The sequence below is a fragment of the Bidens hawaiensis genome, unplaced genomic scaffold (genome assembly GCF_021521415.1).
Source record: "Bidens hawaiensis isolate Kalapana, Puna unplaced genomic scaffold, B.hawaiensis_p1.1 tig00011610_1, whole genome shotgun sequence".
Taxonomy (NCBI): domain Eukaryota; kingdom Viridiplantae; phylum Streptophyta; class Magnoliopsida; order Asterales; family Asteraceae; genus Bidens; species Bidens hawaiensis.
In genome coordinates this window covers 224666-296754 of record NW_027491906.1, presented here as the reverse complement: position 1 = coordinate 296754, position 72089 = coordinate 224666, and the positions used below count along the sequence as shown (strand labels likewise).

The 72089-nt window shown below is 35.3% G+C and overlaps 4 protein-coding genes and 1 long non-coding RNA gene across 6 annotated transcripts; 2 read left to right on the top strand and 3 right to left on the bottom strand.

The window, feature by feature from the left end:
• The first annotated feature begins 21814 nt into the window (after nucleotides 1-21814).
• On the top strand, nucleotides 21815-23098 carry LOC143538347 (palmitoyl-monogalactosyldiacylglycerol delta-7 desaturase, chloroplastic-like). Its single transcript, XM_077031925.1, has 5 exons — nucleotides 21815-22156; nucleotides 22237-22377; nucleotides 22458-22598; nucleotides 22679-22785; nucleotides 22885-23098. Exons 1-5 carry the CDS (start codon nucleotides 21815-21817, stop codon nucleotides 23096-23098), a joined length of 945 nt encoding a protein of 314 aa, XP_076888040.1.
• A 9618-nt stretch (nucleotides 23099-32716) lies between these two features.
• LOC143538358 (protein TOO MANY MOUTHS-like) lies at nucleotides 32717-34340 on the top strand. The gene has a single exon (XM_077031935.1). The coding sequence runs from the start codon at nucleotides 32880-32882 to the stop codon at nucleotides 34338-34340; it is 1461 nt and encodes a 486-aa protein (XP_076888050.1). The 5' UTR covers nucleotides 32717-32879.
• A 9422-nt stretch (nucleotides 34341-43762) lies between these two features.
• Nucleotides 43763-57343, bottom strand: LOC143538357 (delta-9 acyl-lipid desaturase 2-like). Its single transcript, XM_077031934.1, has 5 exons — nucleotides 56891-57343; nucleotides 47333-47473; nucleotides 47058-47213; nucleotides 46848-46954; nucleotides 43763-43970 (listed from the first exon to the last, which is right to left on the bottom strand). The coding sequence occupies exons 1-5, from the start codon at nucleotides 57335-57337 to the stop codon at nucleotides 43763-43765; spliced, it is 1059 nt and encodes a 352-aa protein (XP_076888049.1). The 5' UTR covers nucleotides 57338-57343.
• A 4859-nt stretch (nucleotides 57344-62202) lies between these two features.
• Nucleotides 62203-63620, bottom strand: LOC143538343 (uncharacterized). 2 transcript variants are annotated; one of them, XM_077031921.1, is made up of 6 exons: nucleotides 63512-63620; nucleotides 63247-63433; nucleotides 63051-63158; nucleotides 62948-62984; nucleotides 62728-62826; nucleotides 62203-62303 (listed from the first exon to the last, which is right to left on the bottom strand). In XM_077031921.1, exons 2-6 carry the CDS (start codon nucleotides 63408-63410, stop codon nucleotides 62211-62213), a joined length of 501 nt encoding a protein of 166 aa, XP_076888036.1. In that variant the 5' UTR covers nucleotides 63411-63433; nucleotides 63512-63620; the 3' UTR covers nucleotides 62203-62210. The 2 variants fall into 2 exon arrangements, with proteins under 2 accessions (XP_076888036.1, XP_076888035.1); XM_077031920.1 differs by having other exon boundaries at nucleotides 62921-62984; nucleotides 63512-63604.
• Nucleotides 63621-63858: 238 nt separating this feature from the next.
• LOC143538340 (uncharacterized) lies at nucleotides 63859-64610 on the bottom strand. Its single transcript, XR_013136236.1, has 3 exons — nucleotides 64532-64610; nucleotides 64284-64435; nucleotides 63859-63940 (listed from the first exon to the last, which is right to left on the bottom strand). It is a non-coding gene; the product is annotated as an uncharacterized LOC143538340 (long non-coding RNA).
• Nucleotides 64611-72089: the final 7479 nt, after the last annotated feature.

Here is a 72089-nt window from a genome sequence, read left to right as displayed (position 1 = left end):
TTTGCAAATGTAGTTAATAAATCAATATGTGCAGATACCAAACAAAAATGTTATTAACAGAAAATGTCAAACTTTAGGCAAAATTAATGCAAAAGTTTATAGAGAGGAAAGATTATGATTACCTCCAGATAAGAAACAATAACTTCTGCTTATATTAGTCCAACCAGTGATTCCAATTGTCGATTCTAAACTCTTCAAAAACACTAAGAACTTGATAGCATTGTAGACACGAAGCATGCTAAATTGAGGGAAATATACATATTCAAATAAGATAATTTGAAAATGGTGTGATTCGCTAACAATGAGTTGGAGAGAAAGGAATGAAAATTAGGGTTATGAAACGTATACGTGTCCGTAATTGATTGTCTAGGAGAAAACGCATCCAATTAAATGATTATTATAATTTTAATTTTAGATTATTTTATTAGTAACAAATTTTATGAGTGCTTATTATTTTTAAAATACAGTAAAATTGACCAATAAGAATGAGCCAAAAAGAATGTTTTTAATAGTATTTATTATATATATTAAATGATTATTATGATTTTAATTTTGAAATTATTTTATTAATAACAAATTTTATGAAGACTTATTATTTTTGAAATATAGTAAAATCAACCAATAAGAATGAGCCAAAATGTATTTCTTTAATAATATATATGTATATATATATATTAATATATATATAATACATAGAAAGAGAATGCATGATAAAAGTAAGCGGTTAAAAAAATAGAGAGTGATGATATAACAACGTGTGACAATGTTTTTGAATGTTTTTAGATTTTCTTATTAGTTAGATTTAAGTGTTTTCGAATAATAATTGTTTTAGTAATGTGTTGGTTGGTTAGGCTGGGTAGGCATGGTGGTAAGTGTTTTTAAATTTTCTTATTGTGGATGGTCATCAAATTTGGTTTATTTGACGCCTTATTTATTGGTTTGCATCTTGTCTTGCGTTCTTTTATGTTTGTGGAGTAACCGGAGGTTTTGTATTTTCTTGGGACCTATGCAGTTAATATGGTAAAAAATCGGTTAGCGATCAAGGGCCATACTATTTGAAATGTAGGTTATCGTAGTGAGATTGCGACGAGAAAGCGGTAATTTTAATATCATGCATCATATATATATATATATATATATATATATATATAGTAATATCGAAAGTAAAAAAACACAAAAGTATCAATAAAACATGATTCAATCATAAGCAATGAAATCTTCCTCTGAGTCCACATCAACCAAAGAATCATTGGTAGATGAAAGAGCGAGAACATGACTTTTCTAAAGTTTGAATAAAAAAACTGGTTATAAAAAATAAAAGGTCAAATTTGAAGTTTGAGCTATTTTGGTCTTTTATTAATTTAGAGCAAATATACGAACCTTGAAAATCGGTGCTATGACCGCTATCTAGGAATAAAAAGTCGGTCAAATAGCGGCCAATAGCACCGCTAATAGCGGTTCCGCTATTCCGGATCACTATTGGCACCACTATTTTGCAAGGTTCGCTAACCGCTATCCCAATACTAGCCCGCCGTTATTGACTGCATAGCTTGGGACTGTGTTTTTCACCATTTTCACCACACGAAAAGATTATTACATTCTCGAATTATGCTAATTATAACCAGTTTGATAAATTTGTAGTTTTGTTTAGTATACACATATGCATAAATCGAGATTTTTTGGTACAGCAATTAAAAAAAAATTATTAAGACGTTTTCTTTTTTCTTTTTTAAATCTCCGAGTGTTCTAAGTTTTGAATTTTTATTATTAGGATTTGTTTTAATGTAAGCGGGGTTGAAGTATAGCCACCTTCAACCCCTTCTGTTTTTTGCTCATTAGTGTAAATTTACTCATTTTTGTCTGAACATTTGAACACTCCCGTTTGTGAAAATTGTGCATATTAAGCCACCCTACCCTATGCTTTTATCCAAGCATTGCCACTAAATATATAATTTGAGCCGGGTTTTGTTTAATTATGAATTCACAATCTTCATATCACAAAAACTTGTCTTCTAGATCTTCAAAAATCAAAATAGATGGATAAAATTAATGTTCGGAGCGGAAAGTTTAATACGTCCTTCCCTCATACAATCAAATGTATTTTTAAATTAGTTTTGACGGGGAAAGTTAACGTACAAATGAAATTAACATTCTAATTGTGAGAATCAAGTAGAGTAATTATGTAATTACACCATAGAGTATTATGTAATTACACCATAGAGTAATTACTCTATGGTGTAATTACATAATTACTCTACTTGTATTTATAATTACTTTACTTGATTCTCACAATTAGCACATTAATTTCATTTGTATTTGATTCAAACCTTAATTTTGACTAACAATATTTTTTTCTTCAATTGGTTGTGTTGAGTTTTAAATTAGTTTTAATTTAACTAACTGTATTTTTTTTCAATTGGTTGTGTTGAGTTGTTTATTTAGTTCAAACCTAACTCTCATGAATTTCTCAATAAGCCCTTGATGCAAATGTTCTTCACCTAAAAAAGAAACGATTGTTTTTGTCTCAATAATAAGTTAATAAAATTAATATATTAGAGAACTGATAACATAAGTCAATAAGGTTTGTTCACTAACCATTAAATTAACATAAAATTAGAAATTAGAGAACTGTAAAAATGTTACTGAGCCAGAAGCTATTCACTAGACGTGATACGATGATATAATTGAGACAAGCACGATTATATCGAGATGAATGAGTATCTCGTTGATGTTTAACCGAATGATTGCAATCATACATACATCCATACATTCCTGGTTATGTTTGATCCGTCTAAATGTGCACCCCTAGGCAGCCTATCATCCTATAGAAAATCCGACATGATAACTGTATGCCAGAGAGAAAGCAGCCAGAAATCTAAGGTAGCGTTTGGTATGTGTGAATGAGAGATGGAATGGAACGGACCATTGTGAGGGAATGAAAAAAAATGTGTTTGATTGGTTAATGACATGGAATCACCCATTACCATGTCCATTTCATTCCTCCTAAAACACCCCAAATTCATTCCATACATCACCCTTGTTTTTTTTTTCATTCCATCCCTCTTTCACACTATATCACCTCCAACAACCTCCCACCACCACCACCCATTGCCCTCTCTCCACCACCACCACCCACCGCCGTTGCCGCCCGCCATCGCCGCCACCACCACCACCCATCGCCGCTGCCATTTCCACCCATCACTGCCGCCACCACCTACCCACCACCATCATCAACCCGCTATCATCACCTATCAGTTCCGCCCACCACCTACTATCACTACATCACTACCACCTATCACCCATCACCACCGCCGCTCACCACCATTTTCCGGCTTTTTCTAGCCTACAAAATAACATAAAATAATAATTCATTTCATTTTCACATGGTAACCGAACATCTCAATAAAATGCAGGGGTGGATCCAGAAAATTTTTCTCACAGGAGTAAAAAATTTTTGTCTAACTAAAATATCGTTCGTCCACTTCGGCCATTCGGGTCGGGTCAAATCGGTATATAATTTCTTTTTTGTCAGGTATAAATCAGGTTGAATTAGGTAGGGTGATATAAAAAAATGTGTAATTGAAATACCATATATTTAAAGTTGTTTCTTTACGGGTTTTTAGTTTTTTAAAATCTAACTAAAATATTATTTACTTTGATATTCCTAAACAAGTTTTTCTTAATAAAATAAACAACTATCGTATAAATTAACATACCAAAAAATTAATTTACACTTTATTGTAATAAGTTTATTTTAATAGAAGAATAACCAAAGGAGGACTTGGAGATTGCAAAATAAAAGTTTCTGGTTTAATTTTTAGGAAATTGAGGTAAAAATTTGCTTTTTCATCAATGAACATTTCGAAACTTTAAAAGAAAAAAAACAAAGGAAAAAAAACAAAAAAAGGCCCTATTAAAAAGGAAATACAACGAAAAAGACTTAACTTGTTTGCTAAAATAAACGTTTATGCTAACTCCTAACTCCTAATAGTTTTTTGGGAATATTGTTTCCATATTTTCACATGCATCCTTTGATTTAGAGTTAAAAAGGCCCAATACATCTTAACTATTATGATTAGGTATTCTTCTTCCTATTATAATTAGGTATTCTTCTTCCTCTTTTCTGCAACCTTTACCGTTCTGAGAGCGCCTCTTTGTGCCGTCGGCTAGAAAAACGTGGCAAAGTTTCACTCTGTTCTGTAAATGCTCATCACTCATCTGATTTCAAATTTTGCAGGGGTCGGTGCCAAATTTTACCGGGGTCGGTCGAGATTTTAGCACTATATTAGCATTAAAAAAAATTTCACAGGGGTCGGCCGACACCCTACCTCAAGGGTAGGTCCGTCACTGATAAAATGGTAATGATTCATTCAATTACCTCGCCCGTTTCATTCCATCATCTATTTCATTACCCCATACCAAACGGACCCTAAGCTCATAAACCTAAGATAAGCTTATTTATAGCATGTGCATACACATTCCCATGTGCATGGCTGCATGGACACTAAACTAGACATATGGGGCTCATACGCACGCATTTCATGCGTATGGGCATATATAACACTTATATTTAGTCCTAGTCTATTCGAACAGTCACGGATACAATAAATGCACTAACAAGAACATTTACAGTTGTATATATCAGTTTACTAGTTTCATCTTTATGATATAGATTCTTTGGTTCGCTATAATTCATAGGAATTCAATGAAATTAGATATTAAATATCATAATGAAATATGTTTGATTGGCTAAAAGATGAAATTAATGATGGAAAGTTCTCCATCAAATTTCATCAACCAACGATATCAACTTTCTTTTCATATTGTGAAGGATTTCTAAACGATATACAGAGCGGACCCACCTTAATCGGATCGGGGTAACGGAACACCAATCTTTTTTTAAATATATGAGAGATGATAGGCTAATTTTTTAAGGACCTCATAAAAATACTTAGGTTGAACCCATTGTAACAAAATTATCTCTGGTGTAGTGTCAAATTCTTTTTCTTCTAACCTAAAGGTCACAAGTTCAAGCATCACTAAAGTTAGTTTCAACATTTTTATTGTGTTTTTCTAATTTCTAATTAAAACTTAGTGTTTTATTTGGTTTAAAAGCAATTCTTTTTTGCGTTTTTCTACACTTTTATTGACTATTTCTAAATTCTAATTAAAACTTAGGGTTTTATTTGGTTTAAAAGCGATTCTTTTCTGTGTTTTTTTTAAATTCTAATTTTTTTAAAGCAATTCTTCAAAGATAAAGTTATAGAAATCTCATATCCAAGTAACAAACAATTTAAGGAAAACTTAGATAAGTTAGAAAGAAAGTGAGTCATATTATTTAAACAATACTCGTCTCAACCGACCAGAACGGTGACTGCCCCATAAATTCTAATGTTGAGTTGTGAAAAATGTACATCGAAAAAAGAGGACTTCATTGGATGAAACTCTAGGGTCCGCCACTAAAGATATATATACTAATCTAATTAATTTGAAGTAGAAACCTAATCAATTTAATGAAAACAGGGAAAACTGAAAACAGCACTTACAAAAACTTTGCACTGAATTAAGCCAGTGAATTATCGTATTGTCAGTGTTTGGGCCACTAAAGAGCAACAAGTCAACCAATTAGCTCTAAATTTGAGCTAATATAGTAGCTTTGTGGTTAATACATATGGGCTTTAAACTATATATTGGATCTACTAATGGTCCTTCGTGTTGCTATAATCAAGTCGCGCGGCCTATGTACTGGTTAATGGTCACAATCGTTTTTAAGAACCTAAAGATTAATTAATTACTTGATCTTCCTGCCTACGAAGATTTCCCAAAAACAGAAATGTTTTGTTTGAGTCTTTAGTTTACAGTAGGCTATTGACCCGTGTGCTACACGGGTGAAATATAAAATTCGTCAATTAAACACGTAAATAAATTCAAATGACAGTGTATTACAAGTTTTATTCGAACGGAAAAATGATATTGAAAGACATACTTAAAAAAATAGCATTACATAGTAGAATGCTTATAAACAAAATTTTTAACTTTACATTATCTTCATAAACTACTAAATATTTCTTTATAAACCATAATTGTTGTTTTGTTTCCAACTTTACCTCTATTTAAAATAAGCATTCACATCAAGATCCCTGTCAGCTCTTTAGTCTCGAATCTGTCACAAAAATTTACTAACCATACCATCAATGTTGTAGTTTATGTAAAGATAACCTATCTCATAGACGTCAAAGTTAACACAACGATTCCATTAACCAAAACTAATGCAACAATATTTATAAGTAAGCACGACATCAAGATAGAACAAAGCAGATGGTATAAACCCTTGCATGCTTAGTTGTACCAACTCAATAATGTAAAACGAAAATATATATATTTTTATAAGAATTAAATTAAGAACCATATTAATCATATAAAGGAAACTAAGTATACATGACTGGGTTTTAAGTTTGTAACATAATACATACCAAATATGATTTTTGAAGTCACAGGTCTGATCTCAAAAGTCAGAAGCCAACTTGTGCTTTCAAGAGACTGGATCGGAGAGTTTAGATTTCCGCTATCAGAAAAGAAGAAATAGAGAGCGACGATTAGTGGTTGGAGGAGATGTTAGCGTTGTTTTTATTAGGGTTACAAATAGGTTTTATGTGCATAAATGAATTATCATGGGTAATGGATAATGAAAGGTAAATTATTAATTTATTTTTGAATTATTAAATTGTAAAGAAATTAGAAGAGTGATTGTTATTTTTGAAAATTAGTAAATCAACCAATAAAAATTGATCAAAACTTATTTCTTTAATATAGATATAGATTTGTTAAGGCACTTAATAAATTTGTTTTTTTATTACTCATGCAAACTCTAAGAACATCACCAACAGCTTGGTTTTAACCGATTTTAGCCACCTAATAATGCCATATCATCTAGTGGTACTATATAATGGTTGGTTTTGATGGCCGGTTTTACATCTTTTTCTTGGCCAAGAACCACCAAAACCGAGTTAGCGGTTGGCCCAATGTCCTTCTAATATTGTATATAATATATGAAGAGAGAATGGATGGTGGACGTAAGTGGTTAAAAATAAAAAAGACAGCGATTATGTGACAATGTTTTTGGATGTTTTTATTAAAGTATATTATCACTAGGTATTATTAGTGTGAGCCTATGGGTTTGTCTTAAGTTTCCAGGGTTTGCATTCTAACCGAGCTTTTAGGCGGTCAATCGAAGCATAGGGTTTATACTTTGTGAGAAAAAACCCATTTGGAGTTCACGAGGTTAAGGACTTGATCGGAAGGAGCAACGGGTGCATGCGCTGTTTTTCATTAAGCCCACAAGATTGTAACTATTGTGTTTATTGTTAGAGTTTTCCTCTTTATAGATTAAGTATTACTCTTTGTGGGTAGTCTTGACATTCAGCTAAAGGTTTGGTTTTGGATTAGAAGAATTGGAAAAAATTTGACTTGTAATGTTGTTTTGTGGTGGTGTTTTGTTTTGTTGTAGTTGGTGGCTTTTGTTTTTCTAATGAAATTTACTTTTTTGAGAAAAAATGTTATTTACTGTAGCTCTATAATCTTTTACTATCTACCTATTTTATAAATGGTGTCTTTTTTTTAACAACCAACGAATAAAGACGACTCATATGTCCTTGATCGCAAACCACGGTAGCCCAAGCCCATTATCTCATATTATGGGGTAAACACACCACCCAAAGGCCTACTTTGGTAAAATTCAGTTAAGATCATATTCGAAATCGGCTATAAATGATGTTTAATCGTTGAAAATGATGACACAGAAAGAAAAGAAGAAAAGTGAAGCAGGATAGGAAAATTTTATTATCTCAGAATGAAAAGTTACACATGTTTGAAAACAAGAAACTATATGTATACACCACGCGCGTATGTTATACGGCATTTAAGTTGCACGTCATATAACATATATGGCGTATATGTGTTTCACAAAGCGTATAACGTATACGCTTACACCCCCCTCAAGTTGGAGGTTGAGAAAACCCCAACTTGCATAAAAGTGAGTAAAAAATGAGGCCCTGATAAGCTCTTAGTAAAGATGTCAACAAGTTGATCTTTCGTGTTTGTATGCACCAAAATGACTACGCCCTCTTGTAACTTTTCGCGAACAAAATGACAATCGATTTCAACTTACTTTATCTGCTAGACAGGATTCTTTGCAATATATATTGCAGCCTGACTATCACATTTGAGTGTGACAGGAGAATGCTAGGAACATTGAACTCCGAGAAAAGTCTTGTCAACCAGGCAAATTCGGTAGTCACACATCTACGAGATTGGTAAATGGCTTCATCTGAGCCCAAAGAAATAGTAGGCTGCTTTTTAGATTTCCAAGAAATCGGAGAGCCCTCAAGGGAAACATAAAAAAACCCACTAAACGAGCGACGAGTATTAGGACAAGCTCCAAGTCCGAATCACAGAAGGTCTGTAGAGCAAATGATGTGTGAAAAGTGTGCATTATTAACCAAGTTTTACCGAATTCACCTACACAATCGGCAAATGGACCGGTCGCAATGTAACTAGCAAGTAAGAACGGATATCGAACTAGGACACTATAGGTAAGCTCTAATTATTAAACCTAAATGATTACTATCCTAGACTTTCTTTTGACTTTTTTATATTAAATAAACAAATAATACTTAACTAATTAAAAATTAAACTAAAAATAAAACTTAATAATGCGAGAAACGACTACCTGGGTAATGGAATCCTACTAGTTAAATTAATAGCTAACAACTTGACTTGGTTGAAAAGCAATATCTAGAAATTATGACACTAAAGACCACTAAATTACGCTAGATCGCCTCCTGGCCCAACGACACCCTAGAACTCTGTGAAGCGCAATTGTTAAAGGGTTGGATCATCTTCCGGTCTCACCTTGCCTAATAATACTATGGTATCCCAAAATCCAAATCACGTCCCGGTTTCTTTAGATACAATATATATTAATATAAGTGGGTATTTTTAATTAATTTAAACACAACTTGTTTCACAATAATATAAGGGACCTAGGCTAACCTCCCATGTAATTATTACCTAAACCCGCAAAAGACAAAGATGACACAACACTAAATTGCCTTCCGGCCTCTCTAGAGATAGAATAATAAAATCTAATCCATTCTCAATAATTATTCCTACGATTATTTTGACCATAAATCGCAAACAAGTTGAAAACATAAAGTATACAACCTAATCATTCCAATGACTATCAAATACAAGTGGAATAATTATTAAAGGAAAAATCAGATTCAATTACTTATATTTATCATGAACAAACCAATTAAAAACTTTACCATAACATTAAATCAACCAACATCAAATATTATTTCGTCAAACCATTAATCTAACATAGTACTCAACCAAAATTTTGGTAGTAAAAAATATTTAGCTTCTCATAAAAAGATACGAAACAAAAATAATATATGATGTTTAGTTCATCGTAAAAGAAAATAAAAATATTTGAGTTGCTAGCCTGTCTGGTTAAATTAATTGAGCTACCTGCCTGCCTGCTTCTTATTTTTATCTTCTTTTTTCCTTGATTGGTCGTGAATTTTTTTTTTTTTTGGCATTCCTTGCTGCCGCCAACCATTTGGTTTTTTCTTTTTTTATTTCGTTGTTTTTTTAGGTTTCTTTTATAGCTTTTTTTTTCCAACACTAGGTTTTCTTTTTTTTTTTTTTGTTTTTTTTTCTTTTTAAGTTATATTAATAGGGTTTTAATAATTTTTAAAATCAACAAAACTTGCGCTATACTCCAGCACTACAGCCCAGGATCTTGGTCTGTAAATTCTTTGAAACCCATAACTAATTTAGTATGGGCCTGCTATATTTTTCGTTCATTGGCTGATATCAAACTCCTTCACCTTTCCTTGCACATTTTAATTGTTAGCCAACTAAGAAAATTCCATAGGAGCGAAGTTCAGCCCCAAACCATTCCTTTATATTTTTTGATGTCCGGCTCCAAGTCTTCATATCTATGATAAAAATAAATTAAAACTAACGTAAAATAATATTCAATGATTTCAACGTTGGTGTGGTTAAAATCCACATTATTTGATTATAAGTAGTATTATTTAGGTAATTAATTTCAACAACTAGTTATAATAAGCAGAATAAATAAGACGCGTTAAAAGTTACGTTTGTCGGTCTGAAGTTTAGTAAAAATGTATGTTTTGACTCGTTGCCTCTTCAAATCTTTAGACGTTCAATATGAACCAGAAACGTCTATAAATTAATGACCATAAATATACTCAAAAGTATAGGAGATATATATTTAATAATATGCATAATTTAGACCATATCAGCAAAGGAAGAATTATTGTTGAAGAATGATCCTTGAGACAAAGTTCCTTTGACATATAAGAGGGTATGTAGCGCTGCATTCCAATAAGACATCCTCGGATTTGCATCAATTGACTCATAAATTGAACAGCAAAAGCAATATCAGGTCTCGTGTGAGTAAGGTAATTAAATTTACCAACGTCCTTCATGAGAAGTAGGGTCATGTACATCAGAAATTGCTTGGGTGAGAGATTGACTAGAAGGAAGAAGATAAGAAGAAGAACAAGAGATAGGAAAGGAACTCAAATTAGTGATAGTGTGGAAACAATGATAAGAAGATTCAGAGTTATTACAAACATAGTGATTTAAGTTTGAGGGCGGAACAAAAATTCTTGAAGATCTTCGAATAAGTTCAATAGGATTATTAAGAAGAGAATCGGGAATAGGAATTGAAGATGGAGGATCAGGAGGAGGAGTAGACGATGAATCATCAAAAAATGATTGATGAGATCAACAGATGGGAAAATGAAACTTTCTTTGGATTTAGTTCTTGAAAGAAATAAAGCTTTAAAGAAAACAACGTCTCTTGATATGATAACCTTATTTGTGTCAAGATCATATAATCTGTAAGCCTTTTTACAAAGAGGATAACCCAGAAAACACAAGGTACAACCCTTGATTTGAATTTATCTCTTCCATGAGACAATGTAGATGCATAAGCAAGACAACAAAAAGACTTTATGTGAGCATAAGAAGGAGCCTTTCCTGTTAAAACCTCATAAAAGGTTTTATTATGAAGAATTTCAATAGAAAACCGATTGATTAAATGAGTTGCAGTTAACACACAATCACCCTAAAACTGAACCAGCAGCTTAGATTGAAACATAAGAGCTCTTGGGGTTTCAAGCAAATGTTTATGCTTTCTTTAATGCCGTTTTGTTGAGGTACAGCAACACAAGTGGTCTGATGAATAACGCCTTTACTCAATAAATATGTACTTTGAACAGATCCAGACCCCAGTTGAAAGCATTATCGTATATGATGCATTTCACAGTGGTGCCAAATTGATTGCATTGCTTTTAGTTAAAAGCAAATGTGTCCATGTGAGTCTGCTGCAATCATCCACCATGGTTAAATAATATCTAAAGCCATTATATGTAGCTGTGTGATACAGCCCCCAAACAGCAATATGGGTTAGCTCAAAAATTTACTTGTTAATGTGGTACTAGTAGGAAATAACAGTTTATGTTGTCGTGCCTTAGGACAAATATCGCAATGCTCAATAGATAAGCATTAGAAATGAAAGGCAATTGTTTCAGTTTGTAGCTTAGTGAATGACCAAGTCTATCGTGCCAAGTTTCACAACTTACAACAAAATAGAGCACATTATTAGAAACAGGAAAATGTTTAGTGGATTCGAGAAGGTAAAGACCATTTTCCATATAATCAAGAACTTGTGGCCTCCTCAGAGAAGGGGCCTGCAAAACAGAGGTAGTTTTAGAGAAAATAACAATACCATCAGTATCAATACATACTCTTGAGACAGAGTGAAGATTCCGTTTAAAATATGGCACGAAAAGAACATTCGACAAAGAAATGTCATCAGTCAAAGGAACAGTCCCATATTGATGGACTGTGATAGATGCCCTATTAGGAAGAGTGATAGGAATAAGATTTTTAAGAAAATAAATGCTTGAAAACAGATTTTGATCATGGCAAATATGATCACTTGCACAATTGTCAATGATCCATGTAAAACAATGATTTGAAGAATCGATGGACATCTTCGGAATAACAGAACTATTCGAGCCTGCCATTGAAAGGAAAGAACGAAACAAACACACGATAAAAAGAAGCGAAAAACAAACAACAGCAAGAACGCATCGTATAAGTAATGTAACATGTAAGTTATGCGCCGGTATTTATGATTCGTTTATGATTATCATACGTGAAATTATATGCAATATGTTTTCGTTTATTGTTGGTAAATCAAACATCAAAGTGGGAGGGTCGGACGGGATGCATCCGCGCGCCTATACTATGTCTCGGTTAGACTAAATGGTGGTTATCAATCCCCTAGGTTGAGGCATTATTTACATACTTGTTGTCATCTACGTATGGTTGGTATTATTACACGAGACATTTGAATCGAGAAATTTCATATTATATATATATATATAACTTTAAACTTATGAATTCTCACCAACTTAACTATTGATAAAAATATATTATTTTCAACGTGCTACAGGTTAAATCGATAGCGTGCTAAGGATTAAGATCATTAGTATACCTTAGGTTATTTAAATAAATAACTTATTTGTTATTCCATGAATTGCTCATTGTTCCTTTTACATTTACAAAAAAATTGTGTACTTACTATGCTATGAAATGAAATAAATTAAATTATTCTCGCTTTAATAGTGTTACGAGCTTATGAGTGATCTGTACGATGCACTCGGGCGTATGCCGCTTAAAGCCGGGGTGTTACATATAACATATACGATATATCTGACTTATATGGAGAAGACAAAATGATATATGGAGCAGAAAGAACAACGTATAAGAACTTATATGGAGAAGGTTATGCATCATGTAAGTATATAAGGTGAAGAACTTATACGGCGTGCAAGTGAGAATAAAGGTGAAAAGATCTGAAACTTTGGGAAATAGTTCAAAACAAAGAATGTGGCATGATGTGAACTTTTGATGAAGTTTTAACAGTTAAAACTTCTGGAATGGAAAGATGAAATAGGTAGAAAAGAGATGAAATCTCACAAGAGATTGAATGAAACGAATGAAATTGATCAAAGAACAATCAGCTCCCGAATAAAACACAAGAATGATCAAAGAGATGATCAGATGAAGAGGAGAAAACCGGAGAAACGAGAGAAACCAATTGAAACAAAGAGCAAGATTAAGAACCTTGCTCTGATACCATGTAATCGTTGAAAACGATGACACAGAAAGAAAAGAAGAAATGAATCATGGAAGGAAAAATTTATTATCTCAGAATGAAAAGTTGCATATGCATGAAAACAACAAATTATATATATACACTGCACATACATGACGCGTATGTTATACGGCGTAATGTGTCTCACAAAGCGTATAACATATACACTTACATGATGCCCCTAGTCTTGGCTGTTTGTCGTGTGTATTTTTTTGGTTATGGCTTTCTAAAGTGCGCCATACTTGACTTTACTGTTATATGATTGTGTGCTTTGTTTTGTTTCTATTAATTGGACGCAGCCTATCTTGTGGTTGATAGTCACAATCACTTTAAATTAAAGAAAATCGATCCATTTAACATAATAAGCTGAATTCTGATCATGATGGCTTTTCAGGAGACGCCTTCAATCGAAGACTAGATTTTTTCTTCAACGTCATTGTCCTATCTGAGCTCGTTTCCTTTTTCTTTCTTTTTTCTTTTTGGGTGGGCGGGTGAGGGACACAGCAGGGATAATACACAATTACTACCGAACTAGTTGTTTTAAGTCCACATGTTGCGACAGAGACGCGACGGAAACTCAATCAATATCAGTTCAGTTGTTACGATACTGTCATTCTTTATAGCAAACTACGCACATGTAACATATATAGTTTACCATTTCAATTATACTACAACTTAAATTTTGCAACTTAAAGTAAACAAGTGAATTTTTTTAACCAATTTGTAAAAGTCTAAAAAGTGATTCACCATATCCGTTTTCGAGAAGTTAAATACCTAGGACGAGCATAAAAAAACGCCCGTAAGCTTTAACGAGTAACGAAATATGTAAGATGTTTTTTTAAACGACATTAATATTATAAAAATAAAAATAGCAAAATTATAGTAATAAACTCAAATACAATAATAGCTAACGTCTAACCGATGATTCGTAAAGCTCTCCTAGCATTCTTGACAGCAAATTGTTTTATTATCTCTTCGCAGTTTATACTATCTGAGATTTTGCTCTTGATGGCTATCATCACCATTCCATTAAGTCATTCTTGAGACATTGTGGATCGTAAATAAGATTTTAATAACTTCCACTTTGAAAAGCTTCTTTCTGCGGATGCCACTGTGACTGAAATAATTAACAATATTCTATATGCAATCCTTGCATTTAGGAATTTTTTTTGGATCTCGTTCAAATGATTCAAAACTTCAATAGGGCTACTAAATTCCATGGTATATAATGTGTCTAATGAGCTTAACTCCATATAAAGCTCCTCGCCATCAATATCGATCTTCATTCAAACTTAAGTGCATTTTTATAGCAATTATTACCGAACTAGTGTTTTTAAGTCCACATGTTGCGATAGAGACGCGACGGAAACTCAGTCGATATTGATTCAGTTGTTACAATACACAATTACTACCGAACTAGTTGTTTTAAGTCCACATGTTGCGACACGGCAGGGATAACACACAATTACTACCGAACTAGTTGTTTTAAGTCCACATTTTGCGACAGAGACGCGACGGAAACTCAGTCGATATGGGTTCAGTTGTTACGATACTGTCATTCTTTATAGCAAACTACGCACATGTAACATATATAGTTTACCATTTCAATTATACTACAACTTAAATTTTGCAACTTAAAGTAAACAAGTGATTTTTTTAACCAATTTGTAAAAGTCTAAAAAGTGTTTCGCCATATCCGTTTCCGAGAATTTAAATACCTAGGACGAGCATAAAAAAAGGCCCGTGAGCTCTAACGAGTAACGAAACATATAAGATGTTTTTTTAAATGACATTAATATTATAAAAATAAAAATAGCAAAATTATAGTAATAAACTCAAATACAATAATAGCTAACGTCTAACCGATGATTCGTAAAGCTCTCCTAGCATTCTTGACAACAAATTGTTTGATCATCTCTTCGCAATTTACACTATCTGAGATTTCGCTCTCGATGGCTATCATCACCAATCCATTAAGTCATTCTTGGGACATTGTGGATCGTAAATAAGATTTTAATAACTTCCACTTTGAAAAGCTTCTTTTTGCGGATGCCACCGTGACTGAAATAATTAACAATATTCTATATACAATCCTTGCATTTAGGAAATTTTCTTGGGTCTCGTTCAAATGATTCAAAACTTCAATAGGGCTACTAAATTCCATGGTATATAATGTGTCTAATGAGCTTAACTCTATATAAATCTCCTCGCCATCAATATCCGATCTTCATTCAAACTTAAGTGCATTTTCAAGAAAATTACAAGATAACTTAATATCTTCATCTTCAATTTCCCTCAAGTTTTGTGGAAACAAAAATTCAAATAATTTTTCATAATTTTTGAATTGATCAAATCTTATCTCAAGAGAAGTAATAGCTTGATCAATAATATATAAAAATAATATACTCTAAAATTTTCTTGAGAAGTAAATAAAGCTTCTTGGCTACTTGAACACTCATCACTTTGTTTTTTCCTTTTAATTACACGTTTTTGTGCAAATATCGGGTCAATACCCATTTCAAAAGCAACCTTCTCAGCTTCATATATCGCTTTTGAAAAAAAATTATCTAAAATCCTTGAAGAAGTCAATCAATCGGTTTATTAGTTATTATCATTTTTTTTAATTTTTTTTAATTAGTTTGGGCTCAAACCACAAAATGGATTATGGTAACACAAAAATTGGGCCTAATATGTAATAACGGGATTAAAATTTATTTCTATTCTATAAAGAAATTTAATATATGTATATATATATATATATGATTAGGTTCATTTCAGAAGTGTTTCTTATTGCGAGAAGTGCGAGAAGAGATTCTAACCAATCACATAATTTCTTTCTTATTTTTTTTTATTATTTATATGAAAAGGTATATTAGTGAAATGTAAAGTATTTTATTTTGTAACTCATACTCATTAATAGTTTAATAATTAATGATAAGTTACTAGCAAATGGTAAGTTACAAACTATTATTATTATTTTTTATTTCATATAAAATTTGAACCATTGGAATCTATTTGATATAAAATCATTTTATTTTAAAAATGGCTAATTATTGTTATTATTATTATTATTATCATCATTTGATCTAATGTAACGTAGATGTAGTTACGTAATGTGGTGTAAGCACACTTTAAAATGTCGTGTTGTTATTATTAGTGTAGTGTGGACATATCTAATGTAGTGTAGGCACACTTTTAATAGTGTGTAATCATAATTAATGTAGCGTTGACATATCTAATATAGTGTAGACCAAACTAATTTTGTGCAGGTAAAACTAACATAGTGTTGGCAAAACTAATGTTGGGTAGACATAACTAATTTATTGTAGACAAAACTAATATTGTATAGGTACACTTTCAAATCGTTGTGTAGTCATAACTAGCGTAGTGTATACATATCTAATGTAGTGTAGGTAAAAAAAATGTAGTGTGTGAGCACTTTTGAATATTGTGTAGTTATAACTAATGTAGTATATAATATAGTGTAGGCAAAACTAACGTTGTGTCGGAATCATTTTGTTTATATAATAAAGTGTTGACAAAACAAATAAAAATAGGCTTACTTCAATACATTGTATGTACTATATAAACAAATCCGTAATATACAATGCAATGTTGCAAAATTTATGTGTTTTATGAACAAATTCTAAAAACAAATAAACAACTTACACAAACATAAAAAAAATATTATAATTTTAGTGAAAAAAATAAAATAGTATTAATCATCTAATGAGCATTAAATGGGCACAAAAAAAGTAACTACTTAAAAAATTAAAATATGGTTTAATGAGCCATACACCACAAAAGTCATATCTAACATTTTTATTAAATTACATGTCATAAATATGTGTTTTAATTCCGAATTTGCCATTTATAATATAGACCGCTGATCAAACACAATCAATGGTTCAGATTTATTTCTCGTACTTCTCGCTATAATATCACTTCTCGCATGATCCTTCCCCTATATATATATATATATATATATTATGAATTTGCCATTTATAATATAGACCGCTGATCAAACTCAATCAATGGTTCAAATTCATTTCTCGCACTTCTCGCTATAATATCACTTCTCGCATGATCATTCCCATATATATATATATATATATATATATATATATATATATAATTTTGTGCCCCAAAAAGTAAGCTCCCCGGCCGGTTGTCCGGGTTGCACCACCCAAGAGCCGGCATTGTGATTTACAACTTTAAAAAAAGAACAGAAATCCAGTTTTTTTAGATCTGACTGGTAAAAGACCTTTTTATCATAAACCTTTTTTTTTAGAAATTTGCCTTGGCTTTGTAGAGTGATTGCAACTTCCTATACGATCATTGCCCTTTTGTTGATCCTTGCTTTGACTTGTGACTAGGCTGCTTTGCAGATTGTACTAGGTTCTCTTTGTTAAATTAATTGCTGCCCGGCACTCATGCATTAGGAGATAGAAATGAAAAGGCTAAGGAGTAAAGAAAGAAAGTATCCAATTGCTTATTTTATGTTCTTGAAATTGCTTATTTTATGTTCTTGAAATGTATAAGTCGCATAACAATGCAATGTTAAGGATGAATATTCTCCCATTTAAAACAAACTACTATGTGAATAAGTATATATATTATAAGCAGGGGCGGACCTACTGTGTAAAGAAGGGGACGGCCACCCACCCTAAAAATTCTATCTCCTTTAAGTATATATGCGAATTTTTTCAACCGCCCCCCTGAAATTTTGATATTGCACCCCGTCAAAGAGGATCCGGGTGAAAAGCGAGGACAAGCTTATAAGTTTTAGAACTTTTACAGGCTGGCTAATATCTGCAACTAAACTTTGTAAGTGGTGTGAGAGGTGAAAGATAAAGAAGAAAGAGGTGGAAGATGAAGAATAAAGAAGAAAGAGAAAGTAGTCCGATATTACTTTTTAATTGTTTTTCATTTAATAACTATAATTTACCAGTTTACTATAGTATTTTTTTGGGGTTTTCTAGAGACACATGAGAAAAAGACAAAAAAATTAGGAGATTCCCTCTAAATCTTCTGATATCTATTTTCCTTAATTCATAATATTAATGGATCATGGGTGAAAATGGTTTAACCCATGAGTTACAACATTTTTAATATATTTCAATATATTATGCACACATTAATGATCATTTATAACAATTTAATACCTAAAGTATAATTATGCTCAATGTATACCTTAATGTTTATTAAAAAATTCAACATTTTTTAACAATAAGGGTTCCTGAATTCAATATTTTTAGAATCTTGCAATTCATGTTTCTTTTCTAAAAAATTGTAATCCAACTTGTTTGTTTTTTTGGAAACCATCAATTTCGTATTTTTTTATTTCATAAATATTTATCACATACTCAATTTCAACAAAAGAAATAGAATCATATACAAAGATAACTTTTAATGGCAACTACTTTCATATGACATGTACCAAATCATTCTATATACTTATAATTCTTTTGTTTTATTTTATCGTGAATCCGTTTGAATTTGTTTTTACTACTTCCTTGAATTCTTAGCAGTATTGAACTCATAGCAATATTTAATCATTTTCTATCTTTTCTATATGAATGTAAGTTTGAGATTACGCACTTCTTATTATTTGTATTATATATTTAATTTCCTTTTTACCTTTTATTTTGTGTCTTTATTTCAAATAATTGACTTTATTAGTTTTTTTTATTTGGCAAATATCGTGTATTACACGGGTTCAAAAGCTAGTAATAATACTAAAACAAACAAATCATGTGCGTTAATGTGAGTAATACAATTGATATAGCATATAACACTGCATTGTTGAGTTTTTTATTTAAAGGTTAGGAAAAGAAAATATAAGAAAATTTTTCTTTTTTTCATTCTTGAGTTTTTTTTTCTTTAAAGAAAGAGAATGGAAAGAAAGTTAGGGCTTTTTTCCTCCAAAATTTTCTAGTCAAATGTGGGCTGATTGTGAAGAAAAAGTTGATAGTCATGCACAATATTACTAATTTACCCTATCTTTTCCATCCTATTTAACTCAAGAAGTAGAACAAAATTGTAAAGTTACAATTTTTTTTCATATCTTTTCCTTCCTTTCTAACTCAAAAATGTAATTAACACTTTCTTTTATTTTAACTCGGGAATTTCTTTTAAGTATATAATTGTTTTTCCTTTCTTCCCCTATCCAATCTTATCATTTCTTTTCCTTGTATTTTAAACCCGAGAATACATTGTAACTGTTGTTTAGCCATGATTCATCGAACACAATCAATGGCTACTAAGACGGCATAAATAACAAACAAAGATATCGTTTGGCCATGATCCATCGAACATGATCTATGACTACTAAAACGGCGTATGATCATACTTAATGAGATAAACTATGATGGACCTCTCCGAATGCGATAAAATAAACAAATAAAGCACATTGCACGGAAGATCAAATTGCATACAACACAATAAGAAAATAATGATTCGTGATTTGAGATTTGATATGAATAAACATTTAAGTTGGGACACATAAAGCCCCCAAAAGTGAAAATGGGGATGGTGATTAACTCACCTTAATGAATAGGCGAGATAAATAATAAAATAAGAAAAATAAACAAGTCTCGAGCTTTTAGCGCGCTGACTGATCCGATATGAACAGACCTGAAACCTTGAGATAGCAAAATAGAATTAAAATCAAGAACATAGCCACTGGAATCAGGTCAGACGGATGTGTAAAACTCAAGATATGAAATGTTTAATGTCTAAGCAAGCTGGTACTGTTTAGAATCCGAACTTTGAATCTAGAGTCGGATTTTGGTTAGTACACTCAAAAATGTCAAGGCAAACATAAAAGTCTTCTGGCCCGAAAGCAAATTTTGACAAGAAGCAGTAATAATTGATTAAACACAAGAATTGACTTTTATAACTTTAAACGGGTCGGGATCAAATTGACCCACGAAACTCTCTCAATCAATGAAATTGATTGAGGGCTTCTGTTTAATGAACAAAAACATGCACAGAAGAAAACTTACCCGAATAACGGTTAGAACGAGAAGAAAAATCGAGTCAAAGGTGTTTGAAGCACCAAAATCAAACCGGGAATAAGGTCTTGAAGAAGAAACCGAGCTAGCACAAAGAGAATATCATGTACGATTAGCTGCTTGAGCTACCCATTCAGGATTTCATGGGAGGATGACAGCGACGATGATGCTGGGGATAGGCCGGCCTCAATTAATAGAATAATTGTTTTTTCTTGAATTACTAAGCTGAGTGGATGTTAAAATTTTTTCTTGAATTTCAAAATATAATAATTTTTTGCTAACAAAAATTTTCAAGGGTAATGAAAACTGTTATTGAATTTGAATAAAAAAATAGTTAAAATATGATATGATATTACAAAAAGTTATTTAAGTGAACAAAGATTTGTTTAAACAAGGAATTGAACATATATATAAGGGCATGTTCTGAATATGTAAAGTTGCAAACAATGACTTATTGGTTTTTTCAAAAAAACATTTTGAAAAATTAGGATTTATGACTTTTTGAAAACAACTTTTTAAATACTTCAAATAGTTAAAATAAGAAAGACTTTTATGTTTGCCAAACACTTTTTTTAACCTTTTAGTTTTCAAAAAGTCAATTAGTTAGTTTTCAAACTCAATCCCAAACATGCTTATTGACAACCTTATAACTAAGGTAAATACGAATTCCTCCCCCCCCCCCCCCCCCCCCCGCTTTTTTTTTGCCTATTTTATAATTGCACTTATTAAATTATTTAATTTTTATAATTAAGCTAGTTCACCATATGCTATTAGTATGCATAGGAGTTTAAAAAACTATGTTCATGTAGAGATAAATAATTATAAGAAAATGAGCTATAGAACCATTAAGTTTAAAAAGTCATCAAATTAAAAAAAAGGTGTGTGTAAATGAATCGAACGAATACAAACAAGAGCATGCTTGTGCTTGTACATTTATCTTTGAACTAACATAAACATGCCCACTTAATCGGAAAAATATCTGTGTTCATGTTCGTTCGTTTAAGAAATAAACATGTTCATGTTTGTTTGTTTATTTGAAATCTAAATGAATAGTTTACGAACATAAGTGAACATTGAACAAAGATAAACGAACATAAATGAACATATATGAACAAACACAAACATAAATGAACACAATCAAACATAAATAATTGAACATAAACGTTCACGAACACAAATGAACAAACGAAACAGGTGTTCATGTTTGTTCGTTTATTAAATAAATGAACATATACAAATTCTTATCGCACAGTTCACGAAATCGTTCGATTAATTTACATGCTTAAAAAAAGTTATAAAAAGTAGTTACAAAGTTTTAGTTGACGAGACCGTGTTGAACATAGAATTTAAAATTAGCTTCTCCCACTATCAACGTTAGAATGAAAGAATGTACTATTGCAACTTATATAAATGTAAAACTACCTAATCTATTACGGGGCCAGTGCCCGTAGGCCATGATGTGTTTGCCTCTCTCTATAAATACGTACGCTTTAAGCCTTTATCAAAACCATCAAATTACTATGCACGTTCAAAAATGAGAAATTTGATCACAGTTTCTCAAGGTGCAAAGGCCTCCGAATATGGAAAAATACTACTCTCAGATGTGATAGTTACGAGAAAGAGAAACTTCATGAGTCGAACATGGAGGACTGTGGATATCAAAATAGCTGTAGGGATGTTAGTTGTTCACTTGCTTGCACTTTTCGCGCCATTTAAGTTTACTTGGGGTGCATTCTGGGCAGGCTTCACTACCTACGTGTTGTGTGGATTATTTGGTATAACTCTATCGTATCACCGTAACCTTGCGCACCACAGTCTCAAGCTGCCCAAGTGGCTTGAGTACACCTTCGCGTATTTCGGAGTCCTAGCTTTGCAGGTTTGTTTTATATGTTTTTCTTTCATGCATGTATTTTTACTTGCAAGAATGAAAATAATTTAAATGTTACATGTATATAGAGGGATCCCATATTTTGGGTGAGCATGCATAGATATCACCATCAATATGTTGATACGGAGAAAGATCCACACTCTCCAATTTTTGGAATTTGGTTTAGTCACATGGGTTGGATTTTTGATAGCGGCTACATCTTCGAAAAGGTACTATGTAAGTTTATGTTCCAAAATGATTAAAAGTGTTTCTCTTGTGCCTTATCTTGTTTCACTTGGAATTATTTCAGTATCAAGAACGGAAGAATGTTGAGGATTTGAAAAATCAAGCTTTCTATAGATTCATTAAAAGAACCTATCTACTGCATCCATTTGCATTTGCTGTCCTTGTTTATGTTTTTGGAGGATTTACCTACTTTGTTTGGGTCATAGTACGTAAGATTTATTGGTTATTTTTCAATTTGTTGCTAACAAATGTAATGCAACTAATGTACTCAACATATGATATTAGGGAGTTGCTAGCACATGGGGATATCATGTTACTTTTCTAGTAAACTCAGCTTGTCATATATGGGGAAATCAAGTTTGGAACACGGGTGATCTCTCTAAGAATAATTGGTAATTAAGTTTATCATAAATATATCAACTTATGTTTTTAGTATGTGTTAAATTAGTATTAGCAATTTAAATTCTAATTAGCAATTATGAATGTATAAGGTGGGTAGCATTGATTACTTTTGGTGAAGGATGGCATAATAATCACCATGCATTTGAGTATTCAGCTCGACATGGGCTAGAATGGTGGCAAATTGATTTTTGTTGGTATACAATAAGGTTTCTTGAAGCATTAGGGCTAGCCAGCAATGTCAAACTACCGACAGAGGATCACAAACTTAAGAAGTCGTTCGCCTCTCTTAACAAGTGTGAGTGATCATAGCTTCTACAAGTTCAATACACCATTACATAAAATAATATACGCATGTACGTCTTATGTGCTGAAACTTTTAAGAACGTCCTATGTACCAAGAATAAATGTATAGTGTGTTATTTGCTTGTACAACTATATATATATGTGTGTGTAAGTGTTATGCATACATTAAACTTTTAAGAACCTTTGTATTATATACAAATTATTCATTGTTATTTGTTTTAATTTACTACTGTTTTTGTTATATAATTTCTAATATCTGGATTTGTCTGTGCCCATCACTCCTATGTATACAAATGCCCTTCTGTTTCTTCTTTTTAAAACTTTTAGGATGTTTGAATAAATTTAGATTTTTACTAGATTATACTTGAGTTTGTGAACCATAAGCTTAAATTGGCATCGATACCTTTATAAAGCTTGAAAAACTGTTCATATTTGCTTTCTAAAATTTAGAAGTCAGAATAATAAATTCAGATAATCGTAAGTGAATGCAAGTGGATGGAAGTTTTTTCTCTTTTCTTTTATTTATTTATTTATTTATTTTTGTTTAATTGTGTTCTAAAAGTTAGAACAATATAAAACAATAAAAACAAAGTGAAATACGAGAATTGGATAACTTCACAACTTATTTCTGAGAGGAATGATAACTCAAAATCCTCCATTATATTAAAACTCACTTCTAGCATAAACCTCGACTCGGTATGCCACTATATAGACTAACCCTACCTTTTTTATACCATAATCAAACGTTTACTAATTAGGAAGTTATCTATTTTCCTAAATTTATTGATATCATAGCCAACTTGTTGTGAAGACCAACCTAGCCCCAAACCGACTTGTTTTCTTCTTGTTTTTTTTAAGGCAAACTTAAAATAACACATCTCCTGTTAGAAAAACCTAACTTAGAGAACAAAAAGAGTCACAACAAAGCAGTGGGTTTCTAAGCCACTTTACCCAGTTCAAAAGAATTTTACAATTACGAGACGAAAGCCATAAAAAATAAACCGAAACAATCGAATCAAAAATAAATTCTCTATACTCTTCACATGAGCCAAAAATCTCTCCGTTCCGAGCTTTCCAAGTAAACCACTAAGTAGTAAAGACAATCGCCTCGACCGCATCTTTTTTCTTTTTTAACCATCTAGCAGAATCCAACCATTTCATAATACTTTCCGGGCTTTTATAGGAAGGGAATAAAACATCCAATCACCTACCAATCGTGCCCCAAATCTTCTCAGCTTGATGGCAACTTCTGAATACATGGCCCAAAGTCTACACCGACTTTGAGCAAACCAGTCATATGATAGAAGGAATGCCTATACCTCTTAGACTAAGATTTTGTGAAGTAACAACAAATGCCAAACTAGAATATTCAATTTTCTAGGCACAAATTTGTTCCATCTTGTCGGACGAGAAGCATTAGGGAGCTCTATCTGATCTAGGTACATATGAACCCCTTTCACAGAAAACGAACCATCGGACTCCCAATCCCACTCCCATTTATCCTTAGAACCGATAACACTACAGACGAAATAAGCGAATCGAGATTAATTTTTGCACGAACTTTGCACCTCTTCTCAAATTGCGTCTCCGTTCCCAAGACCATTTGAATCAACCAATCTTTCATTTATCATGCAATCTTTCTTTTATCCCCAAGTTGCATAATCTAGGAAAACGGGCCTTTAAGTTAGAATCTCCGATCCAAATATCCTTCCAAAATAAAGTACTATCACCGTTTCCAAGTGGGGGGTCAATTTTATTACTCAGGATCCTTGACTCTCTAGGATCCCTGATCTCGTCAGGATCCATGATCTCGTTGGAATCCCTGAGTACTAACGATTTATTTCGATCTTGGCTTTGACTTATTCTTGAAGGTGAGCATTGGTGACTTAACTAACCATAAGGCTCGGTAAACAAACGGAAGAAAACGTTTGGAAAGGCTAGAAGTGTTTACCAAGTTAAAGCCCCATTAGTCACGCGAGATCCTTGGAGGCAATTACCCTTGTTTCAATTAATAACGAAGGTAATATTGGAATGTGACTATTATGGAAGGATTTTATACTGAAGACCCGAGAAATAACTTAAGAAAGGCTCGTGAATAATAATGTTAATGGTCATGAATGCTTCCCAAGTTGAAGAGCGAGATTTTCGGGATGCTAGGCGAGATTCTGGGATATTAGTTATTTTTCTTTATTATATATAGAGGCTAATGCAATGGTTAGGGACATACAACACTTTTCCACTAAAAAAACTCCCACTGCTGTAACATAAATAGACCATTTGAACGGATTAGACTCCAACAAACATTAGAAAGAAAGAGATAATAAGACTTGGCTAATTTCTTCTTTTCTATTGAGAATGCAAGTACAATTTATAGGAAATAAAATGTAAGAACTCCACAACGTGGCTACTGAAATCATGGGAAACAAGCAACATAATAAACCAACAATGCAAGTGGAACTTGAACGTGGAGCAAAGGATTGCAACATAGAGATGGACCAAGTAACTGGTGTTTTGGAATATTGCACGTATCAAAAGGCATCCAGCAAAAATAGCAACATCTTCAACAAGACAAGCCACATATATGTGTGTGTGTATATATATATATGGAGGGATTTTTTTGAGAACCATGTTAAATTGTAAGAATTTAAGAACTCCATTCTAGGCCAAACAGTTAATTAAATGGATTGGAATATGTGTTGGAGATTAGATCTTGCAAAAAAATCACAGCAGGAGAGAGAATAAAGATGTAAGTGGTTACACTAACTTTTACGTCCGTTACACAAGTGTAAAAAGTCGACTCGTTGCGTAAAAAATTCTGTAATTTTTTTACGTGTACGTAAGCTACATATGTTACGCATGTGTAAAAAAAATTTGAAAAAAGAAATCTTCACACTGAGTTCTTTCAAGTTCTTAAAACTCAAAGAGGTTCTCATTTGAAATCTCTCATATATATATATATATATATATATATATATATAGGACATGTATAGTTTGTAAACCCACCCAGTCCACTTGAAAAAACCTTAAAACTCAATGAATGGCTCAAGTTAAGCCATATACCCATTTTTTACATTTTATGAAAAGTGAATAGAATGAGATTATAGTCTTTTTCACATCTCATTATTCTCTCTTAAAAGAATAATAGCTTTCACATCATCTGTTTTCTTCCTATTTATTTGTTATTATCAATTAAATTTGAATTAGTATAATACTTTTAATATTTGTTTGATTTTCTTCAATCTTTACGAACCAGGATACTTTTCAAAATAATTAATTTATAATATTTTGTCATTGTCACAATGTCACGTGGTAGAATAAGAATATAAATTGCAACCATAACTATTTTCATAACAGTTTATGTAACACTATATGGAAAAAATATATAAATATGTAAAACAAAAAAAATGTTAATATATAAAAACAATACGTTGAAAAATGTATAAATATGTAAAAACAAAAAAAAATATGTTAATAGTAAAAACAATATGTTAAAAAACATATAAATACGTAAATATGTTAAAACAAAAAAAAATCTACCTATATATTAAAGCAACATAATTTTTCATATGTCATTCAATTAGACCCTCCACATAGGATGCCAAGTGTACACGTTTCCATTTTTACAATTTCCCTTTCATGAATAATAAAATGAAAAATATGTTGTTGGTGAGAATTGAACTCACTACCTTACTTTTAAAATGTTTGTGACTTACCAACTTAACTAGGATAAATTGATGTTAGCTTTCTATTTTTCTTAATTGGTATAGACTCCTAAGCTTCCATTTTGTTTTATCACCTGTGTATTACACGAGCTATATCCTAGTATGTTAATATGTAAAAACAATATGTTAAAAAAACATAAATATGTAAAACCAAAAAAACATATGTTAATATGAAAAAACAATATATTAAAAAATATATAAATATCTAAAGAAAAGTATGTTAATATGTAAATTTAAAATTATTTAAAAAAGTAAAAACTATATGTAAATATATAAATTGGTAAAATAAATATGGAAATATATGAAAACAAAAGTCAATGATGGACACAGAGATTAAAATAGAGAGAATATAATGAATTTATTCTATCTTAAATTTTTTTTTTAATGTGAGAGAAAGAAAATTGTGATAATACATATATGAATTTTGAGTTTGATTTAATGGCTAGCTAGACTACTGAAGAGAGAGAACCAACAACTAGCATGCCTAAAATATCCTTTATTTGTCATTTAGCCATTTAAAAATTGTATTTAAAAGCCATAAACCAAACTTTTAAATAGAGTTTTCAAAGTTTCTTTAACTTGGTTTTTAATATAACCATACCCTAAATATATATATATATATATATATATATATATATATATATATATATATTTGTAAAATGTTCTTGCTCATACTATGCATAGGGTATTAGCATGTAGTAGTTAAATGTTCTGGTATGTAATTGCAGAAAAAGCCCAACTAGGTTGTAAAGGGCCCGGGTATATTAACATGTAGAAGCAAAATATATGTTTAGGATATTATCAACATCGGCCGGTGTCCCGGTGGTTGAGTGTTATGTGTCTTATGTCCAAGGCTTGATGCAAAACCACAATCGAGCCGAGGGTCTCACTGGAAGCATCCTCTCTATTCCTATGGAGTAGAGGTAAGGTTGTCTACATCTTACCCTCCTCAGACCTTACCATAATTTTGCTATTGGTGGGATATACTGAGTACGATGATGATGTATGCTGCACATATCAGCAACACTAACATGAAACGTAATGCGTTTGCACCCCCAACATCCACTCGGCAACCTAGATACACCGCAACGCAGCGGGTGAGCCAACTAATTCTTTTATATAATTGTGTTTATATATATAGGAAAATGTTAAAATGCAAAGGGAGACAAAAATAAGAAGTGAGAAGGATTTGTGGCATAAAAAACCCCTCAAATATAAATTCAAAAAAAATAATAATAAAAATATCATAACTCTAATATAAATAAAAATCGAGAAATGTAAAAAAAAAAAAAAAAACTAAAATGTTTTTCATGTCTTTTTGGTTCCCAAACCCAAACACCCCCCCCCCCCCCCGGCGAAAAATACACAATGTCGAGAAAAAAAGACACAATGAAAAAAATAAATAAAAAAACACAATGATAAATACAAAAAAGGAATAATGAATCACAAAATATAATACAATGTTAAGAACAAAAAAACACGATGTCAAATAAAAAAAATCACAATCAATGACGAAAATAAACAAAATACACAATAATAAATATAAATACACAATGATATTTTTTCCCTAAACATTGTGTCTAAACTTTTTTTTTGGGGGGGGGTGTTTAAGTTATGATTTTTTAGAGGCTTTTTTTTGTGGCCATAAATCTTTCTCATATTTGTTCCCCATTATAGAATAACTTGATCATATATATATATATACACACGCACACACATATATATACATTAAATCATTTTAATAACGAATATTGGTTTTAAAATTTAAATAATCCCAACTATGCCCTATTGTCAAATAATATACCCAACTTAACATTTGGCTGATGATAGTATCAACTAAGGTCCTGTTCATTTCAAGAATTTGAAAGGAATTCTAAGGAATGGGATTTTAATCCCATGAATTGATATGTTTTTCATTAAATGAAAGAATAGGAATGGAAACCAAATCCCACATTTCATAGGATTTTAAATCCCATCTATTTTATAAGGATTGTTATAGAAAATAAAGGATTGTTTTATTAACCTAATCAGTAGGGGTGGCAAATGGGTTGAGTTGGGTCGAAACGGGTCATGGGTCAGAACGGGTAGGGTCGGAATGGGTCAACTAAAAAAATGGTTGTTTTGGTTCGGTCGGAACGGGTTAGGGTCAAAAGGTTCGGGTCAGAATGGGTCCGGGTCGGAACGGGTCAAAACGGGTTTCGGGTCTTTTTTTTTAAGAATGAGGGCAAAGGCGGAAACGTTTTAGTTTTTCATATTTTTCGTTTTTGATTTATATTTTGAGTTATGATTTTTTTATTTATTTTTTAAAATTTTTTTTGGAGGAGTTTTTATTGTTTTATTGTTAATAAAAACCCCTCCAAAAAAATCAAAAAAAAAATTAAAAAATCACAACTCAAAATATAAATCAAAAACGAAAAATGTAAAAAAATTAAAATGTTTCCTTCGTTGTACTCGTTCTTCAAAAAAAAAACCCCGAGAATGAAGAAGATTCCAATTCCAATACATATTAATCAACCAAACACATGATAGGGATTCTCAAACATTCCAATTCCAATTCCAATTCCAAATCCTTTAAAAAAAAGTCCGTGAAACGAACGCGTCCTAAAGGTGTATTTGTTTACGACGGTGCACAACTAACAGAGCCATAACGTTGGTAGCTGCAGGTCACGGGAAAAACGTTTTTGACATGAAAACTTAAATTTTTCGTTGAAAAACTCAATCTAAATTCAAAAACGAATATCAACTTCTATTCCCGCAAACTATGCAAATCTAAATTCAATGTCTGTGTGATTCAATTTCTGTTTGTTAGATTTGTTTGTGTATTACATGTTTTTAATAAGATATGACTAAATATTTAATTTTAATTAGTGTCATGTAGTATGGATAATCTCTCATGCCCAGAGTGTGACACTATACATGCCCGTTACTTTTATTATGCATAACAAAATTTATGTCATTAGAGCATTCTTAGTAGGTCATCCATATTGTTGTGAGTGGGCTCTATATATTATATAGAGTAATTGTAGGTGGTTGTGATTGGAGAGGATAGAGAAACTTTTGTTGATAGGTAAATTTGAAAAAACGTTGCTCACCCTCGATAACTTTTTAATGTTTATTAAAAGTGGCTTTGAGTTGATGAGAAAGAAAAAGTAATAATAAAAATATTATTTAGTTAAAAGAAAGAGATAAAATTTAGTATTTTTTACTGTAATTACAGTGATTGATATAGAGATGATGTTGAGAATGGTCTTGGATACAAAATAAGATACAGAGGGAGAGTTAACTTGCAGTGACCATCAACATAATACAATTTAAATAAGATTAAAATTCAAATTAAAAAATAAATTAAACTAAAATAAATTAAACTTTAATGTAATATGCCCATTGCATGATTCGTTATAACTTATTATAGTCTAGTATAACTTCTTATAACTCTTCAAAAACCTATTAGAAAAAGCCATGTGTGTAAGCCATGGCTGCTCTTTATCGAAAGTATTTTATAGTATAGATAAATAATAATAAATGAAATTTATGTCAGTAAATAAGCATTAATAAATAAATGTCACTAGATGGATTGAATGCAGGGGACTAGTGATTAAAGCATCATTTTACCCATTTAAAAAGTTGTAATTGTGAATATAAATGCATTAAGTATTTACTTGTATCATATAAATAAAAGGTTCTAAAACTATTAGCATGTCATTTACAAATACTTTATAATATATGTGTCTGTACGTACGCGTGTTTATGACATATTAGAATGGGTTGCTTTTGGGAGTTCGGCCATATTATCATAACGTAGAGAAACTTTCTCTCATTAAAATGTCATTGTTATCTTAATTATCTATAAAAAAATCATACTGTAATTCTTACAATTTTAAGTTACCTTCAGATTTATTATCAATGGTTCATGTTTAATTCTCTCTACATATTTAAGTTAATATTGTATTTCATAAAATTTTGTGCTAAATAAAGATTTAAATTTATTATTTCAGTATAATTATTATTATGTGTGTTGTTTAAAATATTTATAAAGATTTTCTAACACCCATAATGAAAGCATACTAAATGAATTTGATTTTACTGCGTATATTTGTTTGTTTAAAACATATAAATAAGCAAAAAATTACAACGTATGATTGTATTTATTCAGCACCGCCTCTCTTCGTGTCTGCAATCATGTATGGCTTCATGTACCTCGTATATTTTCTGAATGTCATTCCATATTGATCTTCATAAATATCTCTTGTCGTAGAAATCAATCACACCTTAAATTATAATTGTAATAAAAATTAAATAATAAGAAATGTTAAATACGTGATCCTACCTTCATGAACTTTGTGAAAACTATCTCCCGGGTATTTTTCTGACATATTTTACTATTCATCCCTTGATATGAGGGTTTGTACGTTAGCTGACAAATTATGAATGTATATTATTGTAAACCTGTGAAACCGAGTTTACATCTAACATCTTCCCTTTTAATGTAAAAATGGAAACTCTCTCTCTCTCTGGGTCCAACTATTTGTAATAGTTTGGTGAATTTACGAAATGGCACTGAAACATAACTTCATAAATCATGGAATTGTCAGAAAACTAATGGTGTATTAAAGGCTATTAACAGCTTCACACTCCTGCATTACTCGAGCTCATCTGGTAGCCCGTTGTGAGCTTCATGTTGAAGTATAAGTTGGATCTCTGCTCGAACTGCACTAATGATGACCTTATCTTTCGAATTAATCAGACGTTTTGGATGAAATATACATTTAAAAAAGAAAAAAAAAGCCCAGAGCATTCTCATATAACCCCTTATATTAGAGAAAATTCTCAAAATAGCCCTTTTTAGATAGAGAAGTTCCATTTTAGCCCTTTTTTTCTCAAAATCTTTTATAATTTGGACTTGCAAGACGCCTTGAGAAAAGATAAAAATAAAGAGGGAGCAGGCCAAATTTTGAAAGAAATTCAGGTAAAAGACGAGATTTGGGGAAATAATGCCGTGCAAGTCCAAATTATTTTGTAATCTTGGAGCAAAAGTCCATATTTTTTCAAATCTTTTTTATTCAAAAAACCGTCTTGAGAGACTGTTTTTTTTATGTCCTACCTTTCCCGTCCATATTTTCAAATTCTTAGAAAACTATATTTTTTACAATTATACCCCTTAACCACCACCACCACCATCATGTCGGCCCCACCCATCACCACCACCGAACCACCACCACCCCCACCCCATCACCTCCTTTCCACCGTGGTGGTTTTCTCCGACGACGAGTATGAAAAATTTGAACTTTTGCTCTAAGATTACAAATAATTTGGACTTTACCGACATTATTTCCCCAAATCTCGTCTTTTACCTGACTTTCTTTCGAAATCTCGTCTTTATTTTTATCTTTTCCCAATGCGTCTTGACAGTCCAAATTATAAAAGATTTTGAGGAAAATAGGATTATTTTGAGACTTCTCTCTCTAAAAGAGACTATTTTAGGAATTTTCCCCTTATATTATGTGAGGGGTGTTTTTATAATTTAGAGAGTGATTCAGGGTGTTGTGAGTGAAGAGTTTTTATATTTTATAAAAAGTAGTGATTTTTCTGTATATTTGAAAAGTTACTGTTCATCCCCTATAATTTTTTAATATATTTTGAAAGTGGTTGTGGGTGAAGGAAAGAGAAAAGATAATAATAAAAGGTATAAAAAATATTATTTAATTAAAATAAAAAGAGAAAATAACACGAGTTTTAGTGTAATTTTTAATTTGTTGATAAGAGGATGGGATGTGAATGCTCTTACCCATGACCCGTACACAGTACACTTTACACCGAAGCAAAACTAGAACTCTAGAAGCCACAGCCCACAAGTGCATAGCTAAAGCCCTAATAACACTATAGGCCCATTAATAGCCCAGCCGAAGATCAGAATGAAAAACATTAAAGACAACGTGCAATTCTCGTGAACAACATTAACTCACAAACCCCACATTTACTTCACATCCCCGTTTCCTCGTGACACCCTTTATTATTCTCTTACTAAACATTCTATAAAACCATCAGCCTCATAACAATTCATGTATAAGAAAATGACTGTTTTCCCTTATGTCTTAACTCTCACATTATTCATCCCGACATGCCTCTCGTTTACCGTTATTATGTCCGAGTCCGGGGTCCCGTCTGCCTTCGTAGATGCCCCTCAAACGGGATTCTCCATGAACAACGGGGCTAAAACCGACCATGATGAGCAACAAGCAGTCTACGACATCATGAAAGCTACAGGTAATGAGTGGGCCACGGATATTCCGGATGTTTGTCGGGGGCGTTGGCATGGGATAGAGTGTATGCCAGACAAAAACAACATTTTTCATGTTGTTTCGTTATCTTTTGGGGCGTTATCGGATGACACCACTTTCCCGATATGTGATCCTACCCGATCCTACATGTCACCTTCGATCACTAAATTACCACATATCCGGACCTTGTTCTTTTACCGGTGTTTTACGAACAAGCCCCAGCCCATCCCGTCGTTTTTGGGCCAATTAGGCCCATCACTACAGACTCTTGTTCTTAGAGAAAATGGACATGTAGGCCCAATTCCTACAGAACTCGGTAATCTAACCGGTTTAAGAGTTCTTGATTTCCACAAAAACAATATCAATGGTTCGATTCCGGCTTCTTTTAGCCGGTTCACCGGTCTAAAGTTGTTAGATTTGAGTAGCAACAAGTTAACCAGTTCGATTCCAACTCTCGCCTTTCCTGAACTCACTATACTCGACCTTAACCAAAACCACCTCACGGGTTCCATACCGACCACCATTGGGGACTGCAAATCCCTCATGAAAATTGATTTAAGCCGCAACCGACTCTCGGGCCAAATACCCGATTCCATAAACGGGTTAATGGGCCTGATCTTGATGGATTTAAGCTACAACAGCCTCTCAGGCCCGATTCCATTATCCATAAAAAGATTAGATTCCCTCCAAGCTCTAATTCTCAATGGGAATTCAATCTGTTCAATGATCCCCGACCACGCGTTCGACGGGTTAAACAACCTAATGATCTTAATTCTCTCGGACACATATTTAAATGGGCCAATACCCGAATCAATAGCCCGATTACCAAATTTACGTATCCTCCACCTCGATAGGAACCGTCTAAACGGGTCCATTCCAACAACATTTCGGAACTTAAATGGTTTAAGCGAGTTGAGGTTGAACGATAACGAGTTGGTCGGGCCAATTCCGTTCGGGAAAGAAATGATTTGGAACATGAGAAGAAAACTGATGCTACAAAACAACTTAGGGCTATGTTACGATGGTCGAAATGGGTTCGGGGATGACATGGGTTTGCTATTGGATTCGGGTATCGATCATTGCGACATGACGAAACCGGGCCCGGCTAAGATGGTGCAACATGTTTCCGCACCAAATGAAGGTGTACCGGTCCGGGCTAGCACGTATATAGCAAGCAGTGGAATTAGTTATATTGTAGGTTTAGTTCAGTTGTTAACGGTGTTTGTCTTTTTATTATTGTAATTAATATTGTATTTTACGTTGAGTTGTTTATTACTAGGTGGTTATATTATTGTTAATGTAATTAATTAGAGTCTTCATATGGCATATCTGGTCCCCGGTTTTGTGACCGGTATTCAGCTTTTTTTTTTTCCTCCCTTTTTTTACGAACTATTTGGCTGTACAAATAGTTGTTTTGAGTTTCTATTGGGTTTACTATCGATCGAAGAACGTGAGAGCTATTTGGGAGAGGTGGGGAAACTTTATTATAGATGAGCTGTAATTTTAAAGGTGGGTGGGAATGGGCTCGTTTGAATGTCAATAACCGGTGTTGTATTTTTGTCGGGCTAGCAACTTGCTAGGTTGACTGTTTTTGTTTATAAATTTGTTCTAGATTGGTCGTCCCAAAAAAATTATAATTCAGAATTTGCAACTGAAATATATCTTTTGACTTTTGTTATAACTACTAACAAAACTCGTAGCATTGTGACGACGCGAATTCAGTTGATATCGGTTAAATTTGTTATTACACTGATATTAGATAAAACAAATAAATAAATAAATAAACTTGTAGACACCCAAAACAATATTGGCGCACGTACATCTTATGTTTAAACCGAAACAAAATTGATCGGTATCAATTAGGTTCATTATGGTATCAACACTAGACCCAAAAAACAAATTGGTAAACCCAGAATAATAGTGACCCTCGTATAGCTTATACTATATTTAAAACCACGTTTATTCGGTCGCTCAAACACGAGCAACGCAGGGGCGAGTTGACTTCGTTATGTTAGTGACCCTTTCATCATCAAACCCTAAGGGTATGTTTGGTTGGAGGCAATGGAATGAAGGGGGGAATGGAATGGACAAGAGAATGAAATGAATCATTACCATTCCTTTGTCTTGTTTGATTAACCTATAGGAATGAAATAAATTATTACTTTATGTTGTTTTGTATCCAAAAAAATTTGTGGGAATGAAATAGAAATAATAAAAGCACTCCTATCTCAAATTAATTTTTTTTACCAAAAAAAAACTACATGGGCGACGGTGGTGGCGGTGGAGACGGTGGCGGTGACGGTCTTGAGGCAGGGGCGATGGTTGTGGTGGTGGCGGCGGTGGTGGTGGGGGTGATAGTGGTCAAACGGTGGTAGAATTGGCAGTTATGGCGATGGTAGGTTAGCGACAACGGTGGTGGCGATCAGGTGGTGGTGGTCAAGCAGCGATAGTGGTAGTGATGGTGATGGCCAAGCGGAGGCGATGACAATGGTTGTGTTGGTTACTTCAATGATGGTGGATGCGGCGGTGGCGGTGGTAATGCTGGTTATAAGATGGTGATGGTGGTGGCGATGGTTGCGGCGACAGCGGTGGGGGTTGCAGTGGTAGCGCTGGTGGTATGGTGGTGGTGGCGACGGCGATGGTGGCGGTCAGGTGGTGGTGTTATTAAGAAAGTAGGGTAAAGGAGGAATGGAATGAAAAAAAAAGAAGGGGGTGGGAATGAATGGTTTTGATGGAATAGGATTCCATATGTAATGGATGATTCCATTCCATTAAGTAACCAAACGTCACTTTTTTCATTCCAACGTAATGAATCATTCCATTCCTCCTGTCATTGCTCCATACCAAACGCTACCTAATGGTATGTTTGGTAAAGAGCTTTTAGCTACAAGCTTTAAAGAAAAAACTCTTAATAAAAAGTCTTATTTGGTTGGAGTAGCTTAAAGCTTTTAGGTTAGGAGAAAAAACTTGAAGCTAAAAACTTTAACTACTAGCGTTTGAGAAAAAGCTTGTTGCTTTTATATTTGAAATTTTATAATTTTGGTACTTGAACTTCCATCACCATTTGTTAATTTATATAATAGTTATCCATTTAACCCTTATTTAAAACCAACTATCCCATGACCTTTTAAGAGGTCATAACTTTTTCACACGTTAATATTTTGTATAAAAAAATTTTACATCATAAAAAAGAGCATTTTATTCTCTATAATTTGAGTATCGTATTGCTATACTTCTTTAACTTAAAAAATTAAAATGTTATGTGATTACTGGTTAGGATCGGCAACAAGTCGAGTACGGCGAGCTCGGGTCATGTGTAAGACCAAATGTAAGGCCCCGATCCCGATAGCCTTACATTCGGTGTTAAATATACTCATAAACACAGTTCTAAAATCAGGGTTAATTAAAATTTTTGTGGAGATATAAAAGTCAACCATTTCTTACAAAGCATACGGTACTTGTCTCAAAGTAACATAACAATAATCTTAATAATAAACATAAATGACACATGATTCTTCATTCTTCCGATGCCAATCTTTCCTTGAATGTCGTGTGTCCCATCTCAAGCAACATTTCTCGTCCTACTCACATGCGTGCATACTAAAAGTCAGCTACGCTGAGTGAGTTCTAGTTAATCAGACAATATACAATTCATTCATTTACTTCCTAATACGCATCCGAAGAGGCGTATTAAATACTTTACCTGTTCGTCATTCTTTCATACATACTTACATGCATACATTCATTCATTCTTTTTATACATTTCATACTTTCTTTCTTTATACTTTCATACTTACATTACTTTCATACTATCTGTACGTTTAAAGAGCATTTCGTCAAGGGTTCGATCCCTACATACCTCGGATGTTGTTAGGGTTCGGTCCCTACATACCTCGGATATCCTTAGGGTCTGGTTCCCTACATACCTCGGATATTATTAGGGTCCGGTTCCCTGCATACCTCGGATATTAATAGGATCCGGTTCCCTACATACCTCGGATATTATTAGGGTCTGGTACCCTTCATGCCTCGCTTCATACAACCATACATCGTACATATCTCGTCCATACATCATTTATTATTCATTCATACATTCTTTACATTTCTTTTACTATATATATATATATTAGCTTTAGAGCCCGTGTAACACACGAGATGATTCAGATAATAAAGTTATAAATAAAGCAAATAAGTACATACTGTATATGAAAAAATGATTACATTTATGCTTATATCTATACTATGTGTACATAAATTGTTTTTATTTATATCAGAAAATGATTTTTTTCAAAAAAAATAAACTTAATAAATAATAATAATAATAATAACGCAAGTGCAAAAACATACCTAAGAACGGTCCATCTATTGGAAATTGATTCTCAGTATCATATATATATATATAATTGAAAGAGAATTTTGGTTATAAACCAATTTCAAAAAAAGACTTTTCATACAATAATAGTTCTGAGCTACATCATAAAAATGATTTTTATAATTTTGAGGGGGCTTATCGACTTTGTCATAATAATAACACATAAAAATAGCACATTAACATGTTCAATTTTATGAATGTTTTGCTTCACTTGTGTATAATTTTGTATAACATGTTTCACACACTACATTTTAATCACCGTTCAAGGCAAAGTCAATACTGACACAAATGTTTCAAATTTGATAAAAGTTAGAAGTATTGATAGGCTGGAGGTAGCATGCCGAAAGTGTTCGCCGTTGTTTCTTAAATTTTAATAGTTGCGGGATAATAGTCAATTACCCAAATCCCGAATCTTTTCATCATTTTCAAAAATGTTATTGAAAATAATTCGAAACCTAAATCACATTTAAAATTCTAACTTTCATTTTTTTGACATATTCAAGTCAAAATTTTGAACCCATAACAAATTTGATGAAAAATCTACTAGCATTCTCAAAATTTTTAAAAATACTCATATTACCACTTTTTGACCCGTAACAAATTTTGAGTCAAATGCAATTAACTTGTACTACTCAATCTATTTACCAAATTTTGACCCGTAACAATCAATTTAAGTCCCACAAAAAACCTGAAACAAGCATTGATAAAAAAAAGAAACCGAGAAACTGACTATGATAAACTTTATTATATATTAAAGTGAATTGTATATATTATTACATTTTAACATATATATATATATAGTTTAATAAATTAATTGAAAAAATAAATGGATAGATTTAAAGCATATATTTATAATTTATAAGAATATTTATTTTTATTAAAATGTATAGTGCATACAATAAAATAGAGTCTAAAGGAAAGTGAATAATTTAATCATGTTATAGATTTATAAATGGAGTGTAAAAATAAAAAGTGAATAGTTATTGATCTATGACATAATTATTAGTTTGGAGGTAAAAAAGTTATGAGGTTTAACCACAAACTGACACGTGTCCACAGTTATTTTAGTTTATTAGAATATATATATATATACATATATATATATATATATATATATATATATATATATATATATATATCCACGTACTTACCTTTCACTCTTTCTATATCGGTCAATTTATTTTCATGACAATCATACACTTACCACTTAAGGTAAGTGTATTTAACTAACACGTAGAGTATGCCCAAAAAACATAACAGAGAAGGGGCTAGACACTCACTTGGAGTGGGTTCCTTTCAGTGTTTATGGTCACCCCTCTTTTCAACTGAGCACGGCTAATTACTTAACAAATTTACAAGTATCAATCACCTCGTTCTAACTACCCCGAACTTTTAAGTTAATGAACCAAACTTCTAAGTTTACGGACCAGACTTTTAAGTTAACGGACGTGGGGGGGGGGGGGAGGGGATATGCCAAAAAAACATTTTTCAGCTCGAAAGGGGGTCCATTCGCGTCGAATGGCTCGACTCGAATGGTTTCCATTCGAGTCGAGTACTCGGCTCAAATGGTTCCATTACCATTCGAGTTGAGTGCTTGGCTCGAATGGTTTCCCATTCGGGTCGATTAACTCGGCTCGTTTGGTCAAGCTTGGATCGATTTGGGTCCTTCCATTTGCCACTTTTCACGTCCCGTTATGCCCAGTTTATCGTTAGGACAAGTTTCGGGTTATGACATCTCCATTTCTTTGCTCGATACGCCCCGAACATCACTTGTTCAAACTATCTAACTCAAGTAACTTTCCTATTATAAATTTCACACTTTTCTTGCTTAACAAGATCCGGTTCATCTAAATCTTTGAATCTTACAATAAACCAACATCAAAACTTAAACCTTTAATTTAAGACATACCTTTCTAGATATTGATTAGGTTTGGATATTGGACCTCACGAATCTAGACGGGTTTTTCTTTGCTCTTTGATGTTGCTTGAGTAAAAGGAAATCAATCTTGGATCTTGAATGAAATAAGGAAGAAAGGGAGTGTTCGTGTGTGTACAGAGAGTGTGTATGTGTGTCTGGAGGTTAAGGATCAATGAATGAGGATGCTTAGGTTTTAGGAGGATTTATGAACTTATATACTCCAAGCTCATGTACCTTAGTCCCGTAATCATTCTCAAGTCCATACTTAAATCCTAAGCCTAATACTCCACCCCATTATTATTTAACAGAATTAAATAACGACATACGGCAAACAAATAAATAAAAACTTCTTTTATTTAATATTCTTAAAGTACGGATGTTACACCAAATTTGGGTCGGAACGAGTCGATGTAGAAAGGGCTAATTTAGTTTAGTTCGTGTTGGTAGAGTTTTAAGTCGAAAGGGGTCAGGTCATAACAGTTTTCAGATTAGAACAACGCACTGCGCGGGCACTCGGCTAGTTTTATTAAAAGTTCCAGCTACTTTGTCAAATACCTAAATTTTTCTAAAAACTACAAGCTAACACCTACCCGCTACCGGCTTCCAGCTACCAGCCAGCAGCTTCCAGTTAACAGTCACCAACTAGTTTTGCCAAGCATACCCTAAGTATATTATTAACTTCCCGAAGTTGGATCCGACAAACAAACGGATTTTTCTCTAGATAAGCGATCGAGCTGGGTGCGGTGAAATAAAACGATCGAACGAAAACAAATAAAGAAAATATAAACGAACGATCTCGTTATCGGATAAAGGATTTATAATATTAAACGAACCGATCCTACCCAATGTGAGATCCCTTCAGGTGGGTGAAAACACCATACAAAACACACACATAAAATAAAACAACAATGTGAATTTGGACTTTCTTTAGTTTGGTCAATCCGAACATTATCAATTTATCAACCTAAAAATAATTTCACACAATATACCCAAATAAACAAATTCATTTTTCATATGGGGCAGCCACGGTGAATTTGGAGCAAGAACCAGGCCCAAAAATAAATAGCATATGGGCTTTGAATGAATTCAGCCAAAAGAAAATCAATACTTGTTGGGTTGTTAATACTTACACAGGTAAAGAAATTCTATAAAACCTAGTTGTGCGTTGTTCTACCTTGCTACCTCTTCATCCTTTCACCACCACACAACATAAACCCTAATATTCAAGTACATCATCCATCAGCCATGACCCAGCAACCATCAATCTTCGTCTTTCGTTTAAAGCTGCCACTTTCCAATATACCGACCACCGGTGACTGTCCTCTGTCGAAAAATTGAGCCAGATCTACAGCCACTGGAAACCCGGTTTCCGGCCTCCAAAACCACAACCATCGTCACGACTTCCTCCATATCCACCTGTCACCGACAAATCCAACTGGATAGCTGTGTTTCAGTCACCACAATCGCCACTTAGCACACCAGAGGTTAACCCTACCGGAAAACCATAACATTCCGACAGCTTCATCATTGTTATCAGTGGTTGCCGGCATCTATCTATAACCCACCATTGCACGGTCATGGGCATCCTTTGCCAGAAAACCGTTCACCGGAGAACCTTGTTCTAGCCACCACCATTCCACACCGTCACCATTATACCGCCATTCACAACCACCAACAATATTGCTAAACACAAGTTGATTTCCAATTTCATGATAACGAACATATCTAACTTGCAACACGCCCATTGTTCTTCGTGTTTTGCACAAAAACCCTAAGACAAACCTCAAAAATGGTTACGAATCCAGATCTACACACAAGACGAACTTCTAGCACGATTATTTCTAATTTTATTTCCAAGATCTTCAACTTTGTTTTAAAAAATTCAAAGGGTCTTCAAGAAATTAACGTCTCGGTTAGGGTAATGCGGAATTAGAACTTGAATATCAAGAACAAAGTTGAATCAGCCGATTCAAAACCGCTCTGATACCAAGTGTAGGTCCCGAAACCGGATCCAAAAACGAATGGATTTTGTTCTTGATAAGCGATCGAGACAAGTGCATTGAAATCAAACGATCGAACGAAAACAACTAAAGATAAGATAAACGAACGATCTCGTTATCGGATAAAAAATTTATAATATTAAACGAACCGATCCCACCCAAGGTGAGCTCCCCTTGGGTGGGTGAAAACACCTTACAAAACACAAACATAAATAAAACAACAATGTCTTATTTATAGCAAAAGACACATATTCTAGAACATCTCCTTCCTGTTGAAGTTAAAGGCGTGCACCGAAACTCTCGTCTTGTAACTGGATTTTTCGCCAACTTTATTTGCTTGACCATTAATATTTAACGGGTTTCGTTCTTTGAAATCGTAAGTCACATTTTTGGCTTTACAATACATACTCTTCATATATTCATCATATTTTTTTGTATGCGTGAAAAATGATAAAGTATAATAAAAGATAAAAAGCAAGTGTTATTTATTGAATAAAGAACATATATAGGGAATAGGATATAACAAAATTTTTAAAAGATGAATAAATTTTATATGTAAATGTGTTTCTAATTAAATTATATTGATATAGATAAGGATTCTAATTTAAATTTAGATGTTCGTGGCATTAACCAAACCATCTAAAGGAGTGCTCACTTCCTTCCTCACTATTTAGAGCGTTGATATAGGAGCTTTACATTCATAACTTTATATGATATAATAAAAAATAGAAGAAATAATTAAAACATCATCACATGAATTCTATACAACAATTTTCTTTAGAAAAAACTAAAGTACTCTTGTATATGTAAATGTTCATATTTAACCGCTTATATATTTTGTTGTGAGTGTATGAAAATGAAGAAAAATAATAAAATAAGTGTTTGTAATCAAGTAAGATTAAATAGAGAGTTGGATGGTTTTTGAGAAGTAATTAAAATTTAAAGAAAAATATGTTGTTTAGTTAAGGAGATGAATCTTGTGAGAAGTGATATTATAGCAAGAAGTGTAAGAAGTAAATCTTAACCGTTAATTGCACAAATCAATGGTTTATATTACACCATAGCAATTTAGTAAATATCAAGAACATGTTATCAGATGTTAATTGCTTAAAAGGGCAAATAAGTCATTAGTGTGTAGTTAATAAAAAGAAACAACAATTAAACATTGAATGTGTTTTATTTCTTGCAGGTACATAACATAGAATTTTTAGTTTTAGATACAACTTGTTTTTAATAAATTTTATACTAAAACGACGACAACATAATGTTTAATAAAGTTGTTTATTTGAATATTTACACCGAAATTTAACCTTTTTTTTCATTTCACACATTCACTGTTTACTTGGATGTTGCACGGGAATTTAAAATGAAGACCATATAATAATTAAAGTTGTTTATTTGGATATTAAAAATGTACATACATACATACCTACGTTCATACGTACATGCCTACATACATCAATACATACCTACCAAATGGCCCGCGTACATACCCGAACGCATATGTACTTACATACAGTCATACTAAAACCCCGTGCATATTAAGATTTACAACTACGCTCATACCTAACTACATAAGTTATATGTACATCCCTAAACAGTTAATTACATACATACTATCACACCAACGTACACCCAAATTCGTACGTACATACATAGTCATGTACGAACATACGTTGGTGTCTAGATACAAATAATCAAATGATACGTACCTACACTCATACGTATGTACTTACCAATGTTGTAAAACTCCCGAGTAGGCGGCCGAGTACTCTGCGATTACTCCCCTCCTCAGTCGAGTACTCCCCGTCTCGGCCGAGTACTCCTTAGATATTTTCCAAGTAATCCCCGACTACTCCCGAGTACTCGTAACTCCCCAGTCGACCGCCTAGGACAACCTAATGACTTTTACAACCTTGGTACTTACATATATATCCATATACATACGTAGAGGAGGCATAAAAAATTTGTTATAAAAAACAAAAAAATTGAATGGTTAGGGTGCATAAATGTTTAAAAAGAGCATATGAACGAGTATGTTATGAAAGCATGTTTATTTCTTGGACGGTTGATGTACATTGGGATAAAGTGATAGACAAATAATATTTTAAAAAAAGATATAAATAACATTTGAAACCTCCTACCATTAAAAGTTATCATATATAAGATTATGATAGATTACCACTATGCTTTACATATAATTTAAAGGTAAAATAAAAAGACAAGATGTGATTGGTTATAATAACTACTCGCATTAAAACCACTTTTGAAATAAACAAAATCCGTTTAGTTAAATTATATAGATATAATGTGAATATTATTAGAAGTGGTGGTCTGATTTAGTTTTGAAGATTTCCCTTTCACACACATATAACTATGAGCTCATCATTCTTGTTTTCTCAGCCTCAGTCGGCAACCAAACATCTTTTGCCAATCCAACCATCTCTAGAAACTTTATCAACTCCAATGTCAAGTCCAATTGCCACCATTCCATTCCATGACATGCAGAGCTTGGAAACGCATGGTGATTGTTATGCCAACCCTCTCCGAACGTTAAGAATGCCACCCACCAGTATTTAAGGCTATATGATCATCCACTTTATCTTCAATCTTATCCAAACATGAAACCCATACCCATACCACCTATATATACAGGGGAAGTATAGAATGAAAACCCTCTTGAGTTGTGAAAACTCGTAAAAACCCTATGTAACATCATTTTTTTTACATACGTAATATATGTTGTAACATGGGTTATGTTCAAATAAGAAGTTTGATTTTCCCAAGAAGGCTAGGAAGGAGGGTATTTTAGTCTAACATTTTAATATCAAAACCCACTTAATTTAATCTCAAAACCCACTTACATTAATTTCAAAAACCCACTTATATGAAACCCAATTACATCTTCACTCATCTCTTACAACCACCACCACTCCACCGCCACCACAACCGTCACCCACCGCCACAACCTCGCCGGAAAGGTCCGAAAAAACACAATGGAAAACACTATGAAAAACACAATGTAAAAAACATAATGAAAAAAAACACTATAAAAAAAACACAATGATAAAAACACAATAAAAAACATAATTGTATAACACAATGAAAAAAACAAACACAATGAAAAATAATATTGTATAACACAATATTGTAAAACACAATTAGGTAAAACACAATTTGTAAAAAATCCATTAATTTTTTTTAATTTTTATATTACAATATGGTACTCATATAAAAGATAAAAAGACACTCGTTATTATGGTGAATTTGTTTTTTAATAAAAACGTTGCAAAAAAAGTTATGGGCGTTTTAAAATGATGAGTGAATTTGACATGTGCCTTGCATGTGAAGAGAGAAAGTCAACAAATGTGTTATCCATTTTATGCCACCCCTTCTTTCACACTTGATTTCCCCTAAATTAATCTCGACCCTCCATATTCAAAATCAATCGACAAGATTATTTCTTATCCTTCCTACAAAAAGTATACTTCTTATTATAACCTAACCCGTTGTAACATTTAATACAAAACATCGAAACTAAAAAAAATTGTTTTGCTATTTTTTAACACCTTTTTACTAATTTTTATATATGTTTTCTGGAGAGAAAAAAAGTTATATTTATATTTTTTATTCACTTTAATTGTGAACCACAAGATTTAAATTTTAATTAAAAACATGTGATTGAGAATGAATTTCTAGAGTTTTCATAACTCAAGTGGGTTTTTATTTTAACCTTACCCTATTTTTTCACGGGTTTTCACAACTCAAATGGGTTTTCATTCTATACTTCCTCTCTCTCTCTCTCTCTCTCTCTCTCTCTCTATATATATATATATATATATATATATATAAGAAAACCCAAAAATCCTATGTGTCGTGATGTGGTCGCACCCCCTTTTTATGAAAGCTGCCAGATTCTTGATTTTTAATGGAGGCCTCTCATTGATTTAACCCAAATTCATGGGTATGGGTCTCAACAAACCCAGATAGCTCTTAAACGGGTTATAACATCTCATTAAATTAAAAAAATAATCTTATCAAATATTTGATATGAAAATCCTATAAAATAGGAATATACTAAAAATTAATATCCTATTTTATTTTAAAAAAAATATATTATTTATAATTAAGAAATAATTTTATAATAAAGAGAATAAACGGGTAATGGGTATCATCAAACCCAGATAGCTTTTAAACCGGAAGATAACATATCATTTATTTGTGAAATCATTTCATCTCAAACCTCAACTATATTAATTATTAACTTTCTTACAATAAATAAAATTAAAATCCAAATATAAATATATAAATATTAAAAACGAATAATATAAAACAACCCCCGTAATACGGGGGATAAAATCTAATATATATATATATATATATATATATATATAAGGTTAGGTTAGAATAAAAACCCACTTGAGTTGTGAAAACTCTATAAACTCATTCTCAACCACATGTTTTTAATTAAAGATTAAATCTTGTGGTCCACAATTAAAGTTAATAAAAAATATAAAAGTTTATTTACATTTTCTCACTCTTGAAAATATATATAAAAATTACTAAACAAATGTAAAAAAAATAGCAAAACATTTTTTTTATGTTTTCGATATTTTGTATTAAATGTAACAACATATATTACATGTAACAACAAAAAAAAACGATGTTACATAGGGTTTTCACGGGTTTTCTCAACTCAAGAGGGTTTTCAAACTATACTTCTATATATATATATATATGGGAGATTTCAAATGAGAACCCCTTTGAGTTTTAAGAACTCGAAAGAACTCAGTGTAACAATTTTTTTTACACATACGTAATATATGTAGGTTACATATACGTAAGAAAATTACAGAATTTTTTACGCGCCGAGTCGACTTATTACATATGTGTAATGGACGTAAAAATTAGTGTAATCACTTACAACTTTATTCTCTCTCATACTTTGACTTTTTGGTCAGATTTAATCTCAACCACATATTTCAATCCATTTAATTAAATGTGTGGCCAAGAATTGAGTTCTTAAGTTCTTAAAACTCAACGCGATTCTCAAAATATTCCTCCTCTCTCTCTCTATATATAGATACACTTTGACTTTTTAGTCAGATTTAATCTCAACCACATATTCCAATCCATTTAATTAAATGTATGTTAAATGGATTGGAATATGTGGTTGAGATTAAATCTGACCAAAAAGTCAAAGTAAGAGAGAGAATAAATATGTAAGTGATTACACAAACTTTTGCGTCCGTTACACATGTGTAAAAAGTCGACTCGGTGCGTAAAAAATTATGTAATTTTTTTACGTATATGTAACCTACATATATTACGCATGTGTAAAAAAAATTTCGAAAAAAAAATCGTTATGTTAAGTTCTTTCGAGTTCTTAAAACTCAAAAGGGTTTTCATTTGAAATCTCCCCTATATATATATATATAGACACACACACGCTAACGTACCAGTTATTGGTGGAGGTATCCGGGGTCTTCCATGGCCTCTCACCCCATATATGGCATACAGAGGTTGCAAAGAAGGTGAAGTGGTTAACCATCACTGCTCTCATGCCCTACATGGATTTACTCATCCAACTAGAATTAAAGTATTCATTTATCAAAACATAAAATCTACACTAAAATAAATAATGTATGATTGTGCATATTTAATTATACCATTCCCCAAGCAAGGTAAGGAAAGCCTCCAAGCACATATAGTAGGGTTCCAAGTCCTATTGTATGCCAAACATATGTATCATGAAGAAATCTATAGAACCATTGCGCTTTTAGCTCCGGGACGTTAGAATATTGTCCACTTTTTGATTCTCCACACTAATTGATTGTGATGACATAAAAACTTCAACTCAAACTCCAACTCCAACTTAAACTTAAACTTAAACTAATTAAGCATGCATGTAAAATATATATTTTGCAAAAGATGCAGCACTCACCTTTGTAGCAAGATACTCATTGTAATGGAACCAACCAATATGACTGAACCAAAAACCTTCTCTTGGGCTATGAGGGTCCTTTTCTGTGTCAGTGTACTTGTGGTGGTTCTTGTGTACACTAACCCAAAATATTGGATCTCTCTGCGCATTTTATTTCAATAAAAGAACATGAATAAAACACAATATAATGGCACAGCATGAGGTTATAAGATGTACGTTTAGCCATTCCCACTTTTATGGGGTTCTAAGGAGTTTTTCCTTAGATCACCTAATTAAGGGTTGCTTCTTTTGACTTCGCGGGTTTAAATCCCACTATGTGCCATATTCCCGGGTTTAAGCCTCAAGGTGAAACACAACTAGATGGATAGGACTCATGAAGAGGTAGGTCCCAGCAAAGCCCAGTTGGACCCGCAAGACTCACCATTAAGAGGGACGTCTGCGCAGAAACCAACTGGATCCGCAGGACCCACCATGCTCAGAGACGTGACGTCCTTACGCGCAGTACGCAAGCTGTTCCCGCAGGAAAAGCCTCCCAATGGTGAAGTACTCCGCCTGTTCCCGCAGCTGCGGATACAAGCCATCAGGGAAGGCTACCTGCGCAGCAAAGCTACACGCACAAGGCACTTAACTCTTAATAATAATTCAGTAATGTCACCTGAAGAAGGAGTGAGCAAGCCGGGAACACTCCCGCACAAAGCCGGGAGAACTCCCGCCCAAATGAGCCAGTCCGTACGATACTGGAGGATCTTTTGTACTGTACCTGACGAGGTATGGACAAAAGATCTGACTAAGGATACGACAGCTCACTGACAACAGTATGACGAGCAGCACGCTCTTGTACTGTATGTCACTATTAGCCGCTGCCTACTCACCAACCTGTCGGAGGACGTGCATGGCCTGCAGTTGGTGGAACAGGAATAGTACACAGCCGGCCTGGTCACTATCAGCCGCTGCCTATCCACCAACCACCAGCATGGCATGTGCGTAGCCCATAGTTGGCAGAACAGGAACACTATTCAGCCGGCTGTACCTTCTTGGAAACCTACCTTCGGCTATAAATACTCCAACACCTTGGAATGGTATGATCATCTTATATCTTATCTCATATCTTATATCTTGATATATTACCTGATATCTGCTCTAGTCATTCTCTTAATATACACTTATATTCAAGAGCAATCTAGTCTGATTCTCACGCCGGAGGGTGGTCACAAGGTGGTACCCCCCCTTCTCAGTGACGAGCTCACGGTATCCGTTTTGCAGGTTATCAGAAGAACCATCTTCGCCGGATCTAACCCCTCGTGGGAAACATCTATTTAACCCCCAGATTATCCGTAATCTGCCCCGGGGTCGATTAGTGTTTCTTCATTGGCGCCATCCGTGCATAAAAGCTAGAACTACTTTCAGTTTTTTCAAACTTCTGGAAAGATGGTTAAAAGTACTCCGGTCCCAAAACCAACGAGTGACCAAGAAGCCCCGGTAATCACAACCCCAGCTACTGGGGGAACACCGGCGACTACACAGTTTTTACGAACACTACCCCGGTTAACCAAGCTGGGGCAAGTGCAGTAAATAATCTCTCACTGGGATTCACCGATACCCAGTTAGAGAGACAACGAACGAGGCTCCCCCGCCAAACACTCGATGAAGTTAAAGCGTGGGCGGAAGCACGTCAAAAAGAATTCCAAGCTGAGTTGGATGAACGCTTACGTTCACTCCAACAGGCTGATGAATTCGGAGAGTACTTGGACGATGATTCGGAGGAATCCGATAGTGACGCAAACCCTCGTCATAGGGCAAAAGGGAAGCGTAAGGAAACGGACTCCCAACCGAGAAGGCATTTTGGAGAAACCTTCAAACCAAAAAACGCGGTTGGAAACCCACGTGACTTTTCCAAAACATTTAGACCAACTGCTGCAAAAGCGGGAACGTCCAAATTTGCAAGGGACATTGCGGAAGCAATCGCCCCAAAAAGTGCCAAACAGATGTCAAACATCGGCACCTATGATGGTATATCTGACCCAGATGATCATTTGAACAGATTCATAGCGGGGGCAACCGTCAGCAACTGGACGGAACCCACGTGGTGTTATATGTTCCAGATGACGCTGGTTGGAGCAGCCAGAGCGTGGTTCGACCGCCTACCGGTCCACCACATCTACGATTGGGCAGACTTCCAGCAGAAGTTCAGCCAACACTTCAGCCAACAAAGAAAGTATACCGAAGAGCAATGGACAATCCTCAACTGCATCCGAGAGGAAGATGAATCTTTGCCAAACTTCATCACTCGCTTCAACTCAAAGAAGCTAAGTCTGGGTAATATTAGCGAAGATCTTGTTCGCGCTGCTTTCATCCAGGGCGCGAAAGACCCAGAGCTTATCCGCACCTTAACGGGTAAAGATGGCATGCCATCCACATGGGATGCCATCATGACAGCAGCTAAACGCTTTGCGGAAACGGAGAAGCAACTGGGTAGAGATCTTCCCCAGAGCACAAACCTCTACACCCAGAAAACAAGAGAAGACAGCGTCCTTACCGCCCGAGTAAACAAAAAGCGGAGGATAGGCATTTGGCAGTCAAGGGTAAACTTTGACACCTCATCCGGCTTGCAACATCGGTTAGGCGGAAGGGATAACGTACAGTCGAACCAGAACAGATGGACGCCACTCACCAAAAGCGTCACCGAGATATTCGCCACTGAGAAGCTCCCATGGCCAAAGGCTCCAATAATCCGACATCGTCACAATGCTGATCGGAGCAAATACTGTGACTTTCACAGGACAAAAGGCCACAACACTGAAGAATGCACAGACGTGAAGGACATCGTCGAAGCATTCGTCAGAGATGGGACGCTCGCGCACCTCTTGGCGTAACGAACGCTGAGCAGGCTGATGCGTGTAGAACCCCAGTTGGGGAAAACACGAATAAAATTGCAGCTTCAATGTTGGAGACTACATACTGCGTAAGCAACGAGATCCCGAACCAGGTGCATATCGGCTCGATGGCACTCCCATCTCAACAACATGGAAGGGAGCTCAATTACACAGTTTGCATGTAGATCAATTCCAAACTTGTAAAGAAAAGGCCCAGAGCCACTTCTAATGGAAATGATTCTCCTTAGAACATTGATGCTGATGATCTTACATTTATACTTATGAACTTTCCACACTGATATGCCGGTCTTCACCGCATACATAAGTGGGGAAGTCGTTGCTTGTGGAAGGCGGCAAAACCCGCATAAACACAAAAAACGGCAAACCTTCACGCAGGTCAGTCATAGGTAAAGTTTGGTCATCCCACTAAATGAAAGTGCCGGTCCTAACCGCACAAATCATGATAGAGGAAACCGAACTAACCTATTGACAACCGCACGTCGAACGGTTAATTTATTCAAAACACTGATGCAGGTTTTCACCGCATAAATAAGTGTAAAGAAATCGTTGTGTGGACGGTGGCAAAACCCGCATAAACACAAAAAACGGCAAACCTTCACGCAGGTCAGTCATAGGTAAAGTTTGGTGATCCCACTAAATGAAAGTGCCGGTCCTAACCGCACAAATCATGATAGAAGAAACCGAACTAACCTATTGACAACCACGCGTCGAACGGTTAACCTATTCAATATACTTAGAAAATTTCTAACGGAAGGATGAGGAAAACCTCCACGCAGGTCAGATATAGGTGAAGTTTAGCCATCCTACCAAGTGCAAGTGACGGTTTTACCCGCACAATCACGAAGGAGGAAGCAAAACCTCAACCTATTATCTACCACGTTCAAAGGTTAACTTATTCTAAACACTTAGAAAATTCATAACGAAAAGATGAGGAAAACCTCCACGCAGGTCAGAATAGGTAAAGTTTTAGCCATCCTACTAAGTGCAAGTGACGGTCTTACCCGCACAATCACGAAGGAGGAAGCAAAACTTCAACCTATTATCTACCACGTTCAAAGGTTAACTTATTCTAAACACTTGGAAAGTTGCTAATTTAAACTAAAGTATGCATGAGCAAGTCATATAACGTTTATAAAGCAAGTCATCCAGTGAAAGTAGCGGTCTTACCCGCACAAAGATTTATATTTCATAATAATTAATTACAAGAATGGCCGGGTAACTACCCGCCTACAAGAATATAAATCTATACAATGTAAACATATCCTAACAGTGGGAAGGGATCTTAAGGTTCAAGCTTCAGGACCACTCCCTCCAAACCCACTTGTACCCGCACCATCAGTTGGCTGTGGCGGTTCAAGGAAGGTCTTTAGAATGGCTAGCCCATCATCAGCAGCAGCAACTTCGTTCACCTTCTCCACCACCGGATGCGGGAAGGCGGCATACTGGTTCACTGCTTGGTCATATACAGCTTCAGTATCCACATCATATAAAGGGAAGTTGGAAGGCGGGATGCCTTTCTCAACGAACCCTAGACCAAGCAGGAAGCCGGCCTTTTCCCCATCCTCATGAGAAGCGTTGAGGGCTGCGCTCATGGCATCGTCGTATGATGTGCCCGTGAAGACTCGATGCACAACCTACAAGAAAAAATACAAGTATCAAAACATTTTCTATTTACAAAGAAAAGCGTAAAGATATTATGAAATTACGCATACCTGAGACAACGCTTCTCGAAGAAGCCATTCCTTGGCAACCAGAGCCTCCTGGAGGGCGGCTTGAGCTTGGTTACGGGTGCGTTCGGCTTCACTTTTGTTAAGGTTGGCGAGCAACACTTCCTTAGCAGCAGCCTCTTCAACGCCTTTAGCTTCCGCTCAGTGTGGTCAAGCACGCCCCTCTGGTCCAAGATCTCTTGGAGCTTTTTGGCGTCTTCCATAGCCAAGGCATCATGAGCCTGCTGGAGCCTCTCTAGCTTGGCTTTAAGCTCCTCATTCTCAATGCGTAGAGGCTCAGCAACAGCTTCAGCCTTGGTGGCCCTCTCAGTTGCGTTCCGTGCAGTTTCCTTAGCCAGCCGAAGCTGTTCATTAACAGCTTGGGCAGCCTTGGAACGGGCCTCGAGACGGGCCTGAACTTCAACTTCAAGGGCCTGGAAGGCCTTCTCCTTTTCCGCAGCCACTGCGGCAAGCCTCTTGTTCTCCTCCAGGATGGCCCGCGCCTGAGCCACTTCCAGGCTACGCGCCGTCTTTAACTTGTCGTTTTCACGACAAAGCAACTCGACGCGCGGCTGCATCCGGGCAAGGAGAATCCGCAGTTCATTCGACAGCCTACCCTCCTGGTAGCTGGACATGGCCTCCCCCAGCGCACCAGCGGGGGCGGCGTGGCGCGCCCATTCGACGCATTCTACAGGCGTCCGAAGGGTTGTTCCTCGGCGGATGTTCCATCGTGGAACATACACTTCATTGGAATCTGACACTGCAAAAGCAAAAAGCAGTTAGGAAAAGATGATAAAAATATATATATATATATATATATATATATATATATATATAAAATGAAGGCCAAAATAACCCTACGCACCTGTAGGGTCGACGACAGGCCTGTAGCCGCCAAACCCATCACCCGAACCTAACGGATATCCATCCAAGAGGTCAGGCAGATGGGAAGGAGGCAAAGATTGGCTTGACGCCCCAACCCCGGACATACCTGAAGGACCGGCCGTAGTCGCCGGCGCCGGAGGAGGCATAGCGGAGGCCGCCGTGGTAGAAACCGGCGGAGGTGAACTCACCGGAGGTGAACTCACAACCGTGGCCGCGGCTGCGGAAGAATCCACAGTAAGATTCACCGCCGGCTCAGTGAAGGAATCAGTAAATATGGCACTGACAGCCGGCGGAGATGTCATCACAGTTGGAACAGTTGGCTCAACCGGGTGACCAACTGAACCAACTGAAGCAGGCGCAGACGCCTGGGTCATCACCTCAAGTAGGTTGACCAAACCTACCGTCATGGGTCTGGAGGTGCTCCTCCCCGCTCCACCCTGGAATGCGGTAGCATCCACGCCTGCACAAAGAAGATATATAAGTATAATGGCGGAAAGATATGAAGTTAAAAGTAAAGGAAGTTTGTACTTACGGGTTTTCTTGAGCCTAAAGGTGCGAACAGGCGGGGACGAACCCGATGGAGCCGGCCTCTTCACGCCGCTCACCGTCGTCGTCCTGGGCTGCTCGGAGGTGACAGTCGTCTCAGCCTCCGGAGCAGTGGTCTTATCACCACCAGGGTTCCCCGCCACCTCCTCGCTTTCGGTCTCTGAATCAGACCGATTCACCGGATCGGCAGTGGAGGCAACCTTCGCCTTCCCCTTCCCGCCGGCAGCCTTCTTTTTCCGCACCAACAAAGGACCATCTGCGGATTCCTCGTCAGAAGATGACAAGATTGGAGGAATTCCCGCAGAGGTTTGGGCATTGAGAGGGCGAGGGTCAAAAAGTTCTTTACCTGGCCGCCTTGCGCTAAGGATCTCGTGGCCTGGTGGGTAGACCTCCACGAACCGATCCGCCGTCTGTTCAAGGATGGGCAACTCGTTCTCATCTAGAGCACGAGTACCCATCCGAGCGGGACCATCACTCTCCCGCGGCTGCAGGAGCGACTGCAAGTCATTCCCCTCTGAAATAAAAAAAAACAGTTAGAAGAAAAACCTATATCAACAAAGAAGACAGAGCATACCGTAAGGGACAGAGTTCAAACCGTATTCGAGGACGATGGGAACCTGTGACGCCTCCTTCCACACCCGGCTCATCCCGAGCATCACCATCCCGGACTCTGCAAAGCGGTACACCGGAGTCTGGACCCGGGAGATCTTGGCGAACCACTCCGCCTCCTGGTAGTTGAGGGCGTGAAAGGCGGGGAGCGCTCTCCCATTCTTAAACGTCATCGCAAGGGGGACGACGCGAGCGGAGATATAAAAAAACTCCCGCTTCCACGACCGAAGACTGCGCTCGGTGGCGCAGATCTTCAAACCCTTGATCCGATTGACCAAGGTGTACCACCCCTGGATGCACCTCCAGGAGTAGAAGGTCATCAACCGATCTACATGGGGCTCCACGCCCAGAATGAGGCACACCCACTCAAAGTGGCGGATCTTGGCGATCGCCATCGGGTGTACCTCCGTCAGATGCACACCGTGCCTCTCCAAGACACGGTATACAAACTTCGTCAATGGGAACCTGAGATTCCCATAAACGAAGAATGCAGCGTACACCCCTATCTTGCCCTTGGGGGCATCGTACACCGTCTGGTGTGGCTCCGGAAACTCAGGCTCGAACGGCTCGAGCATGAACTTCCGGACGACGTACTGATAGAGGTCGGCCGGAAGAGCACACTGGCACTCGCCAGCAGTACTCTTGTCATCCTTATCGGAAGGGGACGACGGATTCTCGACGAACACGTCAGACTCCTCTGCAAAAGAAGACATTCTGGAAGGATGAAAGGCAACGATTTCAGAGAATATTCGCCGGAAATCGCTTAGAAGGGGAAGATAGAAGTGAAAGTGTGGATTACAAAGGACCCTCTCCCCCTTTATATACTCATCGCAATAAAAGCGATGAATTTAATGCGGAAGAGAGAGAAATCGCAGGTGCAATGAAACTATGACACGTGGCAAAGAGCAAGCTGGCAACAGCTGTTGAAAGGACGCGTGCCATTAATTTCGCGACCACGCGCCCGAAAAATCGCGCCCACGCGCCTGAAAAAGCGCTTGGAATGACCATATACTGTCACGTCGCCATAACTTCCTGCACGTCCTGACACTGTCAGAAGAAACCGTCGGACGACGTTTCAACAGTTTGGACTGTTCTTATCCTTTCACCAACTCTTCGAATTTCAAAAAGATTCAAAAGTAAGCGGGAAAATACCCCTTACCTTGGCAACCAAGTAACTATAAGACAGGTGCGAGTACAGTGTTAAGGCAAAACCCTTCACATACTTAGCACCTGCAGGGAATTGAAGACAAGAATACCTCGGCAACCAAGTAACCATAAGACGGGTGCGAGTACAGTGTCAAGGCAAAACCCTTCACATACTAAGCACCCGCAGGGAATTGAAGCCAGTAATACCTTGGAAGTAAAGTAACTATAAGACGAGTGCGGGTACAGTGTCAAGGCGAAACCCTTCACATACCTAGCACTCCGCAGGGAATTGAAACCAAGAAGGATCTTCCGGGCCATGCTTGCAGAAACGGGAATAATATCCCCGCATAGCGGGAACGTCGAGAACTAGATTGTTTGAAGCTCCAAAATGGAATTGGTTGTTTAAACATAATTGATCACTATGTTCAAAACTACCAAAACCTCGTGGAGAATCTACACAAATGGGACTCAACGCTCCTGACTTGCGAGGAGGTTACAGACCTACCCGTATCATACCCAAAGATCAAGCAGGAAAGTCGGGAATTTCTGCACGTGACATTAGGACTTCCGCGCGAAGAATCCCCATGGAAAACCTTAAAACTAAACCCTTTTCAAAACCTTTTGCTTAAGTCCAAAAGTTCACCTCACTTATTAAATTCATGAGAAGAACATTGGACTGGGGGGGACTTGAAGAGGTAGGTCCCAGCAGAGCCCATTGGACCCGCAAGACTCACCATTAAGAGGGACGTCTGCGCAGAAACCAACTGGATCCGCAGGACCCACCATGCTCAGAGACGTGACGTCCTTACGCGCAGTACGCAAGCTGTTCCCGCAGGAAAAGCCTCCCAATGGTGAAGTACTCCGCCTGTTCCCGCAGCTGCGGATACAAGCCATCAGGGAAGGCTACCTGCGCAGCAAAGCTACACGCACAAGGCACTTAACTCTTAATAATAATTCAGTAATGTCACCTGAAGAAGGAGTGAGCAAGCCGGGAACACTCCCGCACAAAGCCGGGAGAACTCCCGCCCAAATGAGCCAGTCCGTACGATACAGGAGGATCTTTTGTACTGTACCTGACGAGGTATGGACAAAAGATCTGACTAAGGATACGACAGCTCACTGACAACAGTATAACGAGCAGCACGCTCTTGTACTGTATGTCACTATTAGCCGCTGCCTACTCACCAACCTGTCGGAGGACGTGCATGGCCTGCAGTTGGTGGAACAGGAATAGTACACAGCCGGCCTGGTCACTATCAGCCGCTGCCTATCCACCAACCACCAGCATGGCATATGCGTAGCCCACAGTTGGCAGAACAGGAACACTATTCAGCCGGCTGTACCTTTTTGGAAACCTACCTTTAGCTATAAATACTCCAACACCTTGGAATGGTATGATCATCTTATATCTTATCTCATATCTTATATCTTGATATATTACCTGATATCTGCTCTAGTCATTCTCTTAATATACACTTATATTCAAGAGCAATCTAGTCTGATTCTCACGCCGGAGGGTGGTCACAAGGAGGTACCCCCCCCCCCTTCTCAGTGACGAGCTCACGGTGTCTGTTTTGCAGGTTATCAGAAGAACCATCTTCGCCGGATCTAACCCCTCGTGGGAAACATCTATTTAACCCCCAGATTATCCGTAATCTGCCCCGGGGTCGATTAGTGTTTCTTCAACTCACGACATCGAACCCCCTGAGAGCTTTCAAGGGTTTTATCCGGTGTTCCTTGTTAAAAAAAATGGTGTGTTTCATATATCATACCTGGCCTGCATGAACACCGCAATAAGCGAAGAAATACTCGAGCCATTTTGGGAGTTTGAAACTCCGGTGAGTAAGAAGTCTGTGATAGCCTAGGGTAACACCTATCCCTGTAAAGATAGACAAGACCACCATCACCCAGAACGCACCCCAGTTGAGCACAAAAGGTGCGAACACAGCCAATACGTGCTTTCCAATCATCAAGCTAAGATGGGTCACGTCCACCTTATCCCAATCTCGGAACCAAAACCCCCTGTTTCGCTTCTTCTCTAACACCGTCATTAGCGTCTCATGAGTTGCTGATGTAGCCCTAGTTACATGGTTTGGTGTTCGGTTTACATTGAGCTTGGTTGACGAGGTGGCATTGAAACATGATTTAGGTATTTGAGGGATCCTCCATTTGTTGTTGATTGTGGTGGGAAAGGTTGCAGAATAGAGAGTGAGTGACATGTTGCTCTAATGTAAGGTTTCCTGGTTATGATAATAGATGGAATGCTTTTGAGATTTAAGGACTAGATGGTTATGAACAAAAAGATGTGTGTATGTGAGTGTGGGGCTCGATCTACCTATTGGGAAAAGGACCAAACTGGCTCATTTGATCAACCACATTTCTTAACTAGCACATCAATTCTATAAATACTTAAAACGGGCATTCCAAGAACGGTCAGAACAACCGTTAAAATCTGTCGTCCGACGGTTTATGAAATCAACAAGATCTTGACATGTGTTCTCAAAACAACAAAATCTGCCATCATACTGACCAATTCTGTCGGTCGGCTGATCTAATTGGTAGGCCGACTGATCTATGCGTTCTAGTATTTCAGAAAATGATTAAATTTAAAAAAAAGGGTTTAAGATGTTGCTGTGAGAAGAGAGAGCTGTGTGTTTAGTGTGTCTTAAACTTCTGCACATACGGGTTTTCAGAGTTGCATTCGTGTCCGCGGGACGTGCGGGTTCTCAAAACAACAAAATCTGCCATCATACTGACCAATTCTGTCGGTCGGCTGATCTATGCGTATTTCAGAAAATAATTAAATTTAAAAAAAAAGGTTTAAGATGTTGCTGTAGAAGAGAAGAGAGAGCTGTGTGTTTGGTGGGAATCCCAATTTTAAAACGTCTAAAAACTAGAAACTAAACTTTTTTACAAAATTGATTCTAAGAGGGTGTTTGGGATTGCTTATTTTCACCAACTTATAACTTATTAACTTTTTGAAAAGTAATAAGGTGTTTGGAATTGCTTTTAATGTGAGAGGAAAAGTTCCATAAGTTACACTTTTGTAACTTATTCATTTAATGAAAAGTTATAAGAAGGTAAAATAAGGAATCCCAAACACCCCCTAAAGCTAGATTGGTGATTTCAAAATTCTGTATTTTTTTCCGAATCGAAACTATAAAATGAGTCTATAAACCTCACATCCTCTAGAAAATGATATTGGCTTGGCAAATGAACATAGAACTTATTGTTCGTTTAATGTTAGGCGAGGTGATCAATGATTTTGGGAGTTTATTAGAAATCAGACAATCCCACCAAGTGTTATGGCTTGTTTTCGTTTTGTCGGTTTCATGGTGCTATCGATTGTGGTTATAGGACCGCTGACTATGTTTTTTTGACCGCATTGGTCGAGAGATGGCGTCCAGAAACGCACATATTTCACCTTCTATTTGGTGAAGCAACAATAACTTTACAAGATATACAACCTTTGTGAGAGCATTTCCAATCTATCCATCATCCTCATCTCTATAATTATACTAAAAAACACTATATTTCTCTTTTCTGTTTAATTAAATAATATTTTTTAAATACTTTTACCATTACAGTTTTCTCTCACCATCTTATAATTTACAAAAAATCATTGTCTTTTTTCCAAATTTACAAAAAAACACTACTTTTTCTCTCTCCACCCTATAATTTACACTCACAACCACTCAAAACCCCATCATATAATTTACAAACTCGCCACACAAATTTGAATGATAGGATAGGAATGCTATGAGGTTTGCTAGTTAACGGTGCAGCAGGTAGAAGTGTTGAATTGTTAATTACTTATTCTTGCTAGAGCAAATACTTGGTGTGTACGATTTTTGGGGTTGACACCTGTTAGGCCCCGTTTTGTATAATTAGTGTTTTGTATTGATTCAGTTATGTATTTGGGCCGATAGGTCATTTTGTACATTGTTGGCCCGGTCCATTGTAAAGAACCCCATTGGGTATTAGAAGTACTTTACTTCTCATGCATGCTTCCCTATAAATAGGAAGCATGCCATGAGAAGCAAGGTGGTTGAAGTTTGATATACATATAGAAAACCTTTTGATAACTCTTCTCTTCTCATCTCTCTCGGCTCACTCTTTCTCACTCACTCTCCTTTCCTTGACCGTAAATAAATTCAAGATCCGAGACCTCTTGGTTGCTTAGTGTGATTTCCGCTAGCACTAAGTTAGGTTGATCCAAAGACGTTGTTAGATCCACCCGAATAAGGACCTACAACACCTAAAATGAGAGATGTAAAAGGTTGTAAAATAAGTTTATCGCGCATCTTACGTGAATTAAAATTTAATTTTACTGAAGAAAAATACATACAACGCAAGAGGTTAATGCACTTATATGGTGATACCATATTTGCTTATTCCATTGGTAGTTGATTGGGTACCCTTGTATGTTCTAAATCACTTAGTTGATTTAAATACATATGCGGTTAGTTGAGTTGCGGGATCATACAATGCATGTTTGTATATAAACTTTTGTAAAAGCATAATCTAATTTAGCTATCGAAATTTGTGGTCCTAGTTCCTATTGCGGATTTGGACATTAGAGAGGATACGTGTATGGATCCAACAACTTTTTATGATGTTGATTTCATTTCACCAAAGCATAAGGTGCTCAATATGTTAAAAATTAACATATAATTGAATTAATTTTTTATATACTTTATTCAGATTTGTTTTATTTATTTAGGTGGCAGTCGAACTTATATATACAGAGACCTTGTCACATATTTCAGTGAAAACCTATCATGATGAGCTCGTTGATTCACATGAATTGGAACCAACATAGATTAAATATAATAACATGTATACGTAATTGTTACCTATTTACTTGAATTTATTCATTTTGTGTTGGTTTATTGGGAGTTTGGGACCCTCCACAGTTGTGTTTGATTTAGATGGCTAATTGCTCTAGTTATATTGAGCTTGGTACGTGGACGATGTGGCACTGAAAATGTGATGTAGCTCAATGGGTTTTCATTTGATGAAGGTCTTCTCTGAATACATGCATGAAGAAACATTACCACATGGTTTTCATTGATGAAGGTCTTCTGAATATATGCATGAAGAAACATTGACATGTGGTTTTCATTTGATGAAGGTCTTCTGGATATATGTATGAAGAAACATTGACACGTGGTTTTCATTTGATGAAGGTCTTCTTAATACATGTATGAAGAAACATTGACACGTGGTTTTTATTTGATGAAGGTCTTCTGGATATATGTACGAAGAAACATTGGCATGTGAATTGAAAACAACGACATAATATACATGTATAATCTATCAAAAAAAATCTTGAGACTAAAATACTACAAAATTTACTTTAAAAGTCAGATATATAATATCATTTCCAAAAAAACGGCTTTATTAATTGGAAGTTCTAATACACGATTTGAAGCACAAATCAAGTCGTTTAGAACATTGTTTCGAGTTAAGTTTTACATCAATTTACTCGTATCTTCCTTCCGATCAAAAGCCCTAAAAATCAGTTTGAAATTTGAGAAAAAGTTAACACCGTTTAGTTTTTTTTTTTAACGGATAATAGTCCACTATTTAAATTTGGGATTAGCAATGGTGATAATGAACCTCATTTAGAAATTTGAATAATTATCAACCAATAGCCTTTAATGGATATTATTAAAATTTAATAAACCTAAAATAAATAATAACATAAATAATAGCCATCGTATCCATCCAATATGGTGTAGTGGTAGGGAGCTTGGGTTTCTCAATGAAGACTCAAGTTTAATTCTCACTTACAACACTTTAAAAGGATATTAATGGCTTAATGAAAAAAGACTGAGATTTTTATGGTTTTCAGTTCGATCACGAGGGCATAAAAAAATACATGAAGTAAACCGACGTTGATATACATAGGATTTCTTGGACGAAAAAAAAGGGCATGTATCACCAACATTCCCAAAACAACAAAAAAGCATCACTGCCTGGCAAAATTAATTTTGAGTGGGGTACTATGTTCTCAAACCCACCACGGAACTCAGGCGAAAACGATAAACAAAACGTCTTTATTATGTCCACACCATGATCGTACCTCTCTTTTGTAGTTTTGCTCACAGCTTGGCAGGATTATGTAAAGATGTCTTAGCCGTTGTTTCAGCTGACTAGTTGTGGGGGAACTTTAAAGCCCAATTCTAGTACCAGAACATGTAATGTCTACTATGGTAGCGTTTGATATGCAGGAATGATAGAGAGAATGGAATGATTCATTATGTGTGAATGAAAAAGTGATGTTTAGTTACTCAATAGAATGGAATATCTACTACACATGGAATCACATCCTATCAAATCATTCCTTCCCACCCCTCTTCTTTTTTTTCATTCCATTCCTCCTTCACCCTACTTTCTCAACAACACCACCACCTAATAATAACCACCACCACTACCATCGCCACCGCCATCACCTGACCCCCGTTGCCACCACCAACGTCTTCGTAACTACCGCAACCATTGTCACCGCTGCCGTTTGACCATCACCACCACCACCACCGTCGTCGTCACCCTACCATCGTCATCACTACCAATGCTACCGCCGCCACCCCTGCCGCCTGACCGATATTGCCACCACCGTCGCCCACCACCATTTTTGTCGCCGGAACTACCACCGTCGTCATTGCATTTTTTTTAAGTATTTTGAGATATGAGTCACTACTAGAAAATACACCTTTAATGACGCGCAATGCGCGTCATTAAAGGGGGTAGATGACACGCAGAAGCGTGTCAAGGAAGGCCATGTCATAAAAGAAAAATGACAAGAATTTGCGTGTCATCTGTTTATGACACACATTTATGACACACGTTTTTGGCATGCATTTTTGACATGCGTTCTTGACATGTTTTTTGAACCTGCATTTGCGTGTCATTATTTTAAATATTAAAAAAAAACTGACAGAATTATAATTTCCATATATATATATATATATATATATATATATATATAATATGCATTTCGCATAATATTTCACAAAATACTAAAAAGCATTCAAAATCAGTAGCATTTCAAAGGTAACGATTCACGAATTCCATCAATACAAACTTTCACTGGTACATAAAGGACGCCACAAAAGTCGACCATTCTTCACGAATTCCATCAATATCAGCATCCATGTATGCATCGTTCCCTCCCCCAACCTAAGAAATGGGATTATACTTGCAGTTAGTAACTCATTCAAACTAAGTAATTTCTAATTTCATACAAAAATATTAAGATGCAGAAAGAGAAATCTAATGACAATGTTCAAGAGGTATTAAGGTAGTCCAAAATAATGTTTGAATTTATAATCTGCCTAGATAAATGAGATTATACTTGCTGTTAGCAACTTTGCCTAGATAATAGCAGCAACTTCACCATAGCCCACATACGATTATCTATAAATCAGTCACAAAAAATATCAACCATAACCCTTCCCCAAATCCACGAATGAACAAAACATTTTAATCAGCCTTAAATATGCACCTTTGACTATAAAAAGTCAACCTTGATACTATAACTTAAACCTACCGTGATGAATTTACTAATCGGATACAATAATAAAAATAAAAGCATTATACTTACATTGTCATTGACTAGTATTTCAATCCCTTCATCAACTATCTCTTTCATGAATTTTAACATAAAATAGCCACATTCGGTACTTCCCGGCTGACATGGACACTACTCAAATACATAACAAAAAAGTATTATCGTAACATAGATTCATATAATGAAGTTAAAGCTACTATATTTCAATAAGGAATTAAATGCTCACCCTAGCGTTAACCCAATTGAGTTTTACCCTTGACCCACTTTGTGTACCGTACAAGTCCATTGCACTACAAAAATGTTAAGAAATAGATCAAATACTAAAATATAATGTTTCGATAAATTGTATTACTTACCCATTGATAATTTGCTTCAACTGGAAATTAATAGCGCCAGGCCTTAGAGAATCAAGGTAATAGCAAGTTATTGTTTTCATGTGCAATACGGCCAATACCAAATGTTTTCTAAAAAAACAAAAACCAAATTTACTCAAAACAGCTAATAAAATTAATAAAACTTATATTTTGATTTGGATGGATATGATAATTAGACCGGGGATTGTAGGGAATCAAGATGATGTCATTGTCCTTTCTATTGAACATCCGATTTGCAATGTTTCGACTTGAATCATGAATATTTTTAAAATTTGATTTGCTTTCACGTGGCGAGGCTTCAGTCGGGATCACGAAACAAATTCCATGATTTTTTTGACCCATTATTGATTTGCTCAAACAAGTGCCTGTTAACATAAAAAAACTAAATTGCTTAAATAAATTGTGTTTTACAATGGTTATTTAAATAAAATTTAAGCAATTACATCATATAAGATATAATGGCGACACCGCCAATCTCCTGCAATGTAAAAACTCTTTCAAAATCAACCGAAGATAGGCACGCGCAACTCTCATACCCAAAAAGATCATCTTCACACCCTTAGTTTTATATAATCAACCTTTGTAAATTTTGCATCAGCCATCATTGCAATCATTTTCAAAACACCACTTTTCTCAATTCTTATCCTCGTATTCCTCCGTGCTCTCGTCATCTTTTTTCGCATGATCACTTTTTCATTCTCATTTTCTTTTCCTTTACTTTTTATATCTTTCATTCTATCATCATCCGTTCTCCTTTTCTTCTTCCTTTCTTTTCCACTTGCTTGCACAATCTTTTCTTCTCCATTCTCATCATCAAGTTCTCTTATCCGTTTTGCATTTTTTCTCATTGGTAACTTTGGCACCACCTTTTCCTTTAAAAAAAAATTCATTCAGAAATATAAATGGTATGTTCAAATTTCTTTGCTAAAAGCTCACTGTTGGTCTGGTCATCGGATAGTTTTATGGAAAACTCGGGTTCGGGTCACTAAATACTATAAAACATATCTAACATCAGAAGTAGTTAGTTTTTCATTGCAAGCTATTATAAATGTAAAAGGTCCATTCTTATTTGAAGTTATCATTACTTTGACTTTTAAGGTCAAACATTACCTTTTAAATTCAGAATCCGTATGGATTATGTGTAATATTAACTAATGACCAATGCTATATATAATTGTGTTCATCCTAATAACAAAAACCACCAATTGTACTTACCAAGTCAGAGCATCGAATAACTAAATGTCTTGGCCAACTTAGTATAAAGCCAACTGCATCTTTGACCTTGTCAATGAACTCTTCTTCAATTGGAATTGGTAGTAAAGCGTCTCCTTGTAGACATATTTGCATTAAGACTTCAATATTCTCACCTATTATATGAAGGTGAAAAGTAAGATCCAAATTTCTAAAAAATGTGAAAATATGATAATAAAGTTGTAATATAACACGAATATGTTTCGTAATACCCGAGACACTATAATCCACAATGGATCCTTTGCCGACTAAATTTGTAGCATCATCAACCGCAAGATAACACGAATTGTCCAAAAATTATTTGATGTTAGTTGCAATGAATTCTTATAAAGCATAAAGATTTTAAATTAAAAAGAAACACTTTTAGCCAAGACTTACCGCTGATTCTTGATTAAGTGGTTCCTCTTCAAACTCTTCTTCATGGCCCCCCATTTGGCAACTTGCGGCTTCAAAAACACTAGATATACCTTTTTTAATTTTCTCTAGCTCATCTTCAAGTTTGTTGAACCGTTCATCGGTCTTCTTTTGCTCAGTGTCCAAGTACTGCTTAACAGTCTTGGATATAAAAAAATATTGGTCTTGTGTTACAAACTTGCCCATTCCGCACACATATCCACGTTGTTCCTTAGTATCCAGGGCCTCTGTGAGCAAATCATGTGTTCCACATGATTCGTTATATCCCGACTCATGTAGCTCATCCTATAATTAGGAGAAATTAAAACTTAAGCAGATCTTTCCATACAAAAGAGTAACTGTTAACACTGATTCAAATGCCCAGCTAGCTATTAAGAGTGGGCCCTAAGTTATGAAATAAACTTACAATTTTATTAACAACCACTTGGACATTTTCATCAAAACCTCCTATTAATACTAGTATTTTTATTGTTTCTATTTTATTCCTACAATTTTTTTTAATACCAAACAACAAAAAGTAATAATTCATTTCATTCCTATAGGTTAACCAAACAAGACAAAGGAATAGTAGTGATCCATTCCATTCCCTTGTCCATTCCTTCTTCCATTCAATTATTCTTTTATTCCATTATTTCCAACCAAACATACCCTAGATGACACGTCAAAGCATGTCATGGAAGGCTCTGTCATAACTGAAGATGATGTGTATTTGTGTGTCATCTATCACCCATCTATGACACGCATTATGACAAGTATCTATGACACACATACTTGACAAACATTTTTTTACATGCGTTTTTAACACCTATCATGTCATGGTTTAAGTTTTTAAGAAAAAAAAATATTTTTTTAGAATTACTAATTTTCACATATAATACAAATATAGCAAAACAATCTATTTCATATATTATTTTATAAAATAGTACCATTCAAAATTAACACCATTTCAAAGTTACATTTCATTTACACAAATTTCACCGGAAGATGAAGGATGCAACAAAGTCGACCATTGTTCACAAATTCTATCAATATCAACATCCGTGCATTTATCTTTCCCTCTTCGGATTTGAGAAAAATTTTGAATCAATAAGAGCGATATATTAAAACTAGTCCTTTATGCATGCGTTAAGCTCATAATAGAACCATGAAACTATTGACAATCATGTAAAGTAGCCAACATTGTAAGAACCTAAAACATACAAACCCAAGTTCTAAACAAAATATATGACACCAGACACAATAGAATAGAAGTGTCATATAACCAAAAAGTTGTTTTTTAATAAATGACATTTTACATCTTTCATGTTAGTTGTTAAAGTTATCAAAGGCCATTACTAGTAGGTGTTATGAAGACAAATGCTACTCTGGTCGATAGCTTTAAAGTTATCCAACTTTTGTTATTGTAACTATCCTTTTAATTAACTATAGGTCTGTCAACTAAGTTTAGCAAAACCAATAAAAAAAATAAGCTTAAAAGAAAATTAGTCAAATGGGTTGGTGTTACCACAACACGACCTGTTAGGTCTAAAAACGAACCGAACGTTTGGTAACAGTTCGTGGATCATTCAGCAGGAAGTTCATTTATTTAATAATGAAGAAACATGAACAAAATATATTCATTTATATTCGTTAGTTTACGTTTGTTTAAGTTTGTTCGTTTGTGTTCGTTAATATATTCATTTAAAGGTTTTTTGGCTCATTACAACTTAGTCGCTTACATTTATTTATGTTCGTTAGTTTACGTTTGTGTCAGTTCGTTCATTCGCGTTCGTTAATATATTCATTTAAAGTTTTTTGGCCCATTATAACTTACTTTATAAATTTTTACACCCAACACATTGCTCTTACATTAACTATAACTAATTTTAGCTAAGTTATGTCCGTTCATCTATGTCTGTGATGTGCTGAAAGCGGTCTATAAAAACCTAACCTAACCTAGACACTCTAGTTTTAAATTTATAAATTTAGACTATCCTAATGCTAGACCACTAGACAGGCAAATGTACCTATCATCTGTAGTAAAGCCTAATGAAGTCCGGATATCGAACCCTAAGGACACTAGCGACACCTAAAACTAGACTCTGACTAAAAACTTAAATAAATATATTTAATTGATTTTTGTGTTTTTTTTTATTTATTAACTATAAACTAAAGCATACTTAAACTAAAACTGACACTGACATTAATAGACTTTAACTCTATGACCTAGACAAACTCAAAGATGGGAGAATCACTACCTAGGTTTAGAATCCTACTTGTGAAACTTGGATCTCTCTCGGCTATGAAAACTATGACGGAACCGAGATCTTAAAATACGACACCCTTAGACAACCTAGTGGATATGATCTCTGGGTGTCACCTAAAAGGAAACCTAGGGGGCGTGTAAACTTACCGGTTGGTCGGATTACCTGTCAGTCTCTCCAACAATACTAAAGTATCCTAAAAGATAGATTACCTGTCAGTCTCACTTTCTCAATAAACCCTAAAGTGCAAGGAGTAACCTAAATACAATCAATAAGACACGGAATAGCAATGAAACTAGGAAAATTAAGGAAACCTCTTGTCAGAGCGTTCTAGCCTAAACACCTAATCCCAAGGACAACCCGACTATCTATTACCTCTCAGCCTCTAGATAGGTAGAATATAAAGTTCTAACAAATCACTAACCAATGTTCCTATGGATTACTACGTCTAGCAAAACTATAAAATAATCATAAACACAAAGTAAGCGACCTAAATATGCGTCTATAGCTGAAAAACGTTCAACAAGACACATACGGAACAAAGATCAAGAATAAATAAAAACTATATATGCAAACACATCAAATCAATTGTAAAAAGATTCTTTACTTTAGTATTAATCCAACACTAGATGCCAAAAACCAAGAGAATATCCGCAAATCACAAAGTAGTCATCAAAAACTTAGGTAGCTAGGGGTTTTAACCAACAACCATGTTCGAAAGCATAAAATAGTAAAGATAATAAAGTTAAACGAAAAGAATCGTGTTTGGATGGGTAGGTGTGAACCCGAACCCTCGAAAGATAATAATAATTTTTCACCTTGCTTCCTTCGCTATTGCCTTAGAACCCACACGAAAGAATATATGTGGCTGCCTTTGCTTGTCTCCTGTTTTCTAACTACCAAAAGAAAGATAATTGGAAATAATGATTTTTCCTTCTAATGCTTTCTGCCCCAAACTCACGCGCCCCCTCAATCAACGAATCAACGAAAGTGTATATATCTAAGAGGGGCGGCTGCTAGGTCTTGTTATTCATCTCCACCGATTTCACCCCTCTGTTCGTCTGACTTTTATTCTCTGAAGGCACCCCTACAAAAGCCCATTAAGACTTATTTTTTAGCCAATCTTAATTAATTATGTCATGGGCTTATGCATAAATGTGCACATGCATGTTTATTATTATTATTATTATTATTATAGGACTACGTTAACTTTGTATATGTTATTATACCTTTTTTTTCTTTTCAAATAATACATATAACTATAATATTAGTAATAATAATTAGTATAATATATCATATGCTTGATTCTTCATTCGTCGTTCTCAATTTCAATAAAAGCATTCCATCTTAATCCATTGTCTCTAGAAACCATTAAACTCACATACGAACCAATTAATAATAATATTCAATAAAAACTTGGCTCAAAAGTATCTAAAAAAGTAGGAAATATTTATATAATAATATGTATAATTTAGACTACATCAGTCTGGTTATGTTTTTTCGTTTATACTGTTAATGAATGAACATTTGTACCCTTTTCACAAACAGTTGTGGCTGAATTAACTAAAAAACGGTTATAAAATGGTAAATGCAAAGAAACACGGACATTGCAGATATAAAAGTTGTTTAACTAAGTTCACCTGATAGTGCTTCAATGATGGATATAGAGTTTGAGAAACTATATGTCTACAATGGATAACATGTACAAGTAAGAATAGTTTTACAAGAACGTATGGTTATAGATAATAACAGTGGCGGATGTTTATTTGGGCCAAACCGGGCTGTGGCCCCGTCACATTTTTCTCTCAGTAGTCTTTTTTTCGAAAAAATCAAGAATATATATGTGTGTGTGTGTGTATTGAGTCCCGCCTAGCCAAGTTATTTGAGTTCGGCCCATCCATATTATTTGAGTCCGGGACAGCCTTGAATTTTTATGAATATAAAGTTTGTCTAAAACCGAAGATCAGAAATCATTTACGAAATAAACGTAAAGATAAAGAAAGGACGGCTAAATAATAAAACTCCATAAGACCAACCTCAAACCCAAATAAACTTTAAACAAAAGAAACTAAACATAGCTCAAAATCCAACCCTAACATATGGTTCATGTTTGAACAAACACAACAACAAATGGAGGTTTCATTGTGCGATGGCCGTTGTGTGACTTACTGACTTATGAGGTTTGGCATAGAAGTCAAAACAGAAGCCGTGAAGCAAGCAAGTGAATTGATGAAATCGTTTGGATGTGAAATCGATTGATTGATTGGGCACTGTCATTGTCTGCTGAGGCATGAGGTTCGGAACTGACTCGTGTGGGAATGATATCAATTAATCGAAACAGTCAACAGAAGCAAGCAAAGACCAAGTTCGGTAATTCGCATTTCACCGTTTTGTATTTCTTTTAATTTGGTATGCTAGGGTTTGGAATTATTGTTTGACCCAACCCGAACCGGATTCCTGACCCGATACTTAGAAGTAGGAAAAAATATTTGATTGTTGTGACTTTCGGCCCATCCATACTAAATGCTCAAGATCCGCCACTGGATAATAACTTTTGTTATTATGACAGAATATTGATTGAAAATCATTAACTTGTTTTTGAATACATTGGGACACCCCTTTTATAATCTGTAGGGGGTAAAGAAAGGAAATAAATAAAAGGCCAAAAATAAAGTGAACAATTAAGGCATAAATCAAGGTGCACCAGAAAATAAACAATATATGTCGGTTATTACTCCTCCTCAAGTTGACGCATGGAAATTAATAATGCCCAATTTGTCAAGCAGAGTATGGAAACATTGTGTGCCTAGCGCTTTGGTGAAAACATCCGCAATTTGTTCCTTTGTGTTGATCGCCATGGGCTGAATTTGTTTCGCTTCAAACTTTTCTCTAACAAAACAACAATCCATTTCAACATGTTTGGTCCGTTCATGAAAAACCGGATTGTTGGCGATGTGTCTAGCGGCTTGGTTGTCACAAAATAATTGTGTAGGTCCGGCACAAGGTATTTCTAACTAACTTAGTAACCATCGCAGCCATAGAATTTCACTTACCGTGCAGGCCATCGCACGGTACTCGGCTTTAGAAGACGATCTAGAAACAACCAACTGTTTCTTTGATTTCCATGATATAGGAGCCCCCCTAAGAGTAATAAATATCCTGTTCTAGATCTTCTTGTCATAGGATATCCGAGCCAATCAGAGTCACAGTAAGCAGTAAGATTCATTCCTCCATCCTTGGCAAGGAGAATACCTTGACCTGGTGTTGTTTTTAGGTACCGTAGAACACGAGTTGCAGCTTCAAGGTGGCTCACTCTCGGGTCGCTAACGAATTGACTAAGTACGTTAACCGAATAAGTGATGTCGGGTCAAGTTGCTTGTAAGTAAAGTAATCTTCCAATGAGTCTTCTATATTGATTAGCATCCACACGGGCTTCTTTTTCACACTTGTCTAACTTCAAATTTTGCTCCATAGGAAACGAACTTGGTCGACATCCCAACATCCCCGCGTCTTCTAAAATGTCCAACGTGTATTTTCGTTGGCTCAAGACCATACCTTGCGTTGTTCGAGCCACTTCTATGCCAAGAAAAAATTTTAAGGGGCCTAGATCTTTGATACTGAATTGTTTATCAAGGAAGGCTTTGATTTCTTGTATTTTGGTCAAGTTATTGCCTGTGATGATAACATCATTAACATAGATAAGCGCAGAAATGAAAATACCTGCCCTTTTAAATAAGAACGAGTGATCGGCCTTTGATGATTTGAAGCCAAATCCTTGCAATGAAGTGGTGAATTTTTTGTACCAATTTCTCGATGCTTGTTTAAGGCCATAGAGAGATTTCTTAAGTTTGCAAACGCGGTTGTCGCCTTGTTTCCCAAAGCCTTGAGGTACTCTCATGTAGATATCTTCATGTAAATCCCCATGCAAAAAAGCATTATTCACGTCAAGTTGATGTATGTGCCATTCTCGTTTCACAGCAACTGCTAGGAGAGTTCGAACCGTTACCAATTTAGCAACGGGTGCGAAGGTGTCATGGAAATCAATCCCCTCAATTTGAGTAAAACCCTTTGCTACGAGACGTGCTTTATACCGTTCTATTTCTCCATTCGGTTTATCTTTTATTTTGTAAACCCACTTTGAGTCGATGGCACGCTTTCCCTTTGGTAATTCTTCCAACGTCCAAGTCCCATTCTTTTCTAACGCATGAATTTCGACTTTCATAGCTTCGATCCATTTTGTATTATGGGCTGCTTGACTGAAGGATTTAGGCTCGTTATTGGAAGTAATGGCCGACAAAAAAGCTTTATGCGAGTTGGTAAAATTATCGTAAGAGACAAAATGTGCTAAAGGGTATATCGTTGAGGGTACTTGATCAGAGTTTGAAGGTGAACTTTCTTGGTCTAAAGATGGAGGTAACTGTACATCATAGTCCTTCAAATAAGTGGGTTTGCTGCGATTTCACTTGGCCCGCTCATTGATAATTGGGTCTGGTGAAGATCTTTCTTCAGCTGTTGGGTCTTCAATAATTTGGCTGCCAACATGTTCAAATGAGGGTGTTTTTGGGTCAGGTTCCTCGGCCATGGGGCTGTCAACATGTTCAAAAGGGTGTGTTTCTGGGCCAGGCATTTCTGGTCCAGGTGTTTCTGGTCTACGGGTTTCTGGGCTGAGGTGCTCGGTTGTGGAGTCTTGGTCAGGTTCTTGTGGATGATTGGGCTGTTGTAAGGTATTATCAGTGGGCTTATTAGTGAGATTTGGGGTAGAGGTTTGTTTGATATTGGTAGGTTCATCGACCCACTGATTTTGTGGCCAAGTAAATACTTCCTCCTCATTTAGTTGCATATCAACATTAGAGAGTGGAAAAACATCTTCCAAGAATTTTATGTCCCTCATGACAATAATTTTTTTGTGTTGAAAATCATAAACTTTATAACCTTTTGTGCCCGATGGGTAGCCTAAAAATATTCCGGGCCTGCCCCTCATTTCAAATTTATCTCCTTTTGTCTCCGTGCTTCGATAATAAGCAAGACAACCAAACACCCTTAAATATTCATAACTAGGGCATTTGTTATACAACAACTTGTAAGGTGTTTTGCCATTGATAACATCGGACGG

Bases quoted from the DNA above. Each gene is read 5' to 3' on its own strand.
- LOC143538347 (XM_077031925.1), top strand. From the start codon at position 21,815: ATGAGAAATTTGATCACAGTTTCTCAAGGTGCAAAGGCCTCCGAATAT. The intron at 22,157-22,236 runs GTTTGTTTTATA...ACATGTATATAG, and splicing joins TCGGAGTCCTAGCTTTGCAG to AGGGATCCCATATTTTGGGT. The intron at 22,786-22,884 runs GTAATTAAGTTT...TGAATGTATAAG, and splicing joins GATCTCTCTAAGAATAATTG to GTGGGTAGCATTGATTACTT.
- LOC143538358 (XM_077031935.1), top strand. From the start codon at position 32,880: ATGTATAAGAAAATGACTGTTTTCCCTTATGTCTTAACTCTCACATTA.
- LOC143538357 (XM_077031934.1), bottom strand. From the start codon at position 57,337: ATGTCACTCACTCTCTATTCTGCAACCTTTCCCACCACAATCAACAAC. The intron at 47,214-47,332 runs GTGAGTGCTGCA...ACAATCAATTAG, and splicing joins ATGAGTATCTTGCTACAAAG to TGTGGAGAATCAAAAAGTGG. The intron at 46,955-47,057 runs GTATAATTAAAT...AAATCCATGTAG, and splicing joins CTTACCTTGCTTGGGGAATG to GGCATGAGAGCAGTGATGGT.
- LOC143538343 (XM_077031920.1), bottom strand. From the start codon at position 63,410: ATGGGTCAAAAAAATCATGGAATTTGTTTCGTGATCCCGACTGAAGCC. The intron at 63,159-63,246 runs GTCTAATTATCA...TTGTTTTTTTAG, and splicing joins TTGATTCCCTACAATCCCCG to AAAACATTTGGTATTGGCCG. The intron at 62,304-62,727 runs GTAAGTATAATG...CCCATTTCTTAG, and splicing joins AAATACTAGTCAATGACAAT to GTTGGGGGAGGGAACGATGC.